Source organism: Symphalangus syndactylus, chromosome 2 (genome assembly GCF_028878055.3).
Source record: "Symphalangus syndactylus isolate Jambi chromosome 2, NHGRI_mSymSyn1-v2.1_pri, whole genome shotgun sequence".
NCBI classification, from domain to species: domain Eukaryota; kingdom Metazoa; phylum Chordata; class Mammalia; order Primates; family Hylobatidae; genus Symphalangus; species Symphalangus syndactylus.
In genome coordinates this window covers 84,707,137-84,779,029 of record NC_072424.2, presented here as the reverse complement: position 1 = coordinate 84,779,029, position 71,893 = coordinate 84,707,137, and the positions used below count along the sequence as shown (strand labels likewise).

Genomic DNA, 71,893 nt, shown 5'->3' with positions numbered 1-71,893 from the left:
AAGACGGGGTTTCATCATGTTAGCCAGGATGGTCTTGATCTCTTGATCATGTGATCTGCCTGCCTCAGCCTCCCAAAGTGCTGGGATTATAGGTGTGAGCCACTGCGCCCAGCAGTGGCTCAGTTTTTATTAGCAAACAAACTATGAAAAACCAGGAGAAGGGGATAAAGAATAGGAAGAAAGAATCACAAACCAAAAGAACTGCAAAGGAAAAATCAGGCAGTTTTCCTGAGTTTCTAGCTGTATAGGAAAAGGGTAGGGTGGAGACCTGTAAAGAGAAGTATCTTACCTGTGTTGGGCCTCCAGTTGTCAAAGTCCTGGGCAACACCCCTGGTAGGATGCCCAGGGGGAACTCCTGGGCAGAGATGAAGGGCTTTGCTACGTGAATTATCCAGTCTCATTAGGGAGTGATGAAATGGCTCACAAAGCACAGATCCTGAGTGCCTTGCCAGTTTTGGGAATTATTTGGAGACTGATATTCTTTCACGTATCACACAGTGGCAGAGAAGGTAATTACCTGCTGGTTCCTGGCACCTTCAGTGGAAGAGCAAATATTAAGTGAGAGCTACTACTCTGACGCAGGCAGTATTCTAACACTTATATATATAATAACTCTTTAATAACTAATTAGTAATGGTGTTATTATCTCCATTTTATAGATGAAGGAACTGAGGCTTTTTGTCTCCAGCAAAATTAGCAGAGCCACGGTTTGAACTCTGGCAGTCTGTCTTTAGAGGCTGTCTTACCCTAGGAATACCACCAGTTAGTTCAACAAGCAGCTTGTGGAGGACATAGTATGTTCCTTGCCTTGGAACCCGGCACTCCTGAGTCACAAATAGTCCATTTTTTCACCCGGGAAAGGAATGGAGAAGCTGGGCTAGAGTATTTCTTTTTTCTTTTTTTTTTTTTGAGACAGAGTTTTGCTCTTGTTGCCCAGGCTGGAATGCAATGGCCTGATCTCTGCTCACTGCAACCTCCACCTCTCAGGTTCAAGCTGTTCTCCTGCCTTAGCCTCCCAAGTAGCTGGGATTACAGGTATGAGCAACCATGCATGGCTAATTGTGGATTTTTAGTAGAGACGAGGGTTCACCATGTTGGTCAGGTTGGTCTGGAACTCCGAACCTCAGGTGATCAGCCCGCCTCAGCCTCCTAAAGTGCTGGTATTACAGGTGTGAGCCACCACGCCCGGCCAAAGTATTTCGATATAATGTGGTACACTGTTAAACAGGGAAGTCCACTGGTGCTCGACAGAAATTCTTGTGTTCCCAAGCACATCTTAAACGTGCTTGGAAAGCTACTGAGCTGAAGTGACTGACCTTGAAGGCCCAAACCGATTCAGTCACTATTCAGTCAACAGACCTATTGCAGATTTCATTGTCACTTTGCTTCCCTGAAACTTACTTTGTTTTAATGAGACTGCTATGCAAAAGTGAAATTTAAACAAATTTAGAATCTTACTACTCTGTGGTTTGCTTTAAAGACCGAAAAATGCTTGGGCTAAACCTTAAATAAAAGGATTAAGTCTTGCAATTAAAAATTGAACCAAAAGTACTAACGAGAATGTTCTGCAAAACTGAAATTTAAACAAATTTACAACCATACTAGGTTTGGTCTCTGCTGTTTGCTTTAAAGACTTAAAAACACTTGGGCTAAACCTTCAATAAAAAGATTAAGTCTTGCAATTAAAATTTAAACTCAAAATACTCCACCAGTAAAATTACTTCAACTTTTGTTGTATGCCTGAAAGTTTTCACAACAAGATGGATAGGAAAAAAGTATTCCACCAAAATCTAAAGAGTGATGACGAATCTCCTCTTTGTGCCAGTTCATTAAATTGCCTAATGGCAACTACGGATAAGTAAATGCCTTTATCCCGAACGGTTCTGCTCTTTAAACGAATGACGGGCAACAGAGACCGAAAAAGTGTATCCCCAGGAATTCGAGAGGGACGGTGAATTGTAGTGGGACCGCCAGGAGGGGAGGTTCCCGCCCCCGAGTAGAACCTGGGAGCAGAGCCGCTCGGGGAGGGCGGTGGGGGCTTCAGGGCCGCGGAGGGGGAACCCTCACGGTGGGCCGTTTCCTCCTCGCCCGCCGCAGGCAGGAGCGCGGGGGGCCGAAACCCTGTAGTTTGCAGCGTCAGGCAGCGGGTCCGCGCCCAGCGAGCGGCTCCCCAGCTCCTGGGAAGATGCGGACCCGGGACGCCCTCGTGAGCTCACTGCGCCTGGCTGACACGAGGCGTTCACCGAACAAAGCAAGGGCTTCAGGGAGGGCGCAGCCGCGGGGCCGAGCGCGCAGATCGCTCCGGACCCGGACACCGCCTGCGAGCTGCGCCGACCAGCCGGGAAGGGTTCGCCCTAGGAGGCGCCCGGGTCCCATCGGCCAGGGTGAGCGTCCGGCCCGCGTCCCCGCCACGCCCGGCGCGTTCCCCTTTCCTCTGCGGCGGGCCGAGAGATAACCCTGCCGGAGGGGTTCCGGCGCCCGACCCCCACGCGGTCGCACTGGAATTCGCGGCCCCTCTCGGGTCCCCGGGGCGCATTTTGCTGTCTGGGTGGCAACGCACTTGCTCCAGGACCGGCGGCTACCCCGCCGCAGCGGAAGCACGGACTTTTCTTTTGGGGGGTAAGATGGCAGGTCCTGGGAAACAAAGGAAACTTGGGCCCGGCCCCCAGCGCGGCGTGTGTGGCTCGCGTGTGTGCCCCGGGTCCTGTGTGGGAGTCGCTGGGCGCCTGTGCCAGCCTGCCTGCAGCCCGCAGCCGGGGCGGGGAAACCAGCCGGGTACCCGCAGCCGGCGGCGCTTGCCCACCTGCAGCGGCGCTCGCCTGGGGGGCTCCCGGCCCGCGACGGCCGGAGCGGTGGTGGCGGTGGCAGCGGCGGCGGCGGGGGCGCTGGGGAACCCGGAGCGGGGTGGGGAAGGCGGGGAAGAGGCGGGCGGAGGCGAAGGGGAGCCAGGGTGGGCGGGCGGCGCCACGTCACGGCTATTGTGGCTGTCCTGGTATATAAGGTCTCGCCGGCTCGCCGCGCTCCCCACCTTGCCTGCGCCCGCCTGGAGCCAGCGGTTCTCCAAGCACCCAGCATCCTGCGAGACGCGCCGCGCACCGACGGAGGGGACATGGGTAGAGCAATGGTGGCTAGGCTCGGGCTGGGGCTGCTGCTGCTGGCACTGCTCCTACCCACGCAGGTGAGGCCCTGGCACCCGGCGGGGCTCGAGGGCCGTGCCCGGGGTGGGGGCAGGGGAGATGGACCCGGTCCCGGGGGACCGTCCTGCGCCCCTACCTCGGGCCACGGACAGGGACCGGGAGAGAATCTTGCTTAGCTGACCAGGGGAGAGGGCCATGTGGACCCCATTTTTCCATTCCCTTGCGTGTTGCCCCCTTCCCTCCCACGGCCCTGGGAACAATGCAGCTCCGCGCGCGGGCTGAGGACCCTGCCCCACCACAGGTTCCACACTGTCCCTTCCCAGGCAGCCAGGTGCCTACTTCCCACTTTCACCCAGGGGCCCGAGGTGCCTGCAGGGATTAGTGCCTGGAGAGCTCAGGCTCCCGGGGGACGTCGTCCCTGGGTCCCTGAGGACCCGCTTCCCTCTGGGAGTGTCTTCGCACTCCCCGGGCTCTACACAAAGAGAGGCGACGGTCCCTTTCGGGGAGGGCGGCTCACGCCCATCCTCCACCCTCGGAGTTGGATTGGGGATCCCGGAGAAGCTACGGCTCTCTGGCTCTTTTTAAACCCCAGTCCCGGGAGGTTCGGGGCTGAAGCCGAGGCGGGGACTCTCTCCTGACGCTGCGCTCTCTGCGAGGCAACCTTTCACGTCCATCGCTTGTCATCTTAGGAGCCCCATGTTATTTTAACCCAGATTGGCTAGTTCTGGGGAGGCAGCATGGTGGGACGATTCTGTCCCGAGTCCCCGCCAGGCTTTGTCCGGGTCGCCGCTACCAGCGCCGTCTCCCCAGACCCTCCATCCGGGGAACCTCGCCCCGGGTGCGGGTACCGGGGGCCGCGCAGCGCTGCCTTGAGGGTGTATGGATGCACGGCGCCGGCGAGAGAGACCGGGGGCTGGGCCTGGGAGACCCTAGCGGGGGCGGGGGGCGAAGAAGGTATGTTTGTTTGGGTCAGTTCGGGTTTGGAGGATGGGAGTGACGGCTCTCCAGAGCCTTCAGTTGGGGTTAATCGAGGACTGTCTCTGGGGCTTCTCCCCCAAAGTTGGGCGCGCTGCGTCCTCCGTCCCCAGACATCGAACGTCCGGGCTCACCTGGGAGTGCAGCCTGAGTGTGGAGCGCTCTTCCCCACCGCTGGCGGGGTAACCGTACCCTATTGTCTTCCTCCCAGTCTGCTGCGCTCCCGAGCCTTCCTCAATTCTTTGATGGGGGAGGGGCGCGGCCGCGAGAAACCGGCCCCCTCCACTCCCCGCCCCATCTTCTCTCCGACCAGATTTTTTTCCTCCAACATTGTAAGTGAGAAGTTTTAATAATGCGAATAAATCTAGCTTGGGAGAGAAAATTTTGTTTAGTGTCAATTTAATGAACATAATTTTTTTGTTGGTGTAGAGGATCTTTAGATCCTCAGATTGATACACCGGGTTTTAAAAAGAAAACATTACCTGCTGCAGTAAAACTCATTGTATGAATAAAGAACAGGTTACTTTCAGGGATCCCAAACAAGGTGTCCAAAACAGGCACCCTGTTTTAAGTAAATTACCATATGAATGCTTTTCTTTATTGGGAGTGCCGTTTCCTGATGGGACACACTAAATATTGCACACAGTAGGTGCCCGATAAATAAATTTGACTTGATCAAGATTTTTTTGTTGTTGTCACTAATCTATTTTGGATAGGATTTGTACATTTCTTTAGTCAATATTTGTTTAATGACCTTATGGATTTTACAACAAAAGGAGCTGGTGCTGATGTAGGATGGCTTTATCTTTGGATTAATAGGCAGCCAAATGTACACGGGGCCTAGACTGTTGCCTGGTGCCACGTCCTCCCTCCCGCCTGTAATCAGAAGCCCTTGTAAACCCTCCCTTGCAGTGAGGGCTGAAAACTCCGATCTGCCTTTGTTCCATGACAAAGGAGAGATTATCACGTGCCCTACTGGACTGTGCATTTCGTGGCTTGAAAAATCAGTGGTGAATGATGCCACTCAGACGCTGGGACACTGGGAGAACCTTGGTTCTTGGCCACAGCACTGAGCTTAGTGACCAGTGAGGCTGCTGCTGGTGAAACTTAACACCATAACCTCTCGTTGTCTTTTGTGAAATCGTTCCGACTGCATGGTGTTTTCTTGAAGTCATTCTACCTTAAAGGAAAAACTCATTTTCTTTTTCAATTTAACACAAATATTGTGGCCATTTTTAAGAAGAGTTATTATTTCAAATTTCAAGGAAGAAGATAAGACTGCATTTCCCCCTTAAGGAAAAGGCTAAGTTACCAAGGCTGTATTAAATTGAGTATGTGAAAGTTACCTAGCAAATCCAGGATAGACAGTGACCCAATGAATTCTAGTTCCATAAGTCTCAGTTACAATATTTAAAAATCTCCATTTTTTGTGCAACTTTAAAGTCTCCCCCTTTCTGGGAAAATAGACCTTATTGCAATGCCATTAAGTCAATATAATCTTGGAAACTGAATTAGTTAACTTGGTCCTTTTTTCCTTTGCAAAGAAATAAAAACAGGAGTTATAGTTATTGAATAACGTTTTTGTTCTTGTTGCGACTTGGCATTTTTGAGGCATCTCTAGGTAGTTTGTTTTGAAACTAAAGAGAATGACCTTGGTGGGCTGAGCAAGAATTCAGAATTTAATGATGTTGGGTAAGAGAACAATGGTAAGAGAGCAATCTAAGAATATATCACCTACTTTAATTTTATATGAGAGTATGTGGAGGTAGCTGTGATGTGGAAATTTATCCATGTAACTTTTTATGTATTTTAGATTTATTCCAATGAAACAATTACTGGAACAACTTCAAGTAACCCCTCCCAGAATACTTCCAACTTTGGGATTACCCCAAATCCAACTAATGCCACCACCAAGGCAGCTGGTGGTGCCCTGCAGTCAACAGCCAGTCTCTTCGTGGTCTCACTCTCTCTTCTACATCTCTACTGTTAAGAGACTCAGGCCAAGAAACATCTTCTAAACTTCCCCATCTTCTAAACCCAATCCAAATGGTGTCTGGAAGTCCAACGTGGCAAGGAAAAACAGGTCTTCATCGAATCTACTAATTCCACACCTTTTATTGACACAGAAAATGTTGAGAATCCCAAATTTGGTTGATTTGAAGAACATGTGAGAGGTTTGACTAGATGATGGATGCCAATATTAAATCTGTTGGAGTTTCATGTACAAGATGAAGGAGAGGCAACATCCAAAATAGTTAAGACATGATTTCCTTGAATGTGGCTTGAGAAATATGGACACTTAATACTACCTTGAAAATAAGAATAGAAATAAAGGATGTGATTGTGGAATGGAGATTCAGTTTTCATTTGGTTCATTAATTCTATAAGGCCATAAAACAGGTAATATAAAAAGCTTCCATGATTCTATTTATATGTACATGAGAAGGAACTTCCAGGTGTTACTGCAATTCCTCAACATATTGTTTCGACAGCACTAATTTAATGCCGATACGCTCTAGATGAAGTTTTACATTGTTGAGCTATTGCTGTTCTCTTGGGAACTGAACTCACTTTCCTCTTGAGGCTTTGGATTTGACATTGCATTTGACCTTTTATGTAGTAATTGACATGTGCCAGGGCAATGATGAATGAGAATCTACCCCCAGATCCAAGCATCCTGAGCAACTCTTGATTATCCATATAGAGTCAAATGGTAGGCATTTCCTATCACCTATTTCCATTCAACAAGAGCACTACATTCATTTAGCTAAACGGATTCCAAAGAGTAGAATTGCATTGACCACGACTAATTTCAAAATGCTTATTATTATTATTATTATTATTTTTTAGACAGTCTCACTTTGTCACCTAGGCTGGAGTGCAGTGGTGCGATCTCAGCTCATTGCACTCTTTGCCTCCCGGGCTCAAACGATTCTCCTGCCTCAGCCTCCCAAGTAGCTGAGATTACAGGCACCTGCCACCATGCCCGGCTAATTTTTGTAATTTTAGTAGAGACAGGGTTTCACCATGTTGCCCAGGCTGGTTTCAAACTCCTGACCTCAGGTGATCCACCTGCCTTGGCCTCCCAAAGTGCTGGGATTACAGGCTTGAACCCCCGCACTCAGCTGTCAACATGCTTTTTATTTCTGCATATGTTGAATACTTTTTACAATTAAGAAAAACGATCTGTTGGGAAGGCAAAATTACAAATCTTGAAATTAAGGCAAAAATGTAAAGGAGTCAAAACTATAAATCAGGTATTTGGGAAGTGAAGACTGGAAGCTAATTTGCATTAAATTCACAAAAACTTTTATACTCTTTCTGTATATACATTTTTTTTTCTTTAAAAAACAACTATGGATCAGAATAGCCACATTTGGAACACTTTTTGTTATCAGTCAATATTTTTAGATAGTTAGAATCTGGTCCTAAGCCTAAAAGTGGGCTTGATTCTGCAGTAAATCTTTTACAACTGCATTGACACACAGAAACCTTTTTAAAAATAGACACTCCCCGAAGTCTTTTGTTCGCATGGTCACACACTGATGCTTAGATGTTCCAGTAATCTAATTAATATGGCCACAGTAGTCCTGATGACCAAAGTCATTTTTTTCCATCTTTAGAAAACTACGTGGGAACAAACAGATTGAACAGTTCTGAAGCTACTGTGTGTGTGAATGAACACTCTTTTGCTTTATTCCAGAATGCTGTACATCTATTTTGGATTGTATATTGTGTTTGTGTATTTACGCTTTGATTCATAGTAACTTCTTATGTTATGGAATTGATTTGCATTGAACAGAAACTGTAAATAAAAAGAAATGGCTGAAAGAGCAATCTTGCATTTTAAGTTTTTCCAGTATAAGGAATACTTTGTGGGTAATCATGGTTCTATGAGCCTGTTAAAATTTTTAAAAATAATTAAAAACAAATTTTGGGGATTTTTTTTTTTTTTTTTTTTTTTTTTTTTTTGTGGACACAGGGTTTCACCATGTTGCCCAGGCTGGTCTCGAACTCCTGGGCTCCAGTGATCTTCCTGCCTTGGCCTCCCAAAGTGTTGGGATTACAGGCGTGAGCCACCATGCCTGGCCCCCAAGTCTGTTAATTTAAACCGTAAGGATATACCTCAGTATTTTTCTCTTTCTTTCTCTTTTTTTTTTTTTTTTTTTAAAACAGAGTTTTAGTGTGTCGCCCAGGCTGGAGTGCAGTAGCGTGATCTTGGACATTTAAACTGAGATCCAAATGACAAGACAGTTGTAGGAGGATCTGAGGAAAATTCCCTGGTAGAAGGAACAGCGTGTGCGAAGTCCATGAGTGTGTAGCAAATTTTCCCCTATCTACAGGTCCACAGATCCTTTTGGTTTATCTATATCTATCTGTCTAATTTATAAGAGATGGGTCTCACTATGTTGTCCAGGCTGGTGTTGGACTTCTGGGCTGAAGTGATCTTCCTGCTTTGTCCTCCCAAAGTGCTGGGATTACAAGCCACCATGCTTGGCCCTCTTTGGTCATCTAAATTGTCACTTCCACCTCCTTTCACACCCCTGAATTTCTTTTTTTTTTTTTTTTTTTTTTTTTTTTTTTGAGACGGAGTCTCGCTCTGTCGCCCAGGCTGGAGTGCAGTGGCGCAATCTCGGCTCACTGCAAGCTCCGCCTCCCGGGTTCACGCCATTCTCCTGCCTCAGCCTCTCCGAGTAGCTGGGACTACAGGCGCCCGCCACTACGCCCGGCTAATTTCTTTTTGTATTTTTAGTAGAGACGGGGTTTCACCGTGGTCTCGATCTCCTGACCTCGTGATCCGCCCGCCTCGGCCTCCCAAAGTGCTGGGATTACAAGCGTGAGCCACCGCGCCCGGCACACACCCCTGAATTTCTTTGAGACCCTTCAAGTGCATTCCGAGGTGGTTCAGGGACAACCTGGAAAGGCAGGCTGGAACTTGGGAATATGTGGAAGTTGTAGTCCACAAGTGTGCTTTCTTTTTTTCTTTTTTTTGAGATGGAGTTTCGCTTTTGTTGCCCAGGTTGGAGTGCAATGGCGCCATCTTGGCTCACTGCAACCTCTGCCTCCTGGGGTCAAGCGATTCTCCTGCCTCAGCCTCCCAAGTAGCTGGGATTACAGGCATGCACCACCACATCTGGCTAATTTTGTAGTTTTAGTAGAGATGGGGTTTCTTCTTGTTGGTCAGGCTGGTCTCGAACTCCCGACCTCAGGTGATCCGCCTGCCTCGGCCTCCCAAAGTGCTGGGATTACAGGTGTGAGCCACTGCACCTGGCCTTACAAGTGTGCTTTCTTCAGTGAACTTCAGTTCTGCCTTTAGGGCCTTTCAATTGATGGAATAAGACCCCCTCAGATGATCTAGGTATCTATCATCTATCTATCTATCTATCTATCTATCTATCTATCTATCTGTCTGTCTGTCTGTCTGTCTATCTATCTATCATCTATCTATCATCTATCTATCTATCTATCTATCTATCTATCTATCTATCATCTATCTATCTATCTATCATCTATCTATGTATACATATATATACACACACACACACAAACATAAGGAAGAAATATAACTATTAGAATTCTCATTTCTACAACTGGTCATGTGGCTGTAGCTGATTTTACAGTTACCTTCCTCCATTATCAATTCCATATTAACTTGGCTGTCAGTAAGCATCTCAGCTGGTCATGGTTCTAAGCCTGGCAAGGTGAACCAAATCTTTGCTTGAATTTTATTGTGGTTTCCCTTTGATTGTATTTTATTTTATTTTTGGAGACAGAGTCTTTTGCTTTGTCACCCAGGCTGGAGTGAAGTGGCACGATCTCAGCTTGCTGCAACCTCTACCTTTTGGGTTAAAGCAATTCTCTTGCCTCAGCCTCCCGAGTAGGTGGGACTACAGGCACGCACCACCATGTCCGGCTAACAGACAGGGTTTTACCATGTAGGCCAGGCAGGTCTCGAACTTCTGACTTCAAGTAATCTGCCTGCCTCAGCCTCCCAAAGTGCTAGGATTATAGGCTTGAGCCACTGTGCCTGGCCTCCCACTGATAGTGACAGGACATAGTAGTACTAAGAGATGCCCTAAGACATCCGTATTTCAAACATGCTTTTCCTTAACTTCCATTGTATAGCAGCAACCCAATTTCCCCATGGTAATCAGAATTAATCACTTCAACAGTACAGTAACTCCCTTCTTTGCCTTTTTTTTTTTTTTCTGAGACGGAATTTTCCTCTTGTTGCCCAGGCTGGAGTGCAATGGCGCAACCTCGGCTCACCACAATCTCCACCTATCGAGTTCAAGCGATTCTCCTGCCTCAGTCTCCTGAGTAGCTGGGATTACAGGCATGTGCCACCACGCCTGGCTAATTTTGTATTTTTAGTAGAGATGGGGTTTCTCCATGTTGGTTGGGCTGGTCTCGAACTTCTGACCTCAGGTGATCCACCTGCCTCGGCCTCCCGAAGTGCTGGGACTACAGGCATCAGCCACCATGCCCAGCCCTTGTTTGCGTTTTGATGCAGAGGCTTGAGGAGCCCAAAGTGATTGGATGGCAGTCTCAACTTCCAGTTCAGTGGGATCATTGCTGTTTCCAGGTTGGAAGCATTCTTCCATTGGAACTACGACCTCTAGACCAGCAGAGGTTAAGGTAGTAACAATTTTGCTAGTGAATCCTTAGGGGTAATGATGAGTGGTGTTGCTAAATTTCCACTCCTTGATTCCTGGGTCTGCAAACCTGGCTATGAGAGAAACAGCACCATCTTTAGACCATATATAGCTTCCTGGAGAACACTGTCCCAGTCCTGCAAGGTATTGCCATCTAGTTGGTCCTGTAACTTGTTTCCAAAGTGCCATTCCTTTGTTCCGTCAAGTCATTGGCTTTATGAGGGACACACTATGCTAAGATCAGTGAATTCCATCACCATGGGCCCATTACCACACGTCATTGGTTATGAAGTGAGTTCCCTGGTCAGAAGCAGTGCTGTGTGGATTACCATGATGGTGGTAAGCATTCTATAAGTCCACGAATGGTAGTTTTGGCAGAAGCACTGTATGCAACAAAGGCAAATTCATATCCTGAATAAGTGTCTATTTTACTAAGAACAAAATGCTGCCCCTTCCATGATGGAAGAGGTCCAATGTAATCAAGCCACATAGCTGGCTGATTACCCTGGGGAGTGGTGCCACAGAGAAGACTCAGGGTTGGTCTCTGCAGCAGCAGGTTGGGCACTCCCCAGTGGTTGTAGCCAGGTTGGCCATGGTGAATGGAAGTCTATGCTGCTGGGCTTCTGCCACCATGAGCCCACTGGACAATGACAAGGATGGCTGGAGAAAGAGGTTGATTGATATCCATAGAATGGGTCCTCCGATCCACTTGATTATTAAAATCCTCTACTGAGGCCACCCTTTAATGCGTATTCACATGAGACACAAATATCTTCATGTTGTTTGCCTATATACCTCTATCCTTGCATCTCTTCCCTAGATCTTCTTGTTACCAACTTTCCAATTATGTCTCTTCCAATTCCATTCAGCCAAATCATGGTCCATAGCCTGATGGCCAGATTCTATATCTCTGGCCATTTCTCCTTCCAAGCAAAATGAACAACCAAGTGCACTGCTTGTAATTCTGTCCACTAGGGGTATTTCTCTTCACCACTGTCCTTCAGGGATGTCCTCAAGGGGTTTGTAGAGCTGCAGCTCTTCACTTTTAGATAGATCCTATGTATTGTGCAGTACTTTCTACAAAGCAGACCCAAGTTTTTTCTATAAATCAGACCCAAGTTTTGTCTTTCTCAATCAACTGATCATAAGGAACTCTCCATGAAGAAAGAGGTACAGGCTGGGAGAGAGAAGGTCATGTAGCAAGGAGTGGGGACTGTGGGCATCTGGGCTCCTTCCTCATATAATTTACTCTTGTCTTTTTTTTTTTTTGAGACGGAGTCTCGCTCTGTGGCCGAGGCTGGAGTGCAGTGGCGCGATCTCGGCTCACTGCAAGCTCCGCCTCCCGGGTTCACGCCATTCTCCTGCCTCAGCCTCTCCGAGTAGCTGGGACTACAAGTGCCCGCCACCACGCCCAGCTAATTTTTTTGTATTTTTAGTAGAGACGGGGTTTCACTGTGGTCTCGATCTCCTGACCTCGTGATCCGCCCGCCTCGGCCTCCCAAAGTGCTGGGATTACAAGCGTGAGCCACCGCGCCCGGCCTACTCTTGTCTTTAGGGCCTGCTTGAGCCAGTCTTATATATACCACTTTCATTTGACAATGAGTGCTGCTATGCACACCCAACTTTATGGTCTGGTGGGTTAGACAAAATGATGTCTAACCCATCAAATCATGATGGGCAGCTTAGGTCCCATGGTAGCCCATGGTTAAGGGTTCAGTCTCACTAAAGCATGGTAGCAAGCCAGAAACTGTTTCTCCAAGAGGAGTTGTTATCTGCAGAGAATTGGCAAGGCTTTGCTTTGAAATCCTAAAAGTCACCATCATGCCAACGCTGAATCATTATCATATAAGCAACAAAAAATTTGGGTGAATATCTTAATGAATGGCAGGGCAGGCTGGTTTATGCCTGTAATCCCAGCACTTTGTGAGGCTGAGGTGGGTGGATCACCTGAGGTCAGGAGTTTGAGACCAGCCTGGCCAACATGACGAAACCCCGTCTCTACTAAAAATACCAAAATTAGCTGGGCGTGGTGGTAGGTGCCTGTAATTGCAGCTACTAGGGAGGCTGAGACAGGAGAATCACTTGAACTCGGAAGACGGAGGTTGCAGTGAGCCAAGATGGCACCATCGCACTCTAACCTGAGCGATAAGGGTGAAACTCCAACTCGAAACAAACAAACAAAATAATGATCAATCCTCACAGAGGAGGAAATTAATAACTTTTTTTCCACTTGTCTTTGAAAATGCTTTTAAACTCATCTGGGCTATTTATCAGATTTCCATTCTGAGGTTGTGATTTTAATATTCACACTTAAATACTACTCATATGATTTATGGCTAAATTGAGTAATGAGTAGCCATTGTATGAGTGTCTCTTCAACAAATTTTAGCCTTAGAAGATAAAAGCAAACAGTGTAGAAACAAAAATCTAGTTGAAGTATTATCCATAAAGGGAAGATGAACATCTATTTAGAATGAAACATTCTAAAGACACACACCCAATGCCACCACTGTCCTTAAAATAGAACTCAAATATTTAGTTAGCTGAAAAGCATGTGTTTTTCATGTCTCATAGGCCTCGTTTGGGGTTGGCTTGGTTATCTTTGGATTCCTTACTCAGTATAAAAGAGTATTTTTTTTCTAATTTTGGTAGGATGGCACTTTTTGAAACAACAAAATCACCATCATGGGTTCCTTCTCAGTTTCTCTTCAAATTACACCTAAATTCTAAAATCAATGCATTTCTAAGAAACTTTAGGAAGTACCCATATTTATCATTTTGCAAAGAAATATCTCCGTGAGCCCAAAGGATCTGAAGTGACTTAACTGTCATGCCTCTTAGCAACTAACTGGCAGATAGTAAGGCTTGTGGAAACCTAACATGTCCAGAAGTGAGCTCATTACCTTCCTCCAGGTACTCCTTCACCGACTCCTTTTCTATCCAGAGCACTTGCTTGTTAAGTGGCTTTCATTACAGGCCTGGGAGCTGCCTTCCTTTTCTCTCTCCCTCTCCAATCATCCACGAAATCCTGTCATTTCGAAGTCAGAAGCGTCCAGGTATCCCGCTTTTCTTCTCCCTCCACCCCATTGCCTTCCTCTAACTTGCATCGTCTGTCACAGTTGCACCTCTCTGTCCCCATCTCTCCATCCTGTGGTTATTCTCACCCTTATCTTTTGAAATGTAGATCTGCTCACTTTGTTTCTTGATTTAAAACTTTGGCTGGCAATATCCAAAGAAAAATAAATTGTTCTACCAAAAAGACACCTGCACTTGTATGTTCATTGTGGCACTATTCACAATCTCAAAGACATGGAATCAACTCTGGTTTCCATTAATGGTAGATTGGATAAAGAAAATGTGGTTCATATACACCATGGAATACTACACAGCCATAAAAAAGAATGAAATCATATTCTTTGCAGCACCTCAGATACAGCTGGAGGCCATTTTCCCAAACGAATTAATGCAGAAACAGAAAACCAAATACCTCATGTTCTCAGTTATAAGAGGGAGTTAAACGCTGGGTACACACAGACACAAAGATGGGAGCAATGAACACTGGGGATTTGAAAAGTGGTGAGGGAGGGAGGACATGAAGGGTTGAAAAATTACCTATTGGGTACTATGCTCACTGCGTGGGGCAATGGGGTCATTAGAAGCCCAAACCTCAGCATTATATAATATACCTTTATAACGAACCTGCACGTGTACTCTCTGAATCTAAAATAAAAATTAAAAAGATGAAAAAAGAAAACAAAACTTTGGCGGGCTACCCTTTGTCTAGAGGAGATAGAACAGAACCCCCTGTTCATGGCCTGTAAAGCCTTTCACAATTTGGCCCAAACCCAAATTTTCAGCCCTCCGGCCAGCCACCCTGAATTGCTCACCATTCTTTGAATCAACATATTTTCATGCCTCTGTGACTTTTAGTACATTCACTTATCCACTCAGTGTGGCGGAAAGGTGTGGACACTAGAGCCAGGCTGCCTCAGTTTGGCTCCCAGCCCAACTACTACTAAAAGACCTTAGGCAGTTACATAAATTCTCTATGGCCCAGGAATCTTGTCTGTAAAATGGGCTTGATAGTAATGGTACCTATCTTATAAAGTTGTTGGGAGAATTAAATGAGGTAATACACGAGGTCTTAAGAGTCTGGCACATTGTGAGTGCTTCATAAATGTTGGCCAGTGCATTATTTTCTATTGATGTGTAAAAATTATGTTGCCCTGACTGTGAGCTCCTTGAAAGCAGGAGCTGTGTCATATTCATTTCTGGGTTCTTGGCGTATGACTGAGAGTAGGTGCTCAATTAATGTTGAGAAGTAAAATAGCCAACAGAAATATCTTAATACCAGGGTAACTTAGTACCACGGTAACTGGGGGAGGGGAGGGCAGACCTTGGATACTGTATGAGGGCATGGGGGGACGTCTAAGAGGATGGTGAGGACTATTTCCAAGCAGGCTGGGCTCTTAGGGCTGCTCAGCCCTCATTAGGTAGGCAGTCTCTTTGTCCATCTATAGCAGTGGTTCTCAACCCCAACCACATATTAGAATCACTTGGGAAGTTTTTTTTTTTTTTTTTGACAGTCTGGCTTTGTCACCTAGGCTGGAGTACAGAGGCGGGGACATGGCTTACTGCAGCCTCAGCCTCCCGGGCTCAAATGATCCTCCTACCTCAGCCTCTGAAGTAGCTGGGATTGCAGGCGTGGGCCACCACACCCAGTTATTAAAATTTTTTTTTTTGTAGAGATGGAGTCTCGCCATGTTGGCCAAGCTGGTCTTGAACTCCTGTGCTCAAGTGATCCCTCTGCCTTGGCCTCCCAAAGTGCTAGTATTACAGGCCTGAGCCAACCTCCCTGGTCTTGGGAAGCTTTATTTTTTATATTTTTTTGAGACGGAATCTCACTCTGTCGCCCAGGCTGGAGTGCAGTGGCACAATCTCGGCTCACTGCAATCTCCGCCTCCCAGGTTCAAGCGATTCTCCTGCCTCAGCCTCCCAAGTAGCTGGACAGGTGCGTGCCACCACACCCAGATAATTTTTTTGCATTTTTAGTAGTGACGGAGTTTCACAGTGTTAGCCAGGATGGTCTGGATCTCCTGACCTCGTGATCTGCCTGCCTCGGCCTCCCGAAGTGTTGGGATTACAGGCGTGAGCCACCGCGGCCAGCCCGGGAAGTTTTTTTAAGATAGTGATGTCTGCCACCTCTACCTACCTAGAAGACTCTGATTTAATTGGTTGGGGTGGAGCTCAGTCATCTGTAGCTTTTTTTTTTCTTTTTTACATTAATTGACATATAATAATTGTATATATTTTTGGGGTTCAGTGTGATATTTCGATTCATATGTACAATGTGTAATGATCAAATCAGGGTAATTAGTATACCCACCACCTCAAAATTGATCATTTCTTTGTTTTGGGAACATTCAAAATACTCTCCTCTAGGCCAGGCCTGGTGGCTCACATCAGTAATCCTAGCATTTTGGGAGGCTGAAGCAGGAGGATTGCTTGAGGTCAGGAGTTCAAGACTAGCCTGGGCAACATGGTGAGACTTCATTTCTACTAAAAATACAAAAAATATCTGGATGCGATGGTGTGTGCCTGCAGTCCCAGCTACTTGTGAGGCTGAGGTGAGAGGATCATTCGAGCCCAGGAAGCAGACGTTGCAGTGAGCTGAGATTGCACCATTGTACTCTAGCCTGGGCGACACAGCCAGACACTGTCTCAAAAAAACCCCAAAATACAAACAACCAAAAATAACAAAACAGAAAAAAATCCTCTCTTCTAGCCACAGTCATGTGTTGCTTAACAACAGGGATCTGTTCTGAGAAATGCATTGTAAGCCAATTTCCTTGTTGTGTGAACACCATAGAGTATACCTACACAAAGTTAGATGGTATAGCCTATTACACATCTGGGCTATATGCAATAGTCCATTGCTCCTAGGCTACGAACATTTCCAGCATGTTTCTGCACTGAAAGGCAGTCGTAATACATTGGTAAGAATGTGTGTGTATCTAAACATAGAAAAGGCACAGTAAAAACCCCATATTATAAGGTGTGGGACCACTGTCATATATGCAGTCTGTCATTGACTGAAATGTTATTACGCAGCACATGACTGTATTTGAAAATATACAATAAATTATTGTTAACTAAAGTTGCCTTAATCAGTAGTTTTTAAAAGTTCCCTAGATGATTCTAAAGTGTAGCCACATTGAGAAGCCCAGGTGGGTGTGGGTAGGGGCACCTCTCCTCTCATGCCAATGAGCTGGCAGGGGCTGTCGATTCAGACATGGTTCAGACCCTTGGCTTCAAATCCTTGTGCCTAGTAGGTGTACACACATCAGGGTTGTGCTTGGAGATAAGTGAGGTCATTTTCCTCCAGTCTATTGTTTGGATTTCTACCCAACCAAAAATGGCATTGAAGTGCCTCTGCTCTGTGTCCGTGGGAATTTCCTTCTCAAGGCACAGAGGGCACCCCTTCCTTCTGAGCCACAGACCCACTGTGCTCCCTCAAGCTGAGGAATAAATACTTAAGTTGTGCAGTTAGAACACTCAGCTTCAGCTGGAAGATGAGTACAATGGTACCACAGATTAGAAAGTGTGGTTACCACCATAGCAGGGAGTGGTTGAATGGACACATGGATTCATGCTACAGTTGCCTATGTCCAGTGCCTGAGGCATCATTGTCAGGGGATCCCAATCCCAGCCTGGGTCTGCCAACTTGCTGCATGGCCTCTGAAAGCATCTTTGGACTTCCAGAGGATTGCATTTTTTGGAGGTGCTTTAGTTTTATTTTTTATTTTTTCATTGAGACAGGGTCTTGTTCTGTCACCCAGGCTAGAGTGCAATGGTGTGATCTCAGCTCACTGCAGCCTCTGCCTCCTCAGTTCAAGTGATTCTTGTGCCTCAGACTCCTGAGTAGCTGGGGATTACATGCGTGCGCCACCACACCTGGCTAATTTTTGTATTTTTAGTAGACATGGGGTTTCGCCATGTTGTCCAGGCTGGGTCTTGAACTCCTGACCTCAAGTGATCCACCTGCCTCAGCCTCCCAAAGTGTTGGGATTACAGGTGTGAGCCCTTGCGACTGGCCTCCAGTTTTAAAATACTAAGATTCTGTACAAATTAAAAACTAAATTCCGTGAATCAAAATGTTGTCCTTCTGTGAGCTTTGGTGAACTTGCTGTCTCATCCATGAAAAATTGGGCTCAGTGCTCCCAAGCTGAGCCTATAAAAATTAGTGTAAATTCCTTGCCATTATTCTAGGATATCCTGGGCTTTCATCATATTCATCTGTTCTGTTACCTGGCTGTCATATGTGCAACCTACTGTTTTTTATGAAGACTTGGAAAAATTTCCCCTAATGATATATTAGCACAACTGACTGCCTCATTGGTAGTTGCTGTTCATCTTAAATGAGATTGCAACAGCTTTGAACTGTTTGGTGGGGCAAGACAACCAGTGACACAACCCTTGTTGAGACATGACTGTGACTGCAATCAGCAAACAGGGTTTCTTGTGTAGCTTCATGTTACCACTATGTGTTATCAGCATGTATTTGGTTTTATATTTACTTATTACTTGCTTATTGACTTTCATGTTCTGTCTCATTCCTGCCCCCCAAAGTATTTTGAGTTAACTTGTAAAAATATGCATTAAGCAACAGGTTACAAATAGATTAGGAAGTTGAGGTAGAGGACAGGTAAAGGTAGAAAAAAATCCATCAATTCATGGACAGGATTCAAGGATGTTTGCCACGGGGTCCTGAATAACTGCTATAGCTGATGGGAGGGAAGGCCTATGATTAGAAACAGAAGCTAAACCGCCTTTGCATTTAAAACACACAACTAACCCAGAAGTGCTGAGGTCTGAGGAAAGATTCTCATATGGGTCCTGATGAAGGGGCTTCCGGGTGAAATGTGATCACTGTTATTGGCACCATCCCTACAATGACACTACGGCACCAGCAAGTTTTTATAATTTTCATGAAGACAAGTGACACAGCAAATACTTTAGCAGAAGCAATATTACCAGCAGCTAAAATAGTGCTAACCAAATAATGCAGCTCTAAAATTGAATATGTATAGGAAGAACCCTGATTATTTAGAGGAATAGATGGACAACATTTTCCATGAACATTATTTCTTATAATTTAGCCTTTTTGATAAGGATTGAACAGAAAATTATAATGGCAAATACCACATGCCAGTCACTATTCTCAGTGTTTTTACATATATTTGCTCACTTAATACTCACAACATTTCTCTGGAATCAGTGCCATGAGCATCATGATCTCTTTTTTACAGATGAGGAAACTGAAAGACATTGGGTCGCTTGCCCAGGGTCACCCTACGAAGCCCATGTCGGGTGGCTCCTTGCTCTTGGCCACTGCACTAGCATTTCCTCTATGAGAGTTTGGAGGGTTCTCTTTGACAAGATCTTGGAGTTTGGCTCTTCTGTTTGCTGTTAAGAGCAAGTGCATAAGATTTGTCACTTAATCAAGCCCAGGGTGAAGCTGACATCATGTCATGACCATAAAGGAGCCAGCTCAGGGATGGTGAACAGCCCATGCCTACACTGGGCATAATTATTTAAAAATAATTTTTAGGCTGGGTGTGGTGGCTCATGCCTGTAATTCCAGCACTTTGGGAGGCCGAGGTGGGTAGGTCCCTTGAGTCTAGGAGTTCGAGACCAGCCTGGGCAACATGGTGAAACCCCGTCTCTATTTAAAAAAAAAAAAAAATTTTTTTAGTGTGCACTTTTTTTTTTTTTTTTTTTTTGAGATGGAGTCTTGCTCTGTAGCCCAGGCTGGAGTGCAGCGGTGTGATCTTGGCTCACTGCAAGCTCTGCCTCCTGGGTTCATGCCATTCTCCTGCCTCAGCCTCCCGAGTAGCTGGGACTACAGGCGCCTGCCGCCACACCCGCCTAATTGTTTGTATTTTTTAGTAGAGATGGGGTTTCACCCTGTTAGCCAGGATGGTCTCGATCTCCTGACCTCGTGATCCACCCGCCTTGGCCTTCCAAAGTAGTGTGCACATTTTTAAAGCTTGTGAAATACATTGCCCTACTATCTGCCAGACGGGTGTTAGTAATTTCCATTCCCACCGGCGTGCAGTTATTTTAGTTAGAAAATTTTGTGAAAAAGACATTAGCAATTACTCATCTGTGGCCATTAATATTTTGATGTATAGAACATTATATATAAAACACAAAATATATAATCCTATATATATTCTCTCTATAAAATACATTCTATGTATCTATGTACATTATCTTTATCTGACATATAGAGTATGTGATCAATAGTATGCCCAACTTTAAGTAATTTAACTTGTAGTATACTTTCAAAAATAAGATTTTTATATTTTTTAGAGACAGGATCTCCCTCTGTTGCCCAGGCTAGAGTGCAGTGGCTTGATCTTGGCTCATTGCAGCCCCTGGCTTAAGGGATCCTTCCACCTCAGCCTCCCAAGTAGCTGGGACTACAGGCAAGTGCCACCATGCCCAGCTAATTTTTTAATCTTTTGTAGAGAAGGGGTATCACTATGTTGCCCAGGTTGGTCTTGAATTCCTGAGCTCAAGTGATCCTCCCACCTTGACTTCCAAAAGTGCTGAGATTACAGGAGTGAGTCACCATGCCCAAGATTATTTCAAATGGTTTCCTAAGTAACCAGGCCTTCCTCGAGACGATCTTCTTTGTAAGTTATCAATTAACATCTACAAAACATGAATTTGGGGCCATTTTCTCTGCCATTTGTATTTCTTGGCAATAAAACTATGCCATTTGCATATAAGATAACCTTGTCTTTCTGTTTTCTCTGAGAGGAAAATGGGATGGTTCATGTTCTGCTTGGCTCCCAATAGTCACTCCCTGCCTTTCTCTGTCCTGCTGTCTGTCCTGTGACACTATTGCCTCCCTTGGACTCCTTTGGCCTCTGGCTACTGGCTGGGTCAGTTAATGGGAAGCACTGGCTGGAGATTTGAGGGTGGAAAGAGAGGCTTGGGGTGTTTTACCTCCTCAGCAACTGGGCTTCACTCTAGTAGGGGCTGCCTCCTTCTGCGTCTCCTACAGTTCCTATAGTTCCTGTAGGAGGGTCCCGCTCTCCCAATTCCAGTACTGTCCTGGAACCTGAGGGAAACCATGGCTTTTCAATGTTGCTAAACATAGTGGTTCCCCTACTAGTTCCCTTATTGGTACACACCAAACCATGGTCTGTAGTGGAACAGCCCATCCTAAAACCCACTAGCTTCTCATTGAGAATATGGGCCTGACAAGCCAGACTTGCAATTTATCATGGAGGACTTTTAGCTTAATTAACTTAAAAGCTTAATTGCTTTTATGTTAATTTTATTTATTAAAAAAATTTTTTTTTGAGATGGAGTCTCACTCTGTTGACCAGGCTGGAGTGCAGTGGCATGATCTTGGCTCACTGCAGGCTCTGCCTCCCGGGTTCAAGCGATTCTCCTGCCTCAGCCTCCCAAGTAGCTGGTATTACAGGTGCCTGCCGCCACACCTGGCTAGTTTTTGTGTGTGTGTATATATATATATACACACACACACATATATATATATACACACACACAAATATATATATATACACACAAATATATATATATATATATATATATGTATTTTTTTTTTTTTAGTAGAAATGGGGGTTTCACCATGTTGGCCAGGCTGGTCTCGAACTCCTGACCTCGTGAGCCACCCACCTTGGCCTCCCAAAGTGCTGGGATTACAGGCATGAGCCACCGTGTCTGGCCTATTTATTATAATATTTTCCAGAAAGGTCTTTAAAAATAAATATAGCATACATTTATACCCTGACTTCTTAAAGCAACTTCCCTAAAAAAACAAATTTCAAATGACCAAGAGAAATTGTCAAGGACTTTAAGTTGGATCCTTAAGTGATTAGGTTTGTGTTGAGGGATTTTAATAAAAAGATTTGTGGTTTCCAATAGAGAGAAAAGCAAAAACCACCAACCAACGAACCAACCAACAAGCAAAAACTCCCTAAAATTTAAATACTAGATTTATTTTTTGGTGTGGTGGGGAGGAGAATACAGAAAAGTACATGGGCTAGTATAATAACCTGGGCTTTCATAATCAGGATGAACAAATGTTGGTGCCGCGTCATGCTGCTTCAGTTCAATATATTTTTAGAAATACCACACACAGACCAGGTGCAGTGGCTCACGCCTGTAATCCCAGCACTTTAGGAGACCGAGGCTGGTGGATCACGAGATCAGGAGATCAAGACCATCCTGGCTAACACGGTGAAACCCTGTCTCTACTAAAAATACAAAAAATTAGCCGGGCATGGAGATGTGTGCCTGGAGTCCCAGCTACCTGGGAGAATAGCTTGAACCCGGGAGGCGGAGGTTGCAGTGAGCCAAGATTGTGTCACTGCATTCCATCCTGGGTGACAGAGTGAGACTCTGTCTCAAAAAAAAAAAAGCAACTATTATAAATAATTTGATATGTACCCAATTTATGCTAAGCTAGTACATACAGTAATTTATTTATTTTAACTCCTATGAGTATTGTATTATATCCACAATTACACAATTGCACCTCAATTTATGTATCTAATTTTCTGGAAAACTTTCAGGTTTCTTTCCAATTACGATCATCCTACAAACAATATTGCAATGGCCCTCCTAGTATGTGTCTCATTGTGCATTTATTTTACAGTGTTTATACCTAGACATGGAGTTCCCAGGCCGTGGGGGCATGTTCATTTCCAGTTACACTAGATGGCAAGAACTGATTGTGTTAGTCAACCGGTTTATTGGCGTTGCCTTAATTGAACCTCCAGATGGCTGTTAAATAGATTTCTGAGGTTTCTCAAGAAGAATTGGCATTACTGGGTGCAGTATGCGACTTCAATTCTAAATACATGTCCAGCTACAGTGGAATGACTGCAATGAACAAAGTCACCTGCAACAATGAGACTAGGCAGCCGTCTAGTAGTATTTATGTGATGTAGTACTTCTGTGTAGTGTTTAAAAATAATTTTAAGCTGGGTGCAGTGTCTCACACCTGTAATCCCAGCACCTTGGCAGGCTGAGGTGGGAGGATTGCTTGAGCCCAGGAGTTTGAGACCAGCCTGGCCAATATAGTGAGATCTCTAAAAATTTAAAAAAAAAAAAAATTAGCTAGGTGTAGTGGTGTGTGCCTGTAGTCCTCGCTACTGGGGAGGCTGAGCAGGGAGGATTGCTTGAGTCCAGGAGGTTGAGGCTGCAGTGAGCTATGATTGCACCACTGCACTCAAACCTGAGTGACAGAGCAAGACCCAGTCTCAAAAAAAAAAAAAAGGAATGATAATAATAATGTTAAAACCTCAGAAATATGAATATATCATGCCCCAAGAAATCTCTTGCCAAATGTCTGAGTTAAACAACAACACTTTTATGCACCTTTGGTATAAAATCACCAAAACTAATCTAAACAAATCTCAGAAACAGATGGGGTGAAGTCCCTAAAAAGAGTGACTTTATATTGGAACAGAAGCACAAGTGGTCAGAGAGCAGTCAGTCATAACTGTTTTCAGTACCATGAAGTTTCCTATTGTTTTGGTAATGCCTTTGAACAACTTCACTGAGTTTGGTTGTAAATGGGAACCTTTATATCAAGGTCAGCTAGTTCCTTGGACCAAATTGCATAAAGTCCTGTCTTGCATTCATAATGGCACTCTTGTGTCTATCAACCTCAGTTCATATTTACATGGACATAAAGGGAAGGCATTACTTTTTTTTCTGAGACAGAATTTTGCTCTGTCGCGCAGGCTGGAGTGAATTGGCGCTATTTCGGCTCACTACAACCTCCGCGCCCCACCGAGTTCAAGTGATTCTCCTGCCTCAGCCTCCCGAGTAGTGGGGATTATAGGCGTGCACCACCATGCCCGGCTAATTTTTGTATTTTTAGTAGAGACGGGGTTCCGCCATGTTGATCAGGCTGGTCTCGAACTCCTGCCCTTAGGTGACCCACCTGCCTTGGCCTCCCAAAGTGCTGGGATTAAAGGCATGAGCCATCGCGCTCAGCCTAAGGGAAGGCATTTACCTGCTTTCAGATGGTTTAGTGTTTGAATTTTCTGACAAGAAGTTGGTGTTATTTCCCTTTTATCTGGACCACGTTCTATGCTCAGCAGCTGCGCTAGAGACAATTTTGAAATAAAGTACATGCCATGTAATCTAGTGCTGCTTAAGATTTGATTTTTTATATGCTGCAATTCCTTTCTTACAACCACAGCATAAGGTAATCCAAAGTTTCATTTCATATTTTTGCTTGTGTCCTTATTTTAAAAGGAAAGGAACAGGATTTCTTCTAGATTGCAGTTCCTATTTTGAGTGGAAATATTTTCACTATTTTGTTCCAGCTCTGAGAAAGAAACCAGATCGTCCCTAGTTAAGAGTTCATGGCTAGCCAAGGGAATCCTCTCATATTTTAGGTCCCCAGTACGCATGATTGGGCCACTAGGTTCTTTCTGGGTGGCTTCTGCGAATGAAATGGAGCTGCTGAGAAAATGTGGAACAAAATTCCAATATGGAAAATTACCCCACAAAGAAGCGACTTGTAACTTAAGATGTGATGTTACCACCTGATTTCCCATGATTGCATTTGTGGTTGACTTTATATATATTTTTTCTCCCCTAAACTCTTCCTACTTAATAAATAATAATTACAAATAAAAATGATTGATGATCACAAACTATAAAAGCTACTGTGAAAAATGACATCAAGAAAATTTTGCTTCGTGTTCTCAAAATTTGGTTTTGGAGTCATTTTCAAATGACTCACCATAGAAGCAAATTTCACAGACAACAATGATAAAGAGAAATATTGAAATGAAAATAAGTAAATAAAGCTTCTTTTCACAGAAAAGTTTTTTATTGTGGTGTAAAATAAACATAATGTAAAATTTACCAACTTTTTTTTTTTTTGAGATGGAGTCTTGCTCTGTCACCCAGGCTGGAGTGCAGTGGTGTGATCTCGGCTCACTGTAACCTCTGCCTCCTGGGTTCAAGTGATTCTCCTGCCTCAGCTTCCTGAGTAGCTGGGATTACAGGCACATGCCACCATGTCTGGCTAATTTTTGTATTTTTAGTAGAGAGAAAGTTTTACCATATTGGCCAGGCTGGTCTCGAACTCCTTGCCTCAAATGATTTGCCCAACTCAGCCTCCCGAAGTGCTGGGATTACAGGTGTGAGCCACTGTGCCTGGCCCCATCTTGTATTTTATTTTATTTTTTTTTGAGATGGAGTCTTGCTCTGTCGCCCAGGTTAGATTGCAGTGGCATGATCTTGGCTTACTGCAGACTCTGCCTCCCGGGTTCAACCGATTCACCTGTCTCAGCCTCCCGAGTGGCTGGGATTACAGGTGCCTGCCACCGTGCCTGGCTAATTTTTGTATTTTTAGGAGACAGGGTTTCACCATGTTGGCCAGGCAGGCTGGTCTCGAATTCCTGACCTCGTGATTCACCCACCTCGGCCTCCCAAAATGCTGGGATTACAGGCATGAGCCACCGTGCCCGGCCTTTTTTTTTTTTTTTTTTCTTTTTTTTAAGACGGAGTTTCACTCTTGTTGCCCAGTCTGGAGTGCAATGGCACGATCTCGGCTCACTGCATCCTCTGCCTCCTGGGTTCAAGTGATTCTCCTGCCTCAGCCTACCTAGTAGCTGGGATTACAGGCATGAGCCACCATGCCCTGCTAATTTTGTATTTTTAGTAGAGATGGGGTTTCACCATGTTGGTCAGGCTGGTCTCAAACTCCTGACCTCAGGTAATCCACCTGCCTCAGCCTCTCAAAGTGCTGGGATTATAGGCGTGAGCCACCACACCCGGCCTTTTTTTTTTTTTTTTTTGAGACAGTTTTGCTCTTGTTGCCCAGACTGGAGTACAATGGTTCAATCTTGGCTCACCACAACCTCCACTTCCCAGGTTCAAGCGATTCTCCTGCCTCAGCCTCCTGAGTAGCTGGGATTACAGGCACATGCCACCACGCCCGGCTAATTTTTGTATTTTTGGTAGAGACAGAGTTTCGCCATGTTGGCCACGCTGGTCTTGAACTCCTGGCCTCAAGTGATCTGCCCGCCTCAGCCTCCCAAAGTGCTGTGATTTATGGGCATGAGTCACTGTGCCCGGCCCCATCTTGTATTGTTAAGTGTACAGTTCTCTGGCATTTACATTGGTCTGCAATCATCACCATCATCCGTCTCTAGAACTTTTTAATCTTATAAGGCTGAAACTGTATCCCCTAAACACTAATGCTCCATCCTCATTGCACACCCTGCCCCCATTGCCCTGGTCCCTGGCAAACACCACTCTACTGTCTGTCTCTGTGAATTTGACTACTGTGGTATCTCATATAAGTAGAATCATATTTGTCCTTTTAGTGACTGACTCATTTCACTTAGCATGATGTCCTTAAGGTTCATCACACATGGCATATGTCAGAATATCCTTCCTTTTTTTTTTTTTTTTTTGAGATGGAGTTTTGCTCTTGTTGCCCAGGTTGGAGTGCAATGGCGTGATCTTGGCTCACTGCAACCTCCGCCTCCTGGGTTCAAGGGATTCTCCTGCCTTAGCTTCATGAGTAGCTGGGATTACAGGCATGCACCACCACGCCTGGCTAATTTTTTGTATTTTCAGTAGAGATGGGGTTTCACCATGGCCAGGCTGGTCTTGAACTCATGACCTCAGGTGATCCGCCCGCCTCGGCCTCCCAGAGTGCTGGGATTACAGGCATGAGCCACCGCGCCTGGCTAATATCCTTCCTTTTTAAGGCTCAATGATATTCCATTGTGTGTATATGCCATATTTGTTTTTCTAGTCATCCATTGATGTGGACTTGGGTTGCTTCCAGGTTTTGGCTATTGTAAATAATGCTGCTGTTAACATGGGTATACAACTATCTGTTCTAGTCCCTCCTGTGAATTTTGGGTCTATACTCAGATGTGGAATTGCTGGATCATTTAATAATTCAATGTTTAGGCCGAGCACGGTGGCTCACGCCTGTAATCCCAGCACTTTGGGAGGCCGAGGTGGGTGGATCATGAGGTCAGGCATTTGAGACCAGCCTGGCCAACATAGTGAATCCCCGTCTACTAAAAATACAAAAAATTAGCCGGGTGTGATGGCGGGTGCCTGTTATCCCAGCTACTGAAGCACGAGAATCACTTGAAACTGGGAGGCGGAGGTTACAGTGAGCTGAGATCGCCTCACTGCACTCCAGCCTGGGCAACAGTGCAAGACTTTGTCTCAAAAAAAAAACAAAAAACAAAAAACAAACAAACAAACAAAATTCAATGTTCATTTTATTTTATTTTTTGTGACGGAGGCTTTCTCTGTCACCCAGGCTGGAGTGCAGTGGCACGATCTCGGCTCACTGCAACCTCCACCTCCTGAGTTCAACCAATTCTCCTGCCTCAGTCTCCCAAGTAGCTGGGATTACAGGTGCCTGCCACCACGCCCAGCTAATTTTTGTATTTTTAGTTGAGAGGGGGTTCACCATGTTGGCTAGGCTGGTCTCAAGCTCCTGACCTCATGATCCGCCCACCTCGGCCTCCCAAATCCTCGGCCTGGGATTACAGGCATGAGCCACCGCGCCCGGCACAATGTTTACTTTTTTAGGGAACTGCCATACTGTTTTCCACAGAAACTGCACCATTTACTTTCCCATTAACAGTGCACAGGGGTTCCAGTTTTCCACATCCTCACCAACACTTAATTTTTTTAAAATAATAGCCGTCCTAATGAGTGTAAAGAGCCATGAAAATCTTTAATGTCAACACAAATACAGATATATTTTATCTTCTTGAGAGACATTTAGCTTGTTTTTAGCTTTTTACTGTGAAAACAAAGCTATGATGAATAAAATCCTTGCCCGTACATCTTTGTGATTGTGGCTTATTGTCAGCTTGTATTATGTTACTAAAAGTTGAATTGCTGGATTGAAGGATATGCATTTACAATATTTATTGCCATTTATACTTTGAGGGTTTCTTTCTTGCTTTCTTTCTTTCTTTTTGTTTTTTGAGACAGAGTCTTGCTCTGTCATGCAGGCTGAAGTGCAGTGGTGCGATCTCAGCTCACTGCAATCTCTGCCTCCCGGGCTCAATGGATCCTCATGCCTCAGCCTTCTGAGTAGCTGGGACTACAGGTGCGTGCCACCATGCCTGGCTAATTATTTTTTTGTGTTTTCAGTAGAGAGAGGGTTTCACCATATTGGCCAGGCTGGTCTTGAACTCCTGACCTTATGCAATCTGCCTGCCTCAGCCTCCAAAGGGTTGGGATTACAGGCGTGGGCCACTGCACCCCGCCTACTTTGAGGGTTTCTGATCCTCACACGCAACCCTCCCCCAACAAGAGCAGGTATTATCAATTAATTTTTTTTGCCAAGAAAATGGGCAACAACTGATACTTCATTGTTTTTATTGTATTCTTTAGTTTCTAATAAGGGTTAATATCTTTTGATCTTTTTACCTCAATCTCTAATTAAATGAATTGAAAATTGCAAATAAGTGGTTTCCCAAGGAAAACTGGGGTACTATTACCAAAAGAAGGATGAAGATATACCATGCAGGCAAAAGCAACATGCTTTTGTAGTTTTAATTTTCTTATTTTAACATCTGATTCATCCAGAATTTATCTTAATGGCTTTATTTTTCCACATGCTTAGCTAGTTGTCACAACATTATTTACTGAGTCCATATTTTCTCCACTGATTTGAAATGCTACCTTTATTATGTTTAAATTGTACATACTTGACTCTTTTTTGGAATATATATATATATATATATATATATATTTTTTTTTTTTTTTTTTTTTGAGACAGAATGTCACTCTTGTCACCCAGGCTGGAGTGCAACGGTGTGACTTCGGCTCACTGCAACCCCTGCCTCTCAGGTTCAAGTGATTCTCCTGCCTCAGCCTTCTGAGTAGCTGGGATTACAGGCACCCACCACCATGCCTGGCTAATTTTTGTATTTTTAGTAGAGATGGGGTTTCACCAAGTTAGCCAGGCTGGTCTTGAACTCCTGACCTCAGGTGATCTGCCCATCTCACCCTCCCAAAGTGCTGGGATTACAGCCACTCTGACTGGCCATTTTTTTGAAGTGTATATTTTGTTCTATTGATTTGTCTGTCATTTCTTGTGCTAGTACTACACTGCTTTACTTACTGTAGCTTTATAATCTGTTTCAATGCCTGATAGGGCAAATCTGTTCATTTTTCTTTCCTTCCTAAAATTTCCCATTGTTTTCACATGTTTATTCTTCCAGCGCAGTAGTTCTCAACCTTGGCTGCACACTGGAATCTCTCAGGGAACGTTAATGAATGCTGATACCCTCACCCCACTCCCAGAGGTCCCAGTTTAATTGCTAGGGGTGCAGTATGGGAACAGAGTTTTAATAGCTCCCCAGATGATTCTAAATGTGTAATCAAAGTTGAGTACCACTTTGCAGGATGAACTTTAACACCATTTTCTTCCATTTCTGTTATGATTTTTATTTGTATTGCATTGAATTATAGATTAATTTAGAGATAATTGACCTCTTTATAATACCATGTCTTTCTATTTCATTTGGTCACAGTTCTTTAGCTGAAAAAATCAGAAAGATTTTGGCTGATGCTATGGACTGAATGTTTGTGTTTCCCTCAAATTCATTCATATGTTGAATCCTAAACCCCAATATGATGGCATGAGGAGGTGGGGCCTTTGAGAGATGACTAGTGTTCTCATCAGGCAAGGAATCTGCCAGGCACCTTGACCTGGGACTCCCAGCTCGAGAACTGTGAGAAATGAATTTCTGTTGTTTAAGCCACCCAGTCTATGGTTACTTCTTGTAGCAGCCTGAACTAAGACAGCTGATTTAAAGGAAAAGTTGAAAGAAAGGATTTTCTGAAAGGATTTGGAGTCGCTCACATATGTGAAGAAAAGCTGAAGAATTAGATGTGGGAATGGGAAAATTAAAGCAGCTGTTGGACTCAAAGCAGCTGAACTCAACTCCACTTACGTTCTTAGCTCCTCCAACTTTCCAGCTTTCAGGTATTTTGTTCGAATTTCAGATTCTGAAAAAGAATTCAATGGTCCTCCTTTGGGTAGCTCATCTACTCCTTGCCTGGAGGACGCTTTGAGTGACAGTCGCTACAAGCCTGCACATGGTGGGGAACCCAGAGAAGGGAAATCTGTAGCCAGGATGTTGGGGCAGTGGTGAAATGACAGCAACAATGACAAGTGCGACAAAAATAGCCATGCACTATGTCGTTGTGAGCAAGGCATTTCTCTTCACTTATATTTTCTTTTTTCTTTTTTTTTTTGAGACGGAATCTCGCCTTGTCACCCAGGCTGGAGTGCAGTGGCGCAATCTCGGCTCACTGCAAGCTCCGCCTCCCGGGTTCACGCCATTCTCTTGCCTCAGCGTCCCGAGTAGCTGGGAATACAGGCGCCCACCACCATGCCCGGCTAATTTTTTGTATTTTTAGTGGAGACGGGGTTTCACCGTGTTAGCCAGGATGATCTCAATCTCTTGACCTCGTGATCCACCTGCCTCGGCCTCCCAAAGTGCTGGGATTATAGGCGTGAGCCACCGCGCCTGGCCATCACTTATATTTTCTTCAGTGTTCCTTGATGTTTTACAGTTTTTCTTATTTAATTTGCATATTACTCATTTAGCTAATTTCTAAGTGTTTCATGCATTTTATTTCTATTGTAACTAGCAGTTTTTTGTTATTTTGTTTTGTCATTTTTTTATTTATTTACTTTTTTGAGAAGGAGTCTCACTCTGTTGCCCAGGCTGGAGTACAATGGCACGATCTCTGTTCACTGCAATCTCTGCCTCCCGGGCTCAAGCGATTCTCCTGCCTCAGCCTCCTGAGTAGCTGGGATTACAGGCATGCACCACCATGTCCCGCTAATTTTGTATTTTTAGTAGAGACAGGGTTTCTCCATGTTGATCAGGCTTGTCTTGAACCCCCGACCTCAGGTGATCCACCCACCTTAGCTTCCCAAAGTGCTGGGATTATAGGTATGAGCCACTGCGACTGGCCTCGTTTTTTAAACTAAAATGTTTTCCATTTTAGTTCACAAACTAAGTACATAAACCTTATTCTTTTTTGTTCTTGTATATTATGCCAGTTTATAGATATAATGTATCTAACGTGTCTTCTACTATTTGGGTTGTTTTAAATCTTTATCCATGAAAACAATGCTTCAGAGAATAATCTTATACATAAGTGATTTCACATGTGTGAATATATCTATAGGAAAAAATTTTGGTAAAGTTTCTGCTAAAAAATATATGCATTTGTATTTTTTATAGGTTTGGCCAAATTGCCCACCACTGAGATTATACCAATATCACTCCTACCATTGTTGTATGAGAGTGCTTATTTCTGCATATTCTTGCCAATACAGACATTATATATTTTTATATTTGTTAATCTTACAGGTGAAAAAGGTGTCTGTGAGATTTAATTTGTATTTCTCTCGTGAGTACAGCTGGTCACCTTTTCATATCTTAAGAACCATTTAAAATTCCTTTTATGTAAACTTTTGCCAATTTTTCTGTTAGGTTGTTAATCTTTTTCTTATTGTTTATAGGAGCTCTTTATATTTTAGGGAAAGTAGCCCTTTATTTTGATGTGGCCACAAATAATTTATTCCCACTTTGTTGTTTGACTGTTAACTGTTAACTCTGGTTATCCTTAATGATCAAAAGGTTTTTTTTTTTTTTTTTGAGATGGAGTCTTGCTCTGTCGCCCAGGCTGGAAGTGCAGTGGCGAAATCTCGGCTCACTGCAAGCTCCGCCTCCCAGGTTCACACCATTCTCCTGCCTCAGCCTCTCCGAGTAGCTGGGACTACAGGCGCCCGCCACCACGCCCGGCTAATTTTTTGTATTTTTTAGTAGAGATGGGGTTTCACCGTGGTCTCGATCTCCTGACCTCATGATCCGCCCGCCTCGGCCTCCCAAAGTGCTGGGATTACAAGCGTGAGCCACTGCGCCTGGCCTGTAAACTATTTTATTTTATTTTGTTTCTTTCTTTTCTTTTTTTTTTTTTTTTGAGATGGAGTCTTGCTCTGTCGCCAGGCTTGAGTGCAGTGGCGCCATCTTGGCTCTCTGCAACCTCTGCCTCCCGGGTTCAAGTGATTCTCCTGCCTCAGCCTCCTGAGTAGCTGGGAGTACATGCACCCACCACCACACCTGGGTAATTTTTGTATTTTCAGTGGGACGAGGTTTCACCATGTTGGCCAGGATGGTCTCGATCTCTTGACCTCGTGATCCACCTGCCTTGGCCTCCCCAAGTGCTGGGATTACAGGCATGAGCCACCGTATCTGGCTATTTATTTATTTAGAGACAGGTTCTGTTGCCCAGGCTGGAGTGCAGTGGTATGATCATAACTCAATGTAATCTCAAACTCCCAGGTTCCAGCAATCCCTGCCTCAGCCTACCAAGTAGCTGGGACTACAGATGTGCACCACTGCACCTGGCTAATTTGTGAGCTATTTTAATTCTGTTAAATATTGCTATTCCTTTAATAAATTCTTCCCTTTAGTTTCTTCCCTTTTCTGGATTTCTATTAGTTGGATTGTAGACCTCTTGGATTAACCCTCTAATTTTCTTATCTTTTTTTCATATTTCTCATTATAGCTGGAAAATGGGTTAAGCTTTTCCTTCCTTCCTCCCTCCCTCCCTTCCTTCCTTCCTTCCTTTCTTCCTCCCTCTCTTTCTCTCTCTTTCTCTCTCTCTCTCTTTCTTTCTTTCTCTTTCTTTCTTTCTTTCTTTCTTTCTTTCTTTCTTTCTTTCTTTCTTTCTTTCTTTCTTTTCTTTCTTTCTTTCTTTCTTTTGAGATGGAATCTCACTCTGTCACCCAGGCTGGAGTGCAATGGTGCGATTTTGGCTCATTGCAACCTCTGCCTCCTGGGTGCAAGTGATTCTTCTGTTTCAGCCTCCTGAACAACTGGGATTACAGGTGCCTGCTGCCATGCCCAGCTAATTTTTGTAGTTTTAGTGGAGATGTGTAGAAACTCGAATAGCACTGCATCCACCATGTGTCAGCCTCAAGCCCCTAATTTGAAATTTTTATATTTTTAAGACAGGATCTTGCCTGGTCATTTAGGCTGGAGTGCAGTGGCATAATCACAGCTCACTGCAGCCTCAACCCCCTGGGCTCATGCAGTCCTCCCACCTTCACTATGTTGGCCAGGCTGGTCTTGAACTCCTGACATCAGCTGATCCAACTGCCGCAGCCTCCCAAAATGCTGGGATTACAGGCCTGAGGCACCTTGCCACGCCTATTTTCTAATTTGTTAATTAATGTCTTTTCTATTTGGCAATCATATTTTAAATTTCCTAGAGCTATTTCTTGTTTTCAGGTGTTCTTTTTCCACAAAATTATGTTCTTGTTTTATGGATGAATTATATTTCTTGCTTCTCTGAGGATATGTATAATAATGTTTTGAAATTTTTTTTCCATACGTAGAACCTTTAGTGAGCATCCGCCATGCAGAGTAATGTGCCCAATGTGGGAATCCTCCACTCCAGTCCCAACTCCAGCTGGCATCTCTTTGCTTCCCATGGTGCTCCCACCTCTCTTTGATACTCACTTCCTGAACACATGTGACCCCTAGAGGCTGGGATCCCCAGGACCAGCCCCAAGACCACCCCCAAAAGCAGCAGGCCCGGGGTCCCTGGGCAAAGGGATCTTCTGTCTCCAGAGGGGTTGAGGGCCAGAAGCAACTGTGAGGCTCAGCTGGGGTGGAGAACTGGGGTCCTCAGGATTTCCAGATTATCACTGTGAACTTACAGGTGGTCAGGGTTGCCACGGAGGCAGTGACCAAACTCTCCATACCCAGGGTACTGAGGGTGCCAGGCAGGAGGCCACAAGTGAATCCAGGCCCAAGATAATCGGGATGAGGAGTGGAAGCTGTTGTCCTGCAAAAAGTAGGTCCCTTGGTGATTGGTGCACAAGCTGTCCATCTATTGGAACACAGCCACCCACAGATTTTTGCATATGAACTTGAGGACACCCAGCTCCTCCCTGACACGAGCATCTCCAGGGGCAGTCTCTCACCTAGAACCTGGCTCACACAGAAATCCATGCTCTCCAGGATCAACAGGCTTATCTTCTGTCCCCCCAGGGACAGGGTTGGGTTTGTGATCCCACAGCTCTGCTACCATCTCCATGTGTAGAAATTCGAACAGCACAGCATCCACCATGTGTCAGCCTCATGCCCCTAATTTGAAATTTTTATATATTTTTGAGATAGGATCTTGCCTTGTCACTTAGGCTGGAGTGCAGTGGCATAATCACAGCTCACTGCAGCCTCAACCCCCTGTGCTCAAGCAATCCTCCCACCTCAGCCTCCCAAGTAGCTGAGACTACAGGTATGCGCCATCATGACTGGTGGAAATTTTTTTTTAAATTTTTGTAGAGATGGAGTCTCACTGTGTTGCCCAGGCCAGTCTTGAACTCCTGAGCTCAAGCAATCCTTTCACCTTAGTCTCCCAAAGTGCTAGAATTATGAGTGTGAGCCACAATAGGTAGCCAATTTTTTTTAAATTAATAAATATGCCTTGTGTTATCTGTTTTCTCTAAGATCCTTTAATTCTATTTCTTTGTTTTGCTGTTTGTCTTCCTGTTAGTGGTTCTCCTCAAATGTCTGATAATTCTTGGACAGCCAAGACACAAGTACTCAAAAAGCTGATCAGAAGTTCTAGGTGTTTGTCAGAGAGGGGAGGAAAGAACTGATTGACTGGTGGGATTCACTGTAGAGGGAGAAGCCAGCAAACGAACTTTTTATTTTTTTTTTTTTTTGAGCAAATGTCAGTGCCTGTAGGTGTTTTTCTTCACTTGGTCAGTTTCCACAGAAAGGTACCCTCTGATTTTATCCCTGGGAGTATATGTCTGGCTGTCAATGTTTTGATTGCCAGAGGGGAAAGAAGTTGGAAGACTCATTTGAAACTCCAACTTTCATTAAATCCTCATTTCCCAGTAGTCCCTTACCCATACCTTTGTGTACCTGTACCTGCCCTGCCTAAACCTTTTATGTTCCAACCCTGAAGAGATTAATAGACCTTTCCCTTTTTGCCAGTGTTCGGGAGCAGAGGTTGCCTAGCCTGGCATGGGAGGCAGTGAGAGTGTCCAGGGGACCTCACTGCTCCTTATACAGAGTTTCTACACTCCCTTTTCTTTTCTCAGCCCCACAGAACTCCAGCATTCAATGGTAGTCTCCTTCCCCTACCTCAGGGAATCTTTTTGGTCTGAGGTGAGGGTAACTCTTCCTTATTTATCCTATAACCACCCAAATCTCTTATCTGTTCATTCCCTTCCTTCAAAGCCTCGGCCTTTGAAATTCAAAAGCTGAGGAGTCATACCTCTTTTCTCTGCCTTCTGCTCTCATACTCCTTACATAATGATCTGCATGACTGACTGGGACCAAAAGTCAAATGGTAAGAGAATACTTGGAAAAAAATATCAGTTAAGACTTCAAAAAATATTGTCCTACTGCACTATTATTATACAGTACTTAGTTCAGACAGCCATAGCAAACATATCATAGACTGGGTGTTAAACAACAGAAATTTATTTCTTACAGTTCTGGAGGCTAGGAAGTTCAGGATTAAGGTGTGGACAGATTCAGTTCCTGGCCTGATGTGCGGACAGCTGTCTTTTTGCTGTGTCCTCACCCGACAGAGAGAGAACATAAATCTCAGATCTCTTCTTATAAGGTCACTAATTCCATTCACATGGGCTCCACCCTCATAACTTAATTATCTTCCAAAGGCCTTACTTCCAAATACCACTACATTGGAGATTAGAGCTGCAAGATATGAATTTGGGAGGTGGATACCAACATTCAGTCTGTAGCAAGTACCTACTAGGTGAGGTCACTGTTAGGTACCTCAATTACATTTTCTATTCAGTCTTCTCAACAACCCGTTCTTTAGATGAAAACTGATGTCCAGAGAAGTTAAATAACTTGCCCAAAGTCACACAGTCAGTATGTCACAGAGCAGGGATTTGGTATCTGATTTAACACCAAGCTAATGTCCTTTCCACAGTAGCAAGTGGCCTCCTGTGAGTTCATAATAAATCTTTGAAAGTAGCAACCAGAATCTAGGATTTCTTCTTTCGTTTGACTAGATAACAAAAGGAATTTTGATTATGATTCTTCAAGAGTACTTACTTATTATGTCTCCTTTCATTGGTTGTTAAATTTTACCATACATCATCTAGTTTTCTAGGTTATTTAGAGACCAGCACATGCATTTCACCAAATCAAACATATTTGAGGAAGCAAGTATTTGTGTTATTCAGCAGTATCTGTATTTACTATCCAAACATCTGGCAATTAACTTTCAGTGCTGACACAATTTCCAACAAATTACAGAGCATTTACAACAGTGTACTGTATGACACAGAATTCCTGGTTTCAGTGAGATTCTCCTAAATACCTGGTAACTGAACCAAACCTCTCAAAAGCCACCATTGGTGGAAGTGGGTTCTGTCCCTCAAAGATCCCTTAGATACCTCAAGACTTAGCACAAGGCCAGTCAGTTCCTAGCCATGTTCATTTCTTCATCAGATGCTCAGAATCAGGAAGAGAGACAGAAGGGAGAAGGGCTAATCCATTATTACATTTAAAAGGAAGCCACAGAAGCCAACACAGATACAAGTGTTGTTGGCTGTCTGTGAGGTCTCCCCTGGCTTAGTGAGACTGCGTTATTTTCAGCTCTGCTGCAAGAACTACTGCCTTCTCCAGCCCTGCCGGCACCTCCCCCCATTTGAGTCTTTACCAAGAGTCTATCTGATCTACTAAGAAGTGATAGTTTGGAACAGGTATAAGCTAGAGGTGAATCCATTAGCTAGAGTGATTATCCAGAATCAAGGAAAACTGTAAGTAGGAAAGTTTGCTATGAGGCCCTCTTAGCTTTCCCTTCAGGATTCATCTTGCTATCTCTCTTTCGTTTACCACTTTTGGGTGGCTGTCTAATGTTGATGTCCCATAGGAATTCTTTCCACCAGATCTTCCTCTCACTAAGTTCAGATGAACAGTAATATGTAATTAAGGTGCAACATTTCAACAAGCAAATCTCCAGAGCCAAAAGGAGACTCTAAAGTAGCGGCATTTCAGGCATCACAATAGGAAAAGAGCTGGGTACCTTCAACTCATATTTGCTCTGACCCCAGTTGAGAGTTGGGATAATAAACAAAGGTAAGTTCCAAAAAATTCAGAACATCCCCTGAGTCCGCTAGGATGGCCCTCCAAAATCTCCTGAAAGTCTCTGCAAATTTAAAGCCCAAACTCCATGTCTTCTAAAACTCTGAATTTGTCCAGTGTCTCTGGTTAGGAGTGGTCACATGACCTGAGAAAGCCAACGCATCCTTCTGCAGTGGGTAAATGGCTCCCTCAGTTCAGTTCTGTTGGATCAGCTGCTAGGTCAGCATCCTCTCACCGGAGAAGCAGAAACTCCATGGGTTTTGCTGCTTAGTTGAGAAAAAAAACAGGCTCTCCTTGTGTTGTGAAAAATTTCAATCTGCAAAGGTCTGTGTTCCTAAAATGACTAATCATTCAGAGTTTCAATTGCTGCTATTGTTTGTTAGAATTTTGTTTAATTTAGTGCTGTTATAGGTAATCATTCTGCTACTGCTCACCTTTCACTACTGAATATTTCATTTTTTTAGGCATGTGATAAAAATTCAGCAATGATAAGATTTGTGTGGGGTGCCTGAATAAATAATTAGGTTTATGCATTTTTTGTGGCTAATTCTGTTGCAGTTATGTATGTGTTGATGCGTGACCTATTTAGTTTTGGTTTGACCGAGGATTTACTGCACCTGCGGGTGACTCCATGTTACACATAAACATGTCTTTGTTGGCTCCCTCCATCTCCCTCCTCTCTTCATGTTTCTCTCTCTTTTTTTTTCTTTCTTTTTTTTTTTTTGAGACAGAGTCTTGCTCTGTCGCCCAGGCTAGAGTGCAGTGGCATGATCTCGGCTCACTGCAACCTCCGCCTCCCAGGTTCAAGCAATTCTCCTACCTCAGCCTCTCAAGTAGCTAGGATCACAGGCGTGCACCACCATGCCTGGCTAATTTTTGTTTTTGTTTTTTCTGAGATGGAGTCTCGCTCTGTCACCCAGGCTGGAGTGCAGTGGCACGATCTCAGCTCACTGAAACCTCCGCCTCCCGGGTTCAAGCAATTCTTCTGCCTCAGCTTCCCAAGTAGCTGGGACTACAGGCGCACACTGCCATGCCCAGCTAATTTTTTGTATTTTAGTAGAGACGGAGTTTCACTGTGTTGCCCAGGCTGGTCATGAACTCCTGAGCTCAGGCAATCCGCCCGCCTCGGCCTCCCAAAGTGCTGGGATTACAGGCGTGAGCCACCGTACCCAGCCATTTTTGTATTTTTTTTTAGTAGAGATGGGGTTTTACCATGTTGGCCAGGCTGGTCTCGAACTCCTGACCTTGTGATCCTCCCACCTCAGCCTCCCAAAGTGCTGGGATTACAGGAGTGAGCCACTGTGCCCGGCCTATGTTTCTCTTATATGTCTTTGGTTTTAATTCCACCCAGAAGACTCCTACTTCCATATCTGCATACCTGACCTGACTGCTGGTTTCTTGCTGTGTGCTGGGCACTTCCTCCTGCAGGCTCGCTGGTAGCTCAAACACGGACTTCCCCTTCATCTCCACAAACTCTTCATTTCCCCAAGCCAGCAACTCCTCCTTCCTATTGCTTTCTGTCTGCTCCTGCCCTCTGCCCTGCAATTTACCCAGTTCGGGGCTTCCTCACTGGCAAAGTCTTCCTGGGCCGACCCACCTGGCAGGGACCTCCTGTGAGATGGGACCCGGGATGCAGGGTTAGGCAGGGACATTTGGGATTTTAATTGTGCCCTGGTTAATTATGAGAATGTGGCAATTTTCTTTCCTTCTATGAACCTTCGTTTTCAGTGAGACTGTCTTGATCTACCCCATGGAGTAGTTGATGGGATTATGTAAAAGTTTATGTGAAGCTTTTGAAATGTTTGCCTCCGTTCCTACTCTTCACCAGAGTTCTCCAAAGTGGGGTGTGAGCGTGGGGCCCCCAACACTTCTTTGGAGTATGGTAAGAAGATATTAAAATATCTATTTATATTTATTTTATCTAAAAATATAAATTCTGCTTTGCTAATATTCTGCTTTACTAATTTGCTTTGCTAATATTCAGTGTTTGTTTTGACTCCTGGCACTCAAGCCTGTGAGTTGTACAGAATGTGATCCTCATATTGTCTAGTACAGAATATGATCCTCGTATTATCTAGTACAACTGAGGGCCATGGTGCCTGTGTCAGGTGTGCTGTTGGAGAGGCCTCAACTCAGAGGGGGGTGGGCGGCACTCTCCTGTAGCCCCTCAGTGCATTTTGACCACTTGTAGCTGATGTGAGCCCAGTTTAGTGGATTTATGGGTTATGCTTTCTCATTTAACGAAAACATCCACCTGATCCATGAAACAGTGGCTGCGAAGAAACTGTGGTTGGAAATAGAACTAATAATGCAAGCTCAGGAAAGCACGGGAGTGGCCAAGGGGGCCCCTCTTCTAATCCTTGTCTGAGCTCTTTTTCAGTCCATGTCTTCCGGAGACATAACTTCCTATAATTCAAGAAACAACTTGGGAGCTAGTTCGGTCCCACCAAAATAATTGGCCAGTGATCTTTCTGTATAGGATGTTATTTTAAAGGAATTCCACTATCTTCCATCTCCCCAATTCTGGGTCTCGCTCCTGCTGGTTCACAGGTGTGACATTGTGTAGTAAATATGCTTTCTTTTTTTTTTGTTTTTTTGAGACGGAGTCTTGCTGTTGTTGCCCAGGCTGGAGTGCAATGGCATGATCTCGGCTCACTGCAACCTTTGCCTTCCGGGTTCAAGCAATTCTTCCTGCCTAAGCCTCCTGAGTAACTGGGATTACAGGCTCATGCCACCACACCCGGCTAATTTTTGCATTTTTAGTAGAGACAGGGTTTCACCACATTGGCCAGGGTGGTCTCAAACTCCTGACTTCAGGTGATCTGCCCACTTTGGCCTCCCAAAGTGCTGGGATTACAGGCGTGAGCCACTGCAGCTGGCTTAATATAATTTCTATAGAGTGCATGACATGGGCACAATGGTCATATGTTAACATATTTTTAAATTAGACTAAACATTATATTTTAAAAATTATTAAAGTAATATATATTCAATATAGAAAATGTGGTTACTATAAAAGAAGAAAGTAAAAACTAAAATCATACGTAGCACTTGGGATAGCAGCTGACAGCTGACATTCCTTTTCGCGCATATCTATTTCTTTTTGTCAAAGATAGATTGTATTGGACACCCTATTCTGTAAACCATTTAAGATTTTTTATGTAGTAATCCATCCAAGGATTAGCTAAATTAACGCTACTCCAAAATTGTCTGAAAACAACTGAAAGGCTAAAAATATCTCCTTAATCCAAATTTTATGCTTATATTTTCTTTTATTAATTTTCTTAATCTTTTGCTCTTTTTATGGATAAGAAATTAATGTTATTTACTTGTCTTATGTTCCTTTAGAATTCTCAGCCTGGCAATCAACTTCTGGGAAAGATTTCAGTTTTTTTTTTTAGTCTTCTTTTTTTTGAGACAGTGTCTTACTTTGTCACCTAAGCTAAAGTGAAGTTGGACCATCACAACTCACTACAGCCTCGACCTCCTGGGCTCAAGCAATCCTCCCAACTCAGCCTCCTGAGTAGCTGGGACTATAGGTACACACTACCACGTCCGGCTAATTTTTAAAATTTTTTGTTGGAGATGGGATCTCACTATGTTGCCCAGGCTGGTTTTGAACTCTTACACTCAAATGATCCTCCCTGCCTCAGTCTCCCAAAGTGCTGAGATTATAGGCATGAACCACTACACCTAGCCAGATTTCAGAGTCTTTTGCAACCTCAGTAATCTCTGTTTTATGTAAGAGGCAAGAAGCCCTGCCAGGTAGAGAGAATAATGATAGCTATTGCTCACTCTGCCCTTCTGCTGCAAGCTTCTCCTGCTTCGCTTTTCCTTTTCCATTGACTTCTAATAATATGAGTGATTCAGACCACAGACTGGACATGTACAAAACAAGGGAGAGAAAAAAAAAGAGGAGAGGGAGAGTAGGGAGTCTTGATGAAATAGCCCATGTGGGGTGATGCAGCATGCTCATGTATTGAGGCAGAAGAAAAGAATTCTTTTTTTTTTTTGAGACAGAGTTTTGCTCTTGTTACCTAGGCTGTAGTTCAATGGCCCAGTCTTGGCTCACTGCAATCTCCGCCTCCCGGGTTCAAGTGATTCTATTGCCTCAGCCTCCTGAGTAGCTGGGATTATAGGCATGTGCTACTATGCCTGGCTAATTTTGTATTTTTAGTAGAGACGGGGTTTCTCCATGTTGGCCAGGCTGGTCTCGAACTCCCGACCTCAGGTGATCCCCCGGCCTCGGCCTCTCAAAGCGCTGGGATTACAGGCGTGAGCCACCACGCCTGGCTGAAAAGCAGTTCTTTTAAGTGAAGACTCACACTGCAAAGGTAATTGCAACCTTGTTCCCTTTTGCTTAATAGTGATTTTTTTCATGTATATGAGCCATATCTCAATTATTATGCTTCTGAGAGGGCAAAGACTATGTCCTTTTCAGCCTTTTGATCCCCATATTATCTAGTACAATGGTTTTTTACCAAGTAAACACTCACTAAACATTTGTTGTTTGTGATGACAATTATGATAATAGGGTAGCATGCACAATAAAATACGGAATCTCCACACAAAAAGCAGTTTTAGCTAATTCACAGATGACGTGATTGACTAGAATGAAAACTCAAAAGAATCAACAGACATTTATTGGAGCTGATAGGAAAATACAGCCAGTTTGCTGGGTTTATATGGAATATACAAAAGTCAGTTGATTTTTTATAGTTTTATGGGTTGAATGGTAGTTCCCAAAAGATATGTCCACATCCGAACACCCAGAACATGTAAATATACTTATATAGTAAAAGGGTAGATATTACCTTTTATGACAAAAAGAAGTGTTTAAGGATTTTTTTTTTTTTTGAGACAGGGTCACTTTATCACCCAGGCTGGAGTGCAGTGGCACCATCTCCACTCACTGTAATCTCCACCTTCCAGGCTCAAGCGATTCTCTTGTCCCAGCCCCCCAAGTAGCTGTGACTATAGGCGTGAGCCACTGTGCCTGGCTAATTGTATTTTTTTTTGTAGAGATAGAGTTTCTACATGTTGCCCAGGCTGGTCTCGAACTCCTGAGCTCAAATGATCCTCTTGCCTCGGCCTCCCAAAGTGCTAGGATTACAGGCGTGAACTACCGCATCTGGCAAGTTAAGATTTTTTGAGAAGAGAAACTTGTCTTAGATTATCCAGATAAGTCCCAAGTCCAGTGACAAGGGAGAAGCAGACGGAAATTAGACACACACAGGAGAAGGCCATGTGGAGACAGAGGCAGAGGTTGAAATGATGCAACCACAGCCTAAGCAGAAATGCCAGGGCAGGCTGGGCGCGGTGGCTTACACCTGTAATCCCTGCACTTTGGGAGGCCGAGGGGGGCGGATCTCCTGAGGCCAGGAGTTCGAGACCAGTCTGGTCAACATGGTGAAACCCCATGTCTACTAAAAATACAACAAGAAGAAATTAGCCAGGCATGGTGGCGGGCGCCTGTAATCCCAGCTACTTGGGAGGCTGAGGCAGGAGAATCACTTGAACCCGGGAGGCGGAGGCTGCAGTGAACCGAGATTGTACCATTGCACTCCAGCCTGGGTGACAGTTCAAGACTCTGTCTCAAAGAAAATAAAATAAGATGCCAAGGCAGCTACCAGCAGCTGGAAGAGGCGAGGAAGAATTTTTCCTTAGAGCCCCTGGAAAGAGCATGGCTCTGCTGGATTTTGTATTTTTAGCCTCTGTAACTGTGAGAGAATAATTTCCGTAGTTTGTTATTGCAGGCTCAGAAAACTAATACCAGAGTGTCCAGAAGAACAGAGTGCTGCGATTAAGAACGTGTGCTCTGGAGCCAGAGTTCCTTTGTCAGAATCTCCACTCCACCAGTTACTAGCTGAGTAATGTAAGGCACACTAGGTAACAGCACAGGGCCTGCTGTGAGTCTAGAGCATATAGACCTGTGAGTGGTATATTGTGAACATGGAACACATGCTAGTTATTTTTATCATCACCCTCATTACTACCATTATTATTATCACCAGCACAATTAGAAAGTGCAGCGTGAGGCTGGGCACAGTGGCTCATGTCTGTAATCCCAGCACTTTGAAAGGTGGAGGTGGGAGGATCGCTTGAGCCCAGGAGTTCAAGACCAGCCTTGGCAATATGTCGACATCTGTCTCTACAAAAAATTTAAAAATTGGCCAGATGTGGTGGCATGTGCGTGTAGTCCCAGCTACTTGGAAGGCTGAGGCGGGAGGATTGCTTGAGCCCAGGAGGTCGAGGCAGCAGTGAGTCATGTTTGTATTACTACCTGTATTTACCACTATCAGTATTTTGTAATAATAATTCCCCTGCTGTTCTTAATAATTTAATCACATATTGTTTAGTTTTTGCCTGCTTATAAAGGGTACATATTTGTTTCTGACTTTTTTTTTCTTTTTTATGAGACAGAGTTTCACTTTGTTGCCCAGGCTGGAGTGCAGTGGCACAATCTTGGCTCCCTGCAACCTCCGCCTCCCGGGTTCAAGCAATTCTCATGCCTCAGCCTCCCGAGTAGCCAGGACCACAGGTGCCCGCCACCACACCCAGCTAATTTTTGTACTTTTAGTAGAGACGGGGTTTCACCATGTTGGCTAGGCTGGTCTTGAACTCCTGACCTCAAGTAATCCATCTACTCCAGCCTCCCAAAGTGCTGGGATTACAGGTGTGAGTCACCGTGCCCAGCCAATCTTCCAGTTATTTTTTATTTATTTATTTATTTTTTTGAGATGGAGTCTCGCTCTGTCACCAGGCTGGAGTGCAGTGGCGAGATCTCGGCTCACTGCAACCTCCACCTCCCCAGTTTAAGCCATTCTCCTGCCTCAGCCTCCCAAGTAGCTGGGACTATAGGCACGTGCCACCATACTGAGCTAATTTTTTTGTATTTTTAATAGAGACAGGGTTTCACCATGTTGGCCAGGATGGTCTCTAAATGCTTACTGAATTGAGAAAGGAAACTTATATACATGTATTGAGAAGTGTTTTCAGAAAATGCATCCCTAAAAAATCCATCCTTCAAGTGACTTACATTGCATTTATGATTTTAACAAACTGTTAATCAATAAACACTTTTTTTTTTTTTTTTTTGAGACAGAGTTTTGCTCTCGTTGCCTAGGCTGAAGTGCAATGACGTGATCTCGGCTCACCACAACCTCCACCTCCCGGGTTCAAGTGATCCTCCTGCCTCAGCCTCCTGAGTAGCTGGGATTACAGGCATGTGCCATGACGCCCAGCTAATTTTGTATTTTTAGTAGAGATGGGGTTTCTCCATGTTGGTCAGGCTGGTCTCGAACTCCCGATCTCATGTGATTTGCCCGCCTCAGCCTCCCAAAATGCTGGAATTACAGGCGTGAGCCACCATGCCCAGCCAACAAACACTGTTTAAGTTTAAAAAATACATAGTATCTCAACAAAATCGTCCACAGAAGATGAAGTTAGTAAGCCAATGAAGCCAAAATCAGAGTTTAAAAACAATATATATGCAAGTATCTTCTCAGTGGAGCACTGGACGAGATGGTGAAGAGGAGATGGTGTGACTGATACACCCTGATTCTGGATGTTCGCATCTCTAACTAGCTCAATTTTTTTTTTTTTTTTTTTTTTGAGATGAAGTCTCAAAGTCTTGTTCTGTCACCCAGGCTGGAGTGCTTGGCACAGTCTTGGTTCACTGCATCCTCCGCCTCTCAGGTTCAAGCAATTCTCCTGCCTCAGCCTCCTGAGTAGCTGGGACTACAGGCACGAGTCATCACATCTGCTATTTTTGTATTTTTAGTAGAGACAGGGTTTCACCATGTTGGCCAGGCTGATCTTGAACTCCTGACCTCAAGTGATCTGCCCGCCTTGGCCTCCCAAAGTGTTGGGATTACAGGCGTGAGCCACCACACCTGGCCAAACTAGCTCAATTGTTAGCTCTATTACAAGTAGGAGAAGGAATGGTAAAGGCCCTATGAAGCAACTAAAGAAACAGGAACACATGCTCTCAGATGGGAGGAGGGAAATTCAACGGCCATGCTGAAATAAGAAAAGTGGAAGAGGCCAGGCATGGTGGCTCATACCTGTAATTCCAGCACTTTGGGAGGCTGAGGCGGGAGGTTCACGTGGTCGGGAGTTGGAGACCAGCCTGACCAACGTGGAGAAACCCCGTCTCTACTAAAAATACAAAATTAGCTGGGCATCATGGCGCATGCCTGTAATCCCAGCTACTCGGTAGGCTGAGGCAGCAGGATCGCTTGAACCTGGGAGGTGGAGGTTGTGGTGAGCCGAGATCATGCCATTGCACTCCAGCCTGGGCAACAAGAGTGAAACTGCTTCTCAAAAAAAAAAAAAAAAAAAGTGTGATCATAAATGCAATGTAAGTCACTTAAAGGGTGGATTTTTTAGGGGTGCATTTTCTGAAAACACTTCTCAATACATGTATATAAATTTCCTTTCTCAATTTCAGTAAGCATTTATGGAATACACACCATATGCCCACTGAATGTCAAGGGTGAGGATATTCCAGGGAATGAGTGTTTTCCCATTAAAGAGTCATCAGTTTGAGACTATTGTTGTTTTCATCAAGAAGGCTCTTGTAGGTGACTTTTTGTATCTGATTTTTAAGAGTAACAAGGGAAATGTGAAAAAAGTTCTTATTAAGTTTTCATGATCATCAGGTTAGGTTTCTACCATAAAGTAGTATGTTTTTATTGTTTGGACACTATAAACAGCTTTTTTTTTTTTTTTGAGACAGAGTCTCACTCTGCCGCCCAGGCTGGAGTGCAGTGGTGCAATCTTAGCTCACTGCAAACTCCGCCTCCCAGGTTCAAGCGATTCTCCTGCCTCAGCCTCCTGAGTAGCTGGGTTCACAGGCAGCCACCATCACGGTCGGCTATTTTTGTATTTTTAGTAGAGACAGAGACAGGGTTTTACTATGTTGGTCAGACTGGTCTTGAACTCCTGACCTCAGATGATCTGCCCAGCTCAGCCTCCCAAAGGGCTGGGATTACAGGTGTGAGCCACCGCACCCGGCCTATAAACAGCTTTTTAAGTTAGTGTGCTTTTAAAAAATTAAAAATAGATGGTTAATGAAGAAACAAAAACTTAAATTAATCAGAAGTGTGGATAGAAATGTTTGACTGACACACCTATTTCATTTCAATTTAGACTTCTTTTTCAAAGAAAATTTTTGACTAGAGTGTTTGCTTATAGGAAGAGCCTTATTGCTGAGTCTTTTTTCAAGTGTAAAAAAATGTCCCACATTGGAAGAAGAAGAAGAGGCTAGAACGACCCCTGGACTGACCAAAGCCCTGTGTCCAGCGCCTATGTCGCGCCACTGTCGCTGCCACCACCATGCCCAAGAGAAAGGCTGAAGGGGATGCTAAAGGAGATAAAGCCAAAGGGAAGGACGAACCACAGAGAAGATCCGCGAGGCTGTCTGCTAAACCTGCTCCTCCAAAGCCAGAGCCCAAGCCTAAAAAGGCCCCTGCAAAGAAGGCAGAGAAGGTACCCAAAGGGAAAAAGGGGAAAGCTGATGCTGGCAAGGAGGGGAATAGCCCTGCAGAAAATGGAGATGCCAAAACAGACGAGGCACAGAAAGCTGAGGTGCTGGAGAGGCCAAGTGAAGTATGTGGATTTGTGATAACTGTGTACTTATGGTGACTGTACAGTTTGAAATACTATTTTTTATCAAGTTTTATAAAAATGCAGAATTTTGTTTTACTTTTTTTTTTTAAAGCTGTGTTGTTAGTATACAGAACACCTCATTGTTGTTTTTTGGGGAAGGGGCATATGTCACTAACAGAATGTCTCTGCAGCTGGATTGATGTGGGGGAAACACTTTTCCCTTTTAGTTTTGAGAGACTTCCTCTTGGCTCCCAGGAGGAGGGATTCCCTAACTTTGACACACATGGCCTCTTGGCACAAAAGCCTCGTGGTATGGAAAAACAAATTCGTTTTTATGTCCTCTTCTCCCTTTCCATCTTTCAGCATATACTTAACTCCCTTAAGCCCAGACATCTGTTGGGACCTGACCCCCAGTCATTGGTTACCAGTGTGTCAGGCAATCTGGACTTTCCAGTGATGCCACTGAGATGGCACCTGCCAAAAGGAGCAGTGGTTCCATTTCTAGATTGTGGATCTTCAGATAAATTCTGCCATTTTCATTTCACTTTCTGAAAGTCAGGGATGGCTTGTGAAAAGTTGTTAAAAACATGCTAAATGTGAAATGTCAACCCTCACTCTAAACTTTCCCTGTTCAGAGCATCAGATGAAGACTTCATTGGGTTTTTTTTTTTTTTTTTTTTTTTTTTGAGATGGAGTCTCGCTCTGTCGCCCAGGCTGGAAGTACAGTGGCGCAATCTCGGCTCACTGCAAGCTCCGCCTCCCGGGTTCACGCGATTCTCCTGCCTCAGCCTCTCCGAGTAGCTGGGACTACAGGCGCCCGCCACCACGCCCGGCTAATTTTTTTTGTATTTTTTAGTGGAGACGGGGTTTCACTGTGGTCTCGATCTTCTGACCTCGTGATCTGCCCGCCTTGGCCTCCCAAAGTGCTGGGATTACAAGCGTGAGCCACCGCGCCCGGCAACTTCATTGGGTTTTATAGTGGCTTTCTGATTTTTGGTAGTCCTTTGAAGAAGGGAGTTTGAAAGTTGTATACTGTTAATGATTATCTGCCCTGTCCTGCCTGAAATACCATGATTGTTTATGGAAAGTATCTTTAATAAAGCTGGATACAGTTTGGCTTGGGAAAAATAAATTCCACATCAATATAACTGGGAACACAATGAATAATCATTAAGAACTATAACAAGCATTTATGTGTGACATATGGACTTTCTAACTTCAAAATAGTTGCAGTTAAAGACATGTTTAACATGACCATTAAAATGAAAATAGATCATTAAATTCTAGATCGAAGGATGGAGAAATAAGTAGAGCGAAATCTAAGCTAATGTTTTACCCTGACTTATGTATAAATTTCTCTGTAAGCTTCCTAGTAGTCAAGCTATGATGGCATAGGTTATAGGTTATAAACTATAGAATTCTCATTATTTGCAAACAGAGAGATAAGTTCCTTGGGATAAAATATTTTAAGTTTTAAAAATATTTAACTTAAAAAATTATCATGTAGTTAATTATACAAGAAACATTGAGCCACATACTTAACCATGGCTTCTGAAAGATAGAGAAATATTATTCATGTAGATAATTTATATATTTTTCTTCAACAAAAACCTAGACTGTAGTATTTAGATTTTACGGAGTAAGATTTTTGTTTTGTTTTGTTTTGTTTTTTTGGGGGGGATGGCAGGTGGAGATTGTATTAGTGAGGATTCTTTCAGGAAAGAGAAGGTAATTCAAGTTGATAGAGGGACTCTTTACAAAGATGTATGTGGGATGCACGGAAAACATAAGAAATTGTGCAGTTCTGTGGGGCTAGTAACAAGGGATACTGTTACTCTCCTAGGCTTGAAAGGGATAAAGAGAAAATCCCATCACCAGAAAAGAACTTGGAGACAGAGACTGAGCAGAGAAGGCTCTTGGACAGGAGTAGTGACTTTTAGTCAAGAGATGAATCCAGCCTGTGGTACCCCCACAGAAAGCCAAGGAAATAAATACCTTTAACTTTCCACCTACTCCCTCTGATCTCTTGCTGGTGCTTTTCATTGGCTGAAATCAACTAGAAGCTAAGGGTAGGCACAGGGAGTCTGGTGGTGCTTGTTAGCCTTCTGGTGCAGAGAAAGGATGAAGAAAGGACATATGGAAGCTATCAAGCCGGGAGGACATACTGGAAATTGGGGAGCTTTATAGAGTTCACCCTTGCCCCATTTTGATAAGCCTCTCTGGGTAGAGCAGAAAGGGACTTGCCCTCCTGCCTTTCCCACTCAGATTTTGGCGGAGAATCACTGCAGTGTAATGAGAGATGGTCATTCTGTTAGCTGTGTGTAAGGAAAAAATGTTGAGAACCAATGATCTGTAAGAAAGGACAATACCATTTTCCTTAAATGTTTCTTTTTCTCAAATGGATTTACACTGGAGATAAGTCACAGCTCTGGAATAGAGAAATTTAATAGAATATGAAGAAGTCCTTAAGCTTAGAATATCAGATGGGTTATGAGTCAGTGCCCACAGGCAGAATTAGATAACCCTTGGGGGGAATAGATTCCCTTCCCCATGACCTGGGGGTAGATCTCACCCTATGTGAAGGCAGATACACTAATAGGGGCCTCTGAGGACCATGTCTGGTGACCTGACATCTGGATGTTGCTTTGATTGCTCATAGATAAGCACACCCCAAGCCCAGACAACTTGAAACCTATGTATCCCTATAGCAGCAATAATTATAATAACAGCCAGGCCTACAAAGCCAACTGCATTGCCAATGAGGCCATTTAAAATATTGAAAGATACATTCTAGAACATATGAAATCTCTGGCCTAATCTCCAATATTATATGTTCTCTCCAATTTGAAAATCAAACATTAAAAAAATAAAAACAAAACCAAGTATAAAAATGTAAATACAGGTTTTTTAAATTTGTTTTTTTGTTTGTTTTGTTTTTTGGCACACAGTCTTTCTCTGTTGCCCAGGCTGGAGTGCAGTGGTGCAATCTCAGCTCACTGCAACCTCCACCTCCTGGGTTCAAGTGATTCTCCTGCCTCAGCGTCCCGAGTAGCTGGGGCTACAGGCATGCTCCACCACGCCCACCGAATTCTCATGTTTTTAGTAGAGGTGGGGTTTTGTCATGTTGGTCAGGCTGGTCTCAAACTCCTGACCCCAGGTGATCCACCCACCTCAGCCTCCCAAAGTGATGGGATTACAGGCGTGAGCCACCACATCTGGCCCACAGTTATATTTTTATACTTAAACTTTATATAAATCCAAATGCTTCTTTTTTTACACCAAAATATAAATATTTTTCAAACTTAATCATGTGAATGGAAGATTGTTTGGTTCCAGCGCAGCACTGAGGAGTAAATGGAATTTATTGAATTCACATTCTGTATTATCTTCTTGTGCTGCTAGGGAAAGAAGTGACAGGTTGAAAAAGTTATTAACTTCTCGTGTGTATTAAAACAACACTTGAAGGCAACTGACTTTAGATAAGACAAAATAATCAGAACAGCCTGTGATGTTACTTTAGTTTAAATCCAGTCTGCCCTGAAGCTCAAACAGAGATAAAGAGCAAGAGTAGGATGAGTGTTTTCACTGAAGTCCTAACTTCAAATATGTGAGGGTCTCAGGAGGTTATCCAGTCTATTTCCAGTCTTTGGCAGGATTACAGTTAAACCAGCTCAGGCAGATGGCAATCCATCTTATTTCTAAAATTGTCCACTCAAGGAATTCCACATAACTCTTTCCATGGTCCTTTTATAACCGTATTTTTCTTTAAATCTTCAGGGGATGTATGCATATAACAAATGGAAAGCATAAAGCAAAGTACATATGATCCTCTTCCCATCATGAAGGGGGCAGAATTATCTGCTAGTATCTATGATGATTTGTAAACAATACCAGTCCTAGACCAATCTCTCTTCTTTATCCAACCTCACAAATATTCTGCCTCTCTAAGTAGCCCTTGTCCCTTTGCCCCTCTTGTTTCCCTTTGTTTCCTCCTTTCTCGCCTGGTTCAGAATGCCTAGGAGAGTTTGTATAAGATTCTTAATGCCCTAGGAATAGGAAAAGCAATCATGCCTCAGGCCATAGGGATGTTGTCAGCACCATGGACAGAGGCTTATCAGGCTTGGCAAGCATTGTACAGAGGTATAACTTGCCAGTAGAGAATGTTGATGACCTTTTTAATATCTTTGAAAGTCTTCATCAATTCATTCCCCTTCTCTTCTTCGCCTTCTATTTTATTGAGGTAGATGACGTTAAGACTTCAACTTTTCGGTGCAGGCGTAGGAGCCCACATCTCGGTAGTCTATGAGAAGGAGAGGCTCAGGCTGACAGGAGGCAAATTCATCTAGGCCTGCTGAAGTTAATTCATCACTTGGCTCTAGGGTTCAGGGAACAAAATACAGAAGGCAATGAAGAACAACGGAATCAGCAAGAGAGGTAACGCCTCCCTTCTCTTGCAGATGCCTCAATTAAATCTATTTCACAAAGGATTAGTGGCCCCGAAAACATGCAATTATGCCATTCTTCACATCCCTTATTTTACTGGTTAGAAAACATTTGTTGTAACTTTATATCCATTAAAAATTAGCTATTCAGTCCTGGCTATGTCACCTAAAATCTCTGTCTAATTTTGGAGAAAATGGAGAAAATTTCACAATACTTCTCAAAATTTTAAATGCACATATTTTTTGACCCTACAACTCCAACATAAAAATGACCCAACAGGCTGGCATGGTGGCCCACACCTGTAATCCCAGAACTTTGGGAGGCCAAGGTGGCAGGATCACTTGAGACAAGCCTGGGCAACATAGCAATACCCCATCTCTACAAAAAACTTTTAAAAATTAACTGGGCATGGTGGCACACGCCTGCAGTTCCACCTACTCAGGAGGCTGAGGTGGAAGGATTTCTTGAGCCCAGGGGTTTGGTGCTGCAGTGAGCTATGATCACACAACTGCACTCCAGCCTGAATGACAGAGTGAGACACTGCCTCTGAAAAGAAAAAAGTTCCATCAATATAAGACTGTTTAAATAAAGTATAAGTTTATACAATCAAATATTAAGAAACCACAGAAAAGTGGAAATTCACTATATACTCATGTGAAAGATCTCCAGGATATATTAAGTTTAAAAAAGCTGGGTTCAGAGCAATGATTATATTAAGATATTATATAAAAAGAAGAAAAATCATGTATAGCCATCTGTACTAAGCATATAATATCTCCAGGAGGATATACATTATAAATAAGAAACAGCAGTTTCTTCTAGGAAGGGAAATTGGGTGGATAGAGGTGAGAAGTGGAGGGGAGTTTTTTTCAGCATACACCTTTATGTACTTTTGGAATTTTGAATAATGTGAATTCATCAACTATATAAAAATGAATAAATAAATTTAAATAAAAATGAAATAAATTATCTGTGACTCAGTTTCTTTCTCTGTGAAATGGATATAGTCATATCCATTTGGATATAGTCTGGATATAGTCATATCCATTTGATTGTCCTGAGAATCAAATAGAATAGTGTATGTAAAGGCGTTTTGAAAAATATGTGTTCTTCATATACGATGTTTATTGCTAGTATTTTAGTAATGTGTGGACACTTTAAGTTCTCCACATGGCTCCTAAATTTTGGAGTTTAGAACTGGACATAACTCTGAAATAATGATAATAAAAAGTAAATTAAATATTTGGGAGGTATTTTAGAGTTTTTCACTGTAGCGTGCCTATGATATAAAAATAACTTTATCCTGCACTTCCTTTTGCAGTCTTTTCCTTCATGCAGTTAGAATAATTTTTGCCTTTTAATAATGGGTACTTTTCAGCTGCCTCAAAAGGTGAAGCATGCTCAAGCTGATTGGAAGGCCTTAATGAGATTATTCAGTAACTTGTAGAAAACTGCAGTTTATAAGAAAAGGGAAAACAGCTGGATCATTAAAATGCTTGTGTAACCCACTGAGACACTGGAAAGGGAAATCCTTTGTTGGATTTGTAGAAGGAAGAAACACTATACTTTCTGGGAAAAAAATTTTGGCGGTCTTTTTACAACATATTTTAAAAATAATTTTAAAAAGCCAGTTTAGAAGGGTTTCTTGTCAGTCCTAAAAGACAGAAGGAGATTTGAAAGGTGGTAGTACCCCTAAAGGGATGTGTTTTTAAAAAAGGAACTGCAGTTTCCCACATTCCAAGGGGTCCCCTGAGGCCATCCTACACCTCATTAAATACATGAACAAGCATGAGACTTGGAACCTCTGCAGAGACTTCTGGCCTAGCCTGGCAGAAAAAATGATGAGAGATTTGTGGGTTGTATGAAGTGGATCACGGTATAACATAAAACCAAAACAAATCACCTCAGGCCCTACCAAGGGAGAAGACTATTAAAAGAGGAAAATAAACCCACCATCTCAGTTCATTTTTTTCTCCTAAGGAATATATTTTTTTCTCCACACATTTATGCCAAGAGAATCCAATTTATTTTCAGAATGTCTTCTCCTTTTCCCTTCTTTCTCTTCCTCCCTGAACTATTCCTCCTTCCTTTTTCTTTCTTCCTTCTTCTCCTCCATTCTTTTTCTTTCTCTTTTTCCTCCTCCTCTTCTCCTTGTTCTTCTTCTGTATTAGGAGTTAGCAAACTTTTCCTGTAAAGAGCCAGAAAGTTAAATATTTCAGGCTTTCCAGGCCAAACTGTCTCTTGCAACTACTCAACTCTGCCCCATGTAGTGCAAAAGCAGCCCTAACAAGACGTAAACAAATGGGCAAAGCTATGTTCCAGTAACACTTTGTGTATAAAGACAAGCTGTGGGTCAAATTTGTCCCTCATAACGTAGTTTATCTGCTCTTGTTCTATGTTATAATAGTTTAAATAAAGTTCACAGTGTAGCAGGACAAGCTGCAGACAAAACCCCTCAGACACCGAGTTAAAGAAGGAAGGGCTTTATTTGGCTGGGAGCTTCGGCAACATTCATGTCTCCAAAAACCGAGCTCCCCGAGTGAGCAATTCCTGTCCCTTTTAAGGGCTTACAACTCTAAGGGGGTCTGCGTGAGAGGGTCGTGATCGATTGAGCAAGCAGGGGGTACGTGACCGGGGGCTGCATGCACTGGTAATCAGAACGGAACAGAACAGGACAGGGATTTTCACAATGCTTTTCCTTACAATGTCTGGCATCTATAGATAACATAACCGGTTAGGTCAGGGGTCAATCTTTAACCAGGCCCAGGGCATGGCGCCAGGCTGTCTCCCTGTGGATTTCATTTCTGCCTTTTAGTTTTTACTTCTTTCTTTGGAGGCAGAAATTGGGCATAAGACAATATGAGGGGTGGCCTCTTCCCTTAACAGAAGAGATATAATCATCACTAACTGTTTAGGACAACAGAGTAGCTCTCTGGAAGAAAATACATTTGTAGCATACCTCACACTTCTTTAAAAAGCTCAAAGGTGATAAAAAAAAAAAAGAGTAAATAATAATAAGACCAGAAAAGAGCATAGAAAATCATTTTAATACTTCAAAATAGGGCAAAAATCTCTTAAAATTATTTTAAAATGATAGATTCAACCACATGAAAATGTTTGTACAAAGCTACTATAAGCTAAGTCGGGAGACAAATGACAAGCTGGAAAAAATATTTCCAACTCATGTCACAGATAATAGAATAACCTCCTTAACATATTGATTTCTATGAATCAATAAGAAAAGTAAACAAGCACTCAGAAGAAAGGTGGGACAATGCTCTGTGTAGAATTCACAGAAAAGGAAATGCAAATTGTTGTTAAATATTTTAAAAGAAATGTTCTACGTCATTCATAATAAGAGACACACAAATTTATACTTAAATACCATTTTCACACATCAGATAGGTAAAAATCCAGATATTTGATAAAACGCTGGGTTGACAAGGCCTTCCTTTATATTGTTGGTGAAATATAAATTGATACAACATTTATGGAGGGCAATTTGGCAATACCAATCAAAATTTGAAATAGATGTCTTTTTTTGATGCAACAACTCACTTTAAAGAGCTTAGTCTATAGATATCACTGGGCATACGCAAAATGTCTATACAATGTTAGTTATTGTTGCACATTTCGTAAGAGCAGAAATAGGACATGACATATGTGTCTACTAATAGTGGATTGGCTAAATCTCTTATGGCATATCTGTATCATGGAATATTATGTATCTGTAAATCACTTCTTCTTAAAAAAGTGTGCATGGTATGCTTACGGTTATTTAAGAAGGAAAGCATAATATATGTTTGTATCTGTATAAAAAGTCTCTGGAAGGACACACAAGAAACTAGTAATGGTGCCTCCCTGTTTAAAGAGGAAATGGGAAGAATTATATGGATAAGTGACAGAAATAAGGAGAAGACTTCTCACTATATGACCTTTTAATTCTTTTTCATTTTTGAACCATTCAATACTATTATTAATATTAAAAAATAAAGTCCAGTAAAAATCACCCAAATAACTTGGTTTTACACACACACAGCGACGCACACATACACTTTTGTTATTTTTAGACTCATGGGACGTTATACTACTTTGGATTATGCTAGTAAGTATATTTTAAACTATCTACTTAATCTTGAAAAAGTTTTCTACTTTGTGTATGGGGAGAAGATTAGGAGGATAAACCTTTTTTTTGTATAGTCCCAACTAATTAATCAGAGTAGATACAGAGAAGACTAACAAAAGCCCAGTGATGGAAAGACTAATAAAAATCAGTGTGCTATAAAGAGGAACTGGGCTGTGTTGGAAAGCAGCGAATTCCCCATCACTGGGCTCGTTTAACTTGAGGGGCTGCTGTGTAAAGGGTAACAACTCTAAGTTCTATTCCAATTTTGACAGTCTACAATCACAAGAAAAAGGTGAACACCATGTATTTTATCATAAGTGGTAAGATTCTTTGAAAAAAAAAAAAACCACCTTAGAGATTCATGTTTTTTGTTTTCTGTTTGTTTGTTTGTGTTTTGGAGACAGGGTCTCACTCTGTTGCCCAGGCTGGAGTGCAGTAGCCTGATCATGGCTCACTGCATTCTCGACCTCCCCAGGCTGACGTGATCTTCCCAACTCAGCCTCCCGAGTAGCTCAGACTACAGTTGTGCCACCATGCCTAGCTGATTTTTGTATTTTTTGTAGAGACAAGGTCTTGCTATGTTGCCCAGACTGGTCTCGAACTCCTGGGCTCAAGGACTCCGCCTGCCTTGGCCTCCCAAAGTGCGAGCTATTGTGACCAGGTGTGAGCTATTGTGACCAGCCCTGAAACTAATTTCTAAAGTGCATAAATCTCAGGCCGGGTGCAGTGGTTCACGCCTGGTAACTCCAGCACTTGGGGAAGCTGAGGTAGGTGTATTGCTTAAGTCCATAAGTTTGAGACCAGCTTGGGCAACATAATAAAACTGCATCTCTCAAAAAAAAAAAAAAAAAAAAGGCCAGGCCTGGTGGCTCATGCCTGTAATCCCAGCACTTGGGAGGCCGAGGTGGGTGGATCACCTGAGGTCAGGAGTTCGAGACCAGCCTGGCCAACATGGTGAAACCCTATCTGTACTAAAAACACAAAAATTAGCCAGGCACGGGTGGCGGGCGCCTGTAATCTCAGCTACTCGGGAGGCTGAGGCAGGAGAATCGCTTGAACCTGGGAGGTGGAGGTTGCAGTGAGCCGAGATCACGCCATTGCACTCCAGGCTGGGCAATAAGAGCGAAACTCTGTCTCAAAAAAAAAAAAAAAAACTTACTCAGGAGGCTGACATGGGAGGATCACCTCAGCCTGGGGAGGTCAAAGCTTCAGTGAGCCATGATCGGGCTATTGAACTCCAGCCTGGGTGACAGAGTGAGACTGGTTTTTTTTTCTGAAAAAAAAAAAAAAAAAAAAAAAGAAAATAAATTAATTTGGGTAACAAAGAAGGTACAAAGAAGGTAACGATGGTGGAAGGAGAGCAGGATCCTCGGGGAGTGAGCCTGGGTTAGGAGGAGAGCCCAGACTCAAGGACATGCAGATAGTCACATCAAACTAAACAGCTCTAGTAGATGAGCAGGATGCAGGTTTCAGGGTTTTGCTGGCAGAACGGAACAGAGTGAAACACAACACACCACTTTCCAGAACGTTATACAATGTGTAGATGGAAAGTAATTTTTAAGGAAATGACTAGAAATTATTGACATTGATTTTGAAATCATCCCTGTTTGTCAGCTGGTGAAACACCTGGCAGCTAATGCTTCCAAGCACTCTAATTTAAAGTCGGCTTTAGCTGATGTTCATACCCTTAGCTGGATACAACAGCTAATACAGTAGAAGACACTTAGTTAATTTTTGATGAGAAAAATACTAGACAAAATGCAATGCTTTTACAGTGGGCATTTGGAAAGGTGAGAGAGGTAGTATGGAAAAACCCTTCTCACTCTCTTTGCTTTTTCCTTTCCCATCCCTTTTCCTTTTCCTTCTTCTTCTTATTGCTTTTTTTTTTTTTTTTTTTTTTTTTTACTTTGTTGCCCAGGCAGGAGTGCAGTGGTGCAGTTTTGCTCACTGCAGCCCCCAACTCCTGGGGCTCAAGAGATCCTCCCACCTTAGCCTCCTGAGTAGCTGGGACCACAGGCACACACCACCATATCCGAATAATTTTTTTTTTTTTTTTGAGACGGAGTCTTGCTCTGTCGCCCAGGCTGGAGTGCAGTGGCGCAATTTCGGCTCACTGCCAGCTCTGCCTCCCGGGTTCACGCCATTCTCCTGCCTCAGCCTCTCCGAGTAGCTGGGACTACAGGCGCCCGCCACCACGCCTGGCTAATTTTTTTTTGTATTTTTAGTAGAGATGGGGTTTTATCGTGGTCTCGATCTCCTGACCTCGTGATCCGCCCGCCTCGGCCTCCCAAAGTGCTGGGAATACAAGCGTGAGCCACCGCGCCCGGCCCCAAATAATTTTTGTATTTTTTTGTAGAGATGGGGTTTTGCCACGTTGCCCAGGCTGGTCTTCAACCCCTGGGATCAAGCAATCCTCTCTCCTCGGCCTCCCAAAGTGCTGGGATTACAGGCATGAGCCACTGCACCCAGCCTTCTTATAAAGTTATGTCCTGGCTGGGCACAATGGCTCATGCCTATAATCCTGACCCTTTGGGAGGCTAAGTGGGTGAATCCCTGAGCCCAGGAGTTTGAGACCAACCTGGGCACATGGTGAGACCCCATCTCTATTTAAAATTGAAAAATAAAATAAAGTTATGTCCCTAGGCCTCCTGAGAAAATACTGGTCTGTGGGAGAAATAGTGGACTGGTGGTGCTCAAAATTTCAAAAAACTTCACATAGCCACATATATTGTTACTTCCTACTATGCTCTCAGTGTGAGGGAAATAGCAACAATACCATTTCTAATGTGCAGTGAGCTGATGATTAGGCATGTTAAAGTTACTGACAGAGATGCAATTAGATACCAGGTATATTTCATGTAATCAGGGATCTAGGGGAGATTTTGGGGGATTATGGAGTTGTTAACTGTGCTGGTTAATTTTGTGTCAACTTGGCTGGGTCACAGTGCCTAGATATTTGGTCAAACATTCTGGATGTTTCTATGAGGTTGTTTTTTGTTTTTTTTGGATGGCATTAACATTTAAATTCATATATTTTGAGTAAAGCGGATTAGCTTCCATAATGTAAGTGTGTCCCATCCAATCCACTGAAGGCCTTAATAGAATAAGACTGGCCAGGCATGATGGCTGTGCCTATAATTCAAGCACTTTGGGAGGCTGAGGCAGGTGAATCGCTTGAGCCCAGGAGTTCAAGACCAGCCTGGGCAACATGGAGAGACCCTGTCTCTACAAAAAATACAAAAAGTTAGGCGGGCATGGTGGCAGCATGCCTGTAGTTCCAGCTACCTGGGAGGCTGAGGTGGGAGGATCACCCCAGCCCAGGAGATGGAGGCTACAGTGAGCTGTGATGGTGCCACTGCACTCCATCCTGGGTGACAGAGTGAGACCCTGTCTCAAAAAACAAAACACAAAACAAGACTGACATCCCCTGAGGAAGAAGGAGCTCTGCCAGCAGACTGCCTTTGGACTTGAACTGCAACATGAGTCCTTCCTGGGTCCAGCCTGCCAGGCCAACCTGCACATTTTGGACTTGCCGTTCTCCATAATCACATGAGCCAATTTCTTAAAAAAATCTCTCTCCCTCTATTTACATACATCTTATTGGTTCTATTTCTCTGGAGGACCCTGACTAATATATTGACCATACTCTTTTTTTGTATAGATGCCATTCAAAATTATATAATATTTTACAAGTGAAACTACTTAATTACTTCTGTATTATAAGCTACCTCTCTCGATTTTAATTTTCTCACCTGTAAAATGAGAGAAGTATGGTAAAAATTGTTAGTCATCCGCCAAAATCTACTCTCCCCTTCTTCATGGGCACATTATCCTGCATTTCCCACCCCCAGCAGTCAAGTGGGGGCTGTCGGAACACATGACTATGTTCTTTCCAGTGGCACGTGAGTGAACGGTATATATGGCAATTCTGGGTCTAGGTCTTAAAACAGTGGGTAACCTTCATCTGTGCCATCTTCCTGCCAGGGATGGATGTGTGGCCTCCCAGCTTTTGACCATAAAAATACCTGAGAGAATGGCGGAGCTGCACGACAGGAGGAATCAGAATCCCCGAATGACTGTGTGGAGCAGAACTGTGTCCTCAACCTCGACCATTCGCCTCGACGCTGTTATGTGAATGAACAATAAATTTCTTTGCTATTTAAGCCATTGTATTGTTAGTCTCAATATAGTAGCTCAGCCTTTGCCCTAACTAATACAGGGTGATGATAGCAGTTGTCTTACCTACTTCATGAGATTTTTAAAAAAATCTGGATCCTGCACAACTTCATGGGATTTTTGTGAAGATCAGACGAAAGAAAATGGTTAAGGCTGTGCACAAATGTTATGGTGCCATCTTTGCTTGATTATCCAACATTAAAACGTCCTCTGGACCTCAGTAGCCCTCTGTAAAATGGAGACACTGGATTCTATGATGCCTAGGATTGTCGTGCTCTTTTTCTGACAGGAAAGAAACTGCCTTGAGATAAAGAATTACATAAAAAATACAAAATGGCTAACAGATTTTGCTAATTACCACCAACCATGTCTGGATCATTTTTGGGAACTAGCAGCCAATGTAAACAGTGGGAAATGAGTGGCTATTGAAAGCAACTATCACATTAAACTTAATTTTATAACCATTTCTCAAGCTGGTGGCAATCCCTAACGTGTCCATGTGAACTACAATATATTAAATGTCATTAATTGTTTAGACTTTGCCAGAAAGCCAGTCTAGGGTGACAGGATTTATGGTAGAAAATCCAGTAGTGGCACAAAATCCACTAAACCACGTTAGTCAGGTGAGAAACAAGTATTACTCTCAGCTGATTCTTATTTTACATAAAAGTTCTTCCATTTCCAAAGTACGATGTGTATCAAGTCCTTATATTAAAAAAAGGAAGCCTTCATAATAGAACAAGTCCACAACTGAAGTAGATGTGAGCAGACATTAAGAAAAAATAAACAGGAAAGGAAAGAAAATGAATGACAACATTACATTACCACACATAGCCTTGGAGTTTTTGTGTAATTTTTTGTGGAATGAGAAAATGGAATCTTTCCTGTTCCTTCATATGGACAGAGGCAGGTCAGATGTGCCAGATGAAGTGTCTTAGAGGCCTCTGAAAAGAAATATTTTCACATCTCATGGACGCTGCTTTCATTTGGTTGTCAAAACGTAGTGCTGGAAAGGAAAGCCATTAGTGGTTCCCATTAGGAAAAGTGATCCATTAGAAAAAATCCCAGAAGGCACTTCCAGGTTGGAAGAACCATGCCATGGACTGGAATCGGCTGTGATGGAGTCTGGAATGGTGGGAAAGGACATTCTGGGGAAAAACAAAAACAAAAACATAAAACACGTGAAAATGTACAACATGCAGCAGCCGAGTGTAATGCAATAGAGTTTCCTCGGAAACACACACACCGACTCCTCTGAGCACGAATGTTCCCAAGGCCACCTGTTTCCTTTTGACACTGGCAGCTGCTTCTCTCCACAATGGCTTAAACAGAAAACCAACAGGAATTATTTTGGCAGGAAAATGGGATTCTCTTAGGTGCTTAATGAGAGAAAAGATCTGAGCTTGCTTGTAATAAGAAATAAATATTAATGGGTTGGGGCACATCTGGGAATTTTCATCATAGTAATAAATGTCAAAGAGAAATGTTTTTCCTTTATCATTAGACGTCAGACTAATTTACCCAAATACAAAGTTGTCTTTGCCCAATGAGAAAGAGAAAAATAAAACTAAATGAAGTGAATAATTAAACAGGAAAAAGAAAAACAAAATGAGATGTATTTTACATATGGCTCATGAGGTTCTCTTTGGACTGAAGAGGATGAACTGTTATGAAGATTTTATGCTGTGGGGAGTTGATGGAATGGATTTGTGACAGATGAGGGAGATGGAGATGAATGTGCAGCTCATTCAGACACCTCTAGTTTCTCGTTCAACATTTTGCTAAAGATTAGGGGTAAGAGATCAAAGCAGAACCAAGTCCCACAGCTCTGTATGGAGAATTACAAAGCCTGGAACAAAATATGCTTACACTTAGTCTTGTTTGGAGTTGATTTGATTTGTATACATTTGAGTCATTGTATCAGAGTTTTCCAACTCTAGTTTTCCATAATGTATATATGGAATATATGGTATATTCTATATATTCGATATTCTTTCTATATAATGTATATTCATATATAATATATAATATATTCATATATAATACATTATATACATATATTATATAATATATTAATATATAATACATTATATACATATATTATATAATATATTAATATATAATACATTATATACGTATATTCTTATATAATATGTTATATACATATATACATATATAATATATTATCTATTATATACATATATTATATATTATATACCTATAATATATATTCTATATATACATATCACATACTATATATATTCTATTTATACATATCATATATACGTATTATATAAAAAGATATTTATTATGAAGAATTAAGGAACTGGCTCAGGTGATTATGGAGGCTAAGAAATCCCAAAGATCTGTGGTCACAAGGTGGAGGCCCAGCAGAAACAATGGTATAGTTCTAGCCTGGGTCCGAAGGCCGGAGAACTAAGAGAGTAGATGTCGTAAGTTCCAGTCTGAGTGCAAGTCTGAAGGCAAAAGAGGATCAATGTCCCAGCTTAAAGATCATCAGGTAGAGAGAATGAACTCTCCCTTACTGCCTTTTGTTCTATTTACGCTTTCAACGGGTTGGATGAGGCCCACCCATGTTGATAAGGGCAATTTGTTTTATTCGTTTTACTAATTCAAATGTGGATGCCATCCAGAAACACCCTCACAGACACCCAGAATAATGTTTAACCAAACATCTGGGAATCCAGTAGCCAGAAAGATGATGCATAAAAGTAAACATCACAGTCATATTATGCAAATATTGAATTTAGTATCATTTTAAGAACTTAGTACATGCCCTAATGATCACACAGGACCTTCATTTCCCACCTACACTCCCAAATACTCCTTTATGAAATTAGTATCAAAGAGTGAGGCAGGAGGTAGAGAGGAAAACAATGACAATTGTTCTCCCTGCCCTTTCCTTTTGTGTCACCATTTTGTTTTCTCATTCTGAGAGAGAGTGTGGAAAAGGAAAGAGAAGGAGGCGAGTATAAGGAAGAACTGTCAGATTCTATTTTACAAGTCGAAGAAAAATGAAAGGGACTCAGAAAGGACTGAGTGTTCTCCCCACTGGCTCAGATAATGCCATCCGCTGAGTACCCACTGAGTACTTTTGTGTCACCAAGAACATAATTTCTTTTTTTTTTTTTTTTGAGATGGAGTCTCCGTCTGTCCCCCAGGCTGGAGTGCAGTGGTGCAATCTCGGCTTACTGCAAGCTCCGCCTCCCGGGTTCACGCTATTCTCCTGCCTCAGCCTCCCAAGTAGCTGGGACTAAGGTGCCCGCCACCATGCCCAGTTAATTTTTTTTTTTTTTTTTGTATTTTTAGTAGAGACGGGGTTTCACTGTGTTAGCCAGGATGGTCTCGATCTCCTGACTTCATGATCCACCCGCCTCAGGCTCCCAAAGTGCTGAGATTATAGGCATGAGCCACTGTGCCCAGCCAGAACACAGATTTTATCCTCTGTTTTCTTCTAGTTGTTTTACAGTTGTAGCTTTTACATTTTGGTCTATGATCTATTTTAGTTATTTTTTTTATATGGTTTGAGGTGAAAGTCCAGGTTTCTTTTTTCCCAAAGGATCATCCAATTATTCTAACACCACTTATTGACAAGATTATTCTTTCTCCATTGAATTAAACTGGCATCTTTGTTGAAAGTCAGTTAACCACATACATTATCTGTGGTTCTATTTCTTTCTCTTTATTTGAGACAGGGTCTCACTCTCTTGCCCAGGCTGGATTCAAACTCCTGAGCTCAAGTGATCTTCCTGCCTCAACCTACCAAAATGCTGGGATTACAGGCATGAGCCACTGTTCCTGGCCTATAATAAATCTTGAAATCAGGTAGTGTATAAGTCCTACAATTATTCTTTTTCAAAATTGTTTGCCTATTCTATGTCTTTTGTATTTCCATATAAGTTTTAAAATTAGCTTGTCAAGTTCTACAAAAAATTTTCTGGAATTTTATTTGGGATTATTTTGAATCTATAGATCAATTTGGGAGGAATTGATATCTTAACAATATTGAGTCTTCCAATCCATGAACAAGGAATGTCTCCCATATGTTTAGATCATTCTTAATTTCTCACAGAAATGTTTCAAAGTTTTCGGTTTATATGTCTTGCACATACATTTTGTTAAATGTATCCATAAGTATTTCACATTTTTGATGTTATTTTACTCTATTGTTTTTTAACTCATTTTTAAATTGTTCATTACTGTTCTATAGAAATACAGTTAATTTTTATGTATTAACCTTGTATCTTTCATATTTGTTATATTTACTAATAGGCACATATTTTAAAAAATCAATCTCAAGATGTTCTACACTGATAATCATGTTATCTGTGATAAAGGCAGTGTTACTTTTTTTCTTTTCAATCTGGGTGCCTTTTATTTCTTTTTTCTTGCCTTATTTCACAGGCTAGGAACTCTGGTACAATGTTGAATAGAAGTGGTTAGAATGGACATTCTTGCTGATCTTCAGGAGAAAGCATTTAGTCTTTCACCATTAACTATGATATTAATATTAATGATAAGTTTTTCTCAGATGTTCTTTGTCAAGTTGAGGAAGTTTATTTCTAGTCCTAGTGTGCTGAGAAATTTCATCATGAATGGGTGTTGAATTTTGTAAATGCTTTTTTAGTATCTATTTTTTTCTTTATATATATAAAAATATATAAATACATATATATTTTAAGAGACAGGGTCTCTCTATGTTGCCCAGGGTGGCCTTGGACTCCTGGGTTCAACGATCCTCCTGCCTTGGCCTCTGAGAGTGCTGGAATTACAGGCGTGAGCCACTGCACCTGGACTTCAGCATCTATTAAGACGACCAGATGGGCAGGGCATGGTGGCTCACACCTGTAATCCCAGCACTTTGGGAGGCCGAGGCGGTCAGATCACCTGAGGTCAGGAGTTTGAGACCAGCCATGGTCAACATGGTGAAACCACATCTCTACTAAAAATATATAAAATTAGCCAGAAGTGGTGGCAGGTGCTTGTAATCCCAGCTACTCGGGAGGCTAAGGCAGGAGAATCACATGAGCCCAGGAGGTGGAGGTTGCAGTGAGCCAAGATGGCACCATTGCATTCCAGCCTGGGCAACAAGAGCAAAGCTCTATCTCAATAAAATAAAATAAAATAAAATAAAATAGGCCAGGCGCTGTGGCTCACAACTGTAATCCCAGCACTTTGGGAGGCTGAGGTGGGTGGATCACAAGGTCAGGAGATTGAGACCATCCTGGCCAACATGGTGAAAACCCCATCTCTACTAAAAATACAAAAAATTAACTGGGCGTGGTGGCGCGTGCCTGTAGTCCCAGCTACTCAGGAGGCTGAGGCAGGAGAATCGCTTGAACCCGGGAGGTGGAGGTTGCAGTGAGTTGAGATCGTGCCACTGCACTCCAGCCTGGTGACAGAGCAAGACTCAAAAAAAAAAAAAAAAAAAAAAGATGACCAGATGGTCCCTCCTGTCATGAGCTTTCATTCTGTTGGTAAAGACAGACATCAAACAAATGAGAACAAAGAATGTGATGTGTGAAAGATAGGGAAGGCCCAGTGTGCTGAGAACCTAACAGGGGCCTAGTCCAGCCTAGGGCCAGAAAGGTCTTTTTCAGGAAGTGAAGTTTAAATTAAGACTGCAAGAGAAGTAGGAAATATCTAGGTGAAAGGAGGTACAAAGCAAACAGGAGCTGAGGTCACAGGATCTGTGTTCCAAATCTGGCTCTGCTGCTTTCTAGTTAGGTGAGGAGGGGAAGGTTCCCACAGAAACTCTGAGTTACGTCTTGAGTCATCCTCTTAGCATGTAAGAGACAACTTCGTGAACTTTCTTCTTGATAATGTGGAGGTATCACTTTTCTTTTTTCAACCATTCTGTGAGGTCCTATAAGGATCTTTTACTTTACCTCAGCAATTGTTTGTCTTCTAGTGATCAATGAGATTCAGGTAACCTATCTGATTTCTGTTCTGTCTCAGGCACCTGGAAGTTCAGAGACAAATCTGAGCCTCTGTTTAGTGACAGAGTAGGGCCTTATGCAATCACGTGCTCTAATTTTCTCCTGGTCATAACCTTTTAAAACATTTTGCATTTTTTTGACTTTATATTTTATTGAATGTATTTCTTATATCCTATAGACTACTTAAATATTTTATGGAATAAAGTAGATTATAAACAAAAAATAGATTATATAGAAATATACAAAAACTGTAGAAGGGCATAAAAATAAAAACTTCGGAGACACCACTCCTTTATTACTAAGTTTCTGGGTCACCTAACAGGCCCAGCTGCTTCTCCTTCCTTCTATGACAACTACGTGTCCTGTCCAAAGCTTCCCGACTCACCCTGTTCCTCAGGTTTTCCTTCATCTTTCAGGCTGCCCCAGCCCATGATTAACTGTTGCTCCCAAAGCAAATACACAGATCCTTTTTGCTTTAAGCATTTTGAAAAGGTTGTATTACTGGAAAGTATACTAGGAAGATAATAGAAGAAGCAAACATGAGGAAATTACAAAGGTTCCAGAAAGTTCCCAAGGCCTTACTTGTTCCTGGTCCCTGACTTATGCTTTCTCACTTTCTTTCAATATGGCACTTAGACGAGCCTTTTGAATTTCTATTCAGCCTTTTCCTCCCACAGTGGTCCTGGTCAGTCTACAGATGATGTGCACTGAATACCTTCATGTCCTCTGCTTCGCCTTTTGACATTAGAAGGCCCAAAACTCCACCCTTGGATCCATGAAGAACATAAAGTTCAATTGCACAGGCTTGTGTTTCTCCTTTCGTAACTATTCATGACTCATCTTATAGTTTATTCAGTATGTATATTTGGCCACCCTGCTCGGCATAAATTCCTGTTCCCTTTACTCCTCCCTTGAAGTGCTGCTTCTGGCTTCTGACCGGAAGCCAGAAAGTTTTAAGTTTTATAACACTTAAAACTCTCTTCCTCACGGTGTGCACTTAGCCCCTTTAAAGGTTCATCTTCCACCCCAGAGGCCCATGAGGACAATCAAGGCCAGACAATGGCTGCCTCCCATCTTCATAGTAACTTGCTTTTATGAAGACCTCAGGGCTTGAGCAGCCCAAGAGGAGTAAACCCCAGTGGGCATTTCCTTGCATCGTGTATCTCTCAATGTAATCTCTGTGACTCCCCAAGGTCAAGGCTCTACATCTTAGGTGCAAAATGATTGTGGTTTTGTTGTGATGGCTGCTGGAAGCTCTGTAGTCATCAAGGCAGCAGTGCTAGAGGTAAGAGTGCCGAGGTGAGAGAGCGGGTGGGCAGGGACGGTGATGCTGGCATTGCTGGGGCAGGCAAGCTGGGGCCTTGGTGCATGTTAGTATGGAGGGCTTCTTCTACCAAATTTTCAGAGCCATAGGTGGAATGGTGTAGTTCCTGGGCTTCTGTCCTCATCTCCTGGAACTTGCTGAACCCCTCTTCTCTGGCCTGGGTCTCCCTCCCCAAACCAAACAGTACATGGATATGGCTTCTTCTACTCAAAATCATGCTTCAAAAGTGCCTTGTGACCAGTCACTCCAGCCAAAGAAAGCAGATGGAATCTTTCACTAGCAATTCTTTATAGGATCTTATGTTTATTCCGTCTTTGGAACACTCAGTCTTTCCCGCCAGGTGCTAAATCCTCTTTACGTTGTGCGACACCCTAAGTAAACAGTATATATGCCAATGGGAGTGAATTTCCCAGAGGAATTCTGTTTTTGTTATTCTTTCTTTATGCCATGTTTTGTTTTTAAAAGACATCAAATTTCCTTTCTTTGCTAACAAATTCTCATCTCTTACCTTTCATTAATAACTAACAATGGAACCAAAATGGAGAGGCTTTGCCTCAGAAAGCCCTATGGGTAAGATTCTCAATACTGAGAAAAATAAAACCTAAGCCCTCCCCCAACTGACTGAATGAACCCCATCTTGGCCAAGGGGACTACAAAGAAACCTTGAAATCTGAGTTCCTGGCCATGATGGGATGGGAGGTCAGACAGGTCAGACATGCCTCATTATACCCCCTTCCTTGATAACTGCCGTTAGTCTTTCTTCCCTAAAGGTTAAACGGAAACCAACCCTTTTGAAAGACTCCACTGTGGATATCAAACAGCTCCCTGACACTGCCCCTCCCTTTTTGTGGTTTTGACACACTGATAAGTCTGCCTTCCTGATAAGAGACCACTGCCTGTGGAGTGGTCCTGGTCAGTCTACAGATGATGTGCACTGAATACCTTCGTGTCCTCTGCTTCGCCTTTTGACATTAGAAGGCCCAAAACTCCACCCTTGGATCCATGAAGAGCATAAAGTTCAATTGCACAGGCTTGTGTTTCTCCTTTTGTAACTATTCATGACTCATCTTATAGTTTACTCAATATGTATATTTGGCCACCCTGCTCAGCATAAATTCCTGTTCCCTTTACTCCTCCCTTGAAGTGCTGCTTTTGGCTTCTGACTGGAAGCTACACTTCCCAGCCTGTTAGAATGGCCACCCTGCAAACTGCAACCCTTTATGAGAAATAAAGCTCTCCTTTCCAAATTTATGAACCTCATGATTCTTCAGTTGACAGTGTGTCAAAATACCTACCAAGCAGTGCTGCACCAAATAGCTGTTGAATATTGAATCACTAAGAAGCAGCACGTATAACTTGGGCAAGCAGCATCTGGCCTCTGTTTACTTCCCTGAGCTGCAACTAGAGGGATGGGGCCTCCTAGGGGAGTGCAGTTCCTGGTGAGGCTTCTGTGAGTGCCCCAAGTCATATTTGTGTTCCGGTGAAATTTGGTTAGAGTCAGCACTCAGGAGGAAGTTTTAAGAACAAAGGGAAATGTGACAAAAGACAAGGGTAGGTTTTCTTAGAAATCCAAAGAGGCCATTAAGTAAAAGGCTGCTTCCTTTATTTTAGGCTACTGGTATATTTTTACACATAGAAAATGACAAAACAGAGTTGCAAAATATTCATTTAGCCATAAACACTTTCATATATACAAACACAATTTTTTGTGTTTAGTTTCCTTTGACAATAATATTGTGTGTATAATTCCATTTGACAGTAGTATCAAAAGCAGAACTACATGGATGGTGGGGTCAGGTTAAATCTGTACCCCTCCTTTCCCTCTTCTCCTCTCTCCACCCCCACCGCCTGTAGCTATCTTCACCACGATAGGCTCTGGAGGGAGGGAATGAGGTTTGGTTGCCAGGAAACCACACTATATGTATGACCAGTCTCTGAGTTCTGTCCGTCTTTCTCATCCTACCTGTGAAATTCTTCACAGAAATTTAGTTTTTTGAATAGGTAACATATTCACATAGTTCAAACATCAAAAAGTACAAAAGGCCATAAAACAAAAAGATTCTCTCCCACCTATCCATCATCATTCAGTTCCTATCCCCAACAAGTAACCACTGTTCTTTCTTTTTTCTTTTTTGTTAACAACTATTTTCGATCTAGCTCTTTATTATTTCTTTCTTATTTGTCTTTTTAGATTTTTTTATGAATAAGTAAGTCATAAAGACGTATTTAATTCTCCCTCACTTTTTCTACATATGTGGCTGTCTGCCTTACCCACATGGATGTTACATGCTTTGGTATTTGTATGCATGATTTCTTGTATTGATTCTTTAAGACTGTTTATTCTTTTATTGCAGCTAAAGATTATTTCATTGTAAGTATTTACTACAGTTGATCAAATCAGTTCCCTTTTGATAGACATTTAAGGTTTTCCCAATCTGGCTATTCTGGACACTGTCTCATAAATAACCCTATGCAATGTGTTATTTCCCATGTGTGAGCATATCTGGAATACACATTCCTAGGATCAAAGGACATATATATTTGTACCTTGGAGAGTGCTAAATTGCTCCTCACAGAAATTGAACCAATTTATACTCCCACCAACAATGTATGAGATTGGGTTTTTGCAGGTAAGTGAAAAATGCTATTTCCTTGTAATTTTCATTTTCATTTTTTTATAATGGGCTTTTAAAATTTTTTAAAGAGCTAATCATTGTTTCTCTTTAATAAACCCCTTTTTAAATGTCTGTACCTTTTTCTATTGGGTTGTTAATATTTCTTATTGACTTGATTTTTGCCAATCTGTCATTTATCTTCTGACTTTGTTCATAATTTTTTAAGGGGGAGAATGCATGTTTTAGAATTTTTAAATTTTTATATTTATTTATTTATTTATTTATTATTTTTGGAGACAGAGTCTCACTCTGTTGCCCAAGCTGGAGTGCAGTAGCACTATCTTGGCTCACTGCAACCTCTGCCTCCCAGGTTCAAGCAATTCTCTTGCCTTAGCCTCCCGAGTAGCTGGGGTTACAGGTGCACGCCACCAAGCCTGAATAATTTTTGTATTTTTAGTAGAAAGGGGATTTCACCATGTTGGGCAGGCCGGTCTTGAATTCCTGACCTCAAGGATCTGCCTGTCTTGGCCTCCCAAAGTGCTGGGATTACAGGCGTGAGCCACTATGCCTGGCCTAGAGTTTCCAATTTTTTTATATAGTTAAATTTGTTAAATTTTTATTTTAAGATTTTAGGATTTTGTGCTGTAGTTAGAAAGATTTTTGGATTTTGTGCTGTAGTTAGAAAGACCTAATCTTTTTTTTTTTTTTGAGACAGGGTCTTGCCCTGTCACCTAGGCTGGAGTGCAGTGTTGTGATCATGGCTCACTGCAGCCTTGACCTCCTGAGTTCAAGTGGTCCTCCTGCCTAAGTTTCAAGAGTTCCTGGGACCATAGGTGCAGTCGCAGCACTTAGCTAGTTAAAAATAAAATTTTTTTTGTAGAGATGGGGGGTCTCGCCATATTGCCCAGGCTGGTCTTGATTTCCTGGCTTCAAGTGATCCTCCTGCCTCGGCCTCCCAAAGGACTGGGATTACAGGCATGAGCCATTGTGCCCATCCTATCCTAACATTTTAATATACTTATTTTTATAATAATGTTTTTATTTAGATGATATTTATCCTGTGTAAATTTATTTTGTGTAAATTCCATCTAAATGAATGGAATGAAATAGAACAGATGCCTATCCAGTTGTCCTGGTAGCTGGTAGCTGGCTAGTCTCTTTTTTTTCTTAAGCATGACCTAGCGGAGGACACTCCCTTGTTAATTGTGGCAGTCTCATTTCTGAGTAACATGGGGCCTGACAAGGGAAAGCCCCAAGGCACTCCTTCTATTTGCCTAATCACAGAGAAGAGCTCCTCCCGTACATTCACACCTTCCTGCCTCAGAGACAGTCTCCTGTCCAGGGATGCACCCCAGTGTTGGCCACTCACTCCCACCACACTCTGGCTCTGGCTCTACGCAGGGAGCGCAGCAGCTCAGAACCACCACACTCAGGGGTGGAATTAGGCTTTGGGCTTGAATAAATAATTAGAAATCGGCTGCTGAGAGAATGTCCCTGATGATTGCTTGCTCTGGAATTCTTCTGGGTGGCACACAGAGTTTTATTACCCAATTAAAATACAGCAGATTAAGTAGTGCAAAAGGAAGCTGGAGTGAGCGATAAATCTGCTGTGGAATGGGCTGTGGAAGGCCCACCCCAAAAGGCGTGAATTTATGGTTCAGGGAGAATTGAGAAAAAGAGTCATCTGGTTTTGCCGAAAGGAATCACTAGTCAAGCATATTCTTCAAGGGAGACTTGGGGAAGAGGGATGGGGCAGGGGGTGGGGGATGTTGGAGGCATTGATAAGTTTTCCAAGTTTTGAGTGAAAGTCCTGGTTGAAAGGGAAACGGAGGATGAGTGAAGGCAGTCATAGGTAATGCGAACAAGCTCTCCTGGTGAATGACAGCCTTTTGTAACATGCTGAACACTGAAATCAGTATTTGGGGCTTTGGCAGTGCCCACCATGGCCTATTGCTACATAACCTGAAAGATCAGGTCAAAGTGAGTTTTGAAATAGCAATGAAGTAAGCCGAGGCAGGATTAGAGTATTAACTACACAGTGGAATGTACTTTTCTTGATCTATCCGTTTCCTAGGGCTGTCATAACGAAGTGCTGTGACTGGGTGGCTTCCGTAACAGAAATGTGTTGTCTTAGTGTTCTGGAGGTAGAAGCCTGAGATCAAGGTGTTGGCAGGGCTTGTTCCTTCTGTGGGCTGTGAGGGAAGGATCTGTTCCAGGGCTCTGTCCTTGGTGTGTGCATGGCCACCTTCTCCCCGTGTCTCCTCATGTCGTCTTTCCTCTATGTATGCCAGAGTCTAAATATCATCTTTTTATAAGGAAATTGGTCATATTGGATTTGGGCCTGCTCTGATGACCTTGTTTTAACTTCTTACCTCTGTAAGGATACCATCTCTAAATCAGGTTACATTCTGAGGAACACAGGGTTAGAAGTTCAACACATAAATGTTTTTGGTGTGTGTGGTGGGGGTGGCCATAATTCAATTCACAACATTTGATTATCTTGAAAAATAGCAATTTTCTTTTACAGATATATATTATATATGTATTATATATACACATTCATACTTTTTTTATGGAGACAGGGTCTTGTTCTGTTACCAAGGCTGGAGTGCAGTGGCATGATCACAGCCCACTGCAGCCT

At 42.9% G+C, this 71,893-nt stretch overlaps 2 protein-coding genes and 1 pseudogene across 3 annotated transcripts; 2 read left to right on the top strand and 1 right to left on the bottom strand.

Annotated features, from left to right (window-relative positions):
- The first annotated feature begins 3,001 nt into the window (after positions 1 to 3,001).
- Positions 3,002 to 7,949, top strand: CD24 (CD24 molecule). Of its 2 annotated transcripts, none has more exons than XM_055243471.2 (2): positions 3,002 to 3,178; positions 5,926 to 7,949. In XM_055243471.2, the coding sequence occupies exons 1-2, from the start codon at positions 3,110 to 3,112 to the stop codon at positions 6,100 to 6,102; spliced, it is 246 nt and encodes an 81-aa protein (XP_055099446.1). In that variant the 5' UTR covers positions 3,002 to 3,109; the 3' UTR covers positions 6,103 to 7,949. The 2 variants fall into 2 exon arrangements, with proteins under 2 accessions (XP_055099446.1, XP_055099441.1); XM_055243466.2 differs by lacking the exon at positions 3,002 to 3,178 and adding an exon at positions 3,875 to 4,099.
- Positions 7,950 to 33,546: 25,597 nt separating this feature from the next.
- On the bottom strand, positions 33,547 to 33,991 carry LOC129463035 (trafficking protein particle complex subunit 6A-like; annotated as a pseudogene).
- A 12,335-nt stretch (positions 33,992 to 46,326) lies between these two features.
- Positions 46,327 to 46,733, top strand: LOC129462240 (non-histone chromosomal protein HMG-17-like). The gene has a single exon (XM_055242046.2). The coding sequence runs from the start codon at positions 46,336 to 46,338 to the stop codon at positions 46,642 to 46,644; it is 309 nt and encodes a 102-aa protein (XP_055098021.1). The 5' UTR covers positions 46,327 to 46,335; the 3' UTR covers positions 46,645 to 46,733.
- Positions 46,734 to 71,893: the final 25,160 nt, after the last annotated feature.

Coding starts and splice junctions, on each gene's coding strand:
- LOC129462240 (XM_055242046.2), top strand. CDS start 46,336: ATGCCCAAGAGAAAGGCTGAAGGGGATGCTAAAGGAGATAAAGCCAAA.
- CD24 (XM_055243466.2), top strand. CDS start 3,875: ATGGTGGGACGATTCTGTCCCGAGTCCCCGCCAGGCTTTGTCCGGGTC. Junction 4,100..5,925: donor GGGGCGAAGAAGGTATGTTT/GTTTGGGTCAGT, acceptor TATGTATTTTAG/ATTTATTCCAATGAAACAAT.